General features: G+C 42.9%; 3 protein-coding genes and 1 pseudogene across 10 annotated transcripts; 1 reads left to right on the top strand and 3 right to left on the bottom strand.

The window, feature by feature from the left end:
* Positions 1–612: 612 nt before the first annotated feature.
* On the bottom strand, positions 613–12,799 carry LOC139391042 (tetraspanin-7-like). The gene is made up of 8 exons (XM_071138524.1): positions 12,569–12,799; positions 9,545–9,733; positions 9,370–9,444; positions 9,000–9,095; positions 2,573–2,728; positions 2,318–2,401; positions 2,017–2,101; positions 613–1,477 (listed from the first exon to the last, which is right to left on the bottom strand). Exons 1-7 carry the CDS (start codon positions 12,653–12,655, stop codon positions 2,033–2,035), a joined length of 756 nt encoding a protein of 251 aa, XP_070994625.1. The 5' UTR covers positions 12,656–12,799; the 3' UTR covers positions 613–1,477; positions 2,017–2,032.
* A 21-nt stretch (positions 12,800–12,820) lies between these two features.
* Positions 12,821–21,965, top strand: LOC139391041 (sushi-repeat containing protein X-linked 2). The gene is made up of 10 exons (XM_071138523.1): positions 12,821–14,022; positions 17,749–17,829; positions 18,036–18,227; positions 18,359–18,535; positions 19,461–19,584; positions 19,679–19,800; positions 20,231–20,410; positions 20,540–20,673; positions 21,042–21,163; positions 21,272–21,965. The coding sequence occupies exons 1-10, from the start codon at positions 13,953–13,955 to the stop codon at positions 21,450–21,452; spliced, it is 1,383 nt and encodes a 460-aa protein (XP_070994624.1). The 5' UTR covers positions 12,821–13,952; the 3' UTR covers positions 21,453–21,965.
* Positions 21,748–40,407, bottom strand: LOC139391039 (synaptotagmin-like protein 4). Of its 8 annotated transcripts, none has more exons than XM_071138520.1 (18): positions 40,230–40,317; positions 39,894–39,945; positions 29,183–29,356; positions 28,680–28,895; positions 28,243–28,352; positions 27,810–27,927; positions 27,541–27,687; positions 27,338–27,440; positions 27,070–27,160; positions 26,829–26,917; positions 26,600–26,692; positions 26,004–26,182; positions 24,805–24,907; positions 24,267–24,428; positions 23,990–24,092; positions 23,759–23,885; positions 23,341–23,549; positions 21,748–22,760 (listed from the first exon to the last, which is right to left on the bottom strand). In XM_071138520.1, the coding sequence occupies exons 3-18, from the start codon at positions 29,299–29,301 to the stop codon at positions 22,612–22,614; spliced, it is 2,118 nt and encodes a 705-aa protein (XP_070994621.1). In that variant the 5' UTR covers positions 29,302–29,356; positions 39,894–39,945; positions 40,230–40,317; the 3' UTR covers positions 21,748–22,611. The 8 variants fall into 8 exon arrangements, with proteins under 8 accessions (XP_070994621.1, XP_070994618.1, XP_070994616.1 ...); XM_071138517.1 differs by having other exon boundaries at positions 27,055–27,160; positions 40,230–40,316; XM_071138515.1 differs by lacking the exon at positions 39,894–39,945 and having other exon boundaries at positions 27,055–27,160; positions 40,230–40,407.
* Positions 40,408–47,004: 6,597 nt separating this feature from the next.
* On the bottom strand, positions 47,005–48,213 carry LOC139390890 (tRNA wybutosine-synthesizing protein 2 homolog; annotated as a pseudogene).
* Positions 48,214–59,197: the final 10,984 nt, after the last annotated feature.

The following is a 59,197-nucleotide window of genomic DNA, read 5'->3' as shown; positions in this document are numbered from 1 at the left end:
ACAGGGGAGCCTGGTCCTAAATCAGCACTCATACTCTGAGACACAATTGTGAATACAGGCCCAGGTCAGAATACTCACCTTGAGACACTCCCAAGGCAGGTCTCAGTTATTTACTTCATTCTCTTGCTTTCCTGTGCCCTCTGCTGGTATGTAGTCCATCTCCCTCAACGTTTTCTGCATGATAAAAACAAAGTCAGCATTTTATGGTATCCATATATTTTGAAAAAACAACAAGGTAACAGGGATGACTAGCACAGAAGTCATGATATAAAGATTTAGCATCTCAAATCAGTTCTACCCTTAAAAAGTTGCCCAGCCCTCTTTATTTCTGCACTGAGGGCAGCTATAGATACCGTTTAAATCCTCGCCATTCCAACAGTATGTCTGTCACACAACTCATGCAGTAACTGTGTCCATATGGGATAGTCACTGGAAACCATTTTGCAACGCAAACGCCTTTCTATTTGACGAGGTCAGGTAGGCCCCTATCCATATCATTCCGTTCCTAGTGAAAACACCCCAGGTATATTCAGTTCATGCCTTTTCCTTCAATAAAAAAACAAAACAAGGTAGACCTTTGAAAAACAGTCTCATTCGAATGCGACCCAGTTGTTTTAAAGAGTTTAGGTACCTTTATTATTATTTTTCAAGTATTTTACATGCGGTTTCCACAAATCAACAACCATTAACACTGACAATAATTTTCATCTAAGGAAATGCATATTTTTTGAAAACGTGAACATAAGACTTGCACACCAAAGTTACAGTAAATCACACGAAAGGCTTATAAAACACCTTTACGTTCCCACGAGAATCATGGTGGTGTATAATTGTTCTCTATTAAACTAAGTGTCCACAGCATGCAATCCATCCCTCTACCCGCAAAGGCTACTACACAACTTCCAATACTTTTCTCCCCGTCTCCACAGAAGAGATGGATGGAAGTTACTGTGGTGTTACAGATGGCCTTATTAGTCACTACTACAGTCACTGTAATGCTGAACATGAAAATAGCAGACTACAGTAAGATCCCTAACCACAAGATGCCATATAACTAGAATATGACGGCAGCAATTATGATGAAGAATGAAATGAATATGGACATAACAAACATGAATATTTTTGCTAAGCTCACCAAATAAATTGCAATACATATGTAATTTATAATAACATTAAAACAGACAATGAATGAAAAATATTACATTTATAAAGTCTGTGAATCCCAAATGAACATTCAAGCACAAACTGTATTCCACTAGCCTTAGCAAGACAAAGCTTAATCAAAACGATGGAGAACTGCAGAAATCGATCCCTTATGGTTTCCAATAACTTTTTCCCTTCAGTCTGGTTGCCATTGAAAAGTGAGTGTCAGCGAGAGTGAATTCTGAAATGACAGAACCATTACACATAGACCAAGGATTAAAACTATGCGCGTTCCCTTTGAGTCGGTGTGCGTCATGACCTGCCCGTTAGTGACCTGCAAAAAAATGTAAAACAAAAATTCAAAAGACAAATGACATGTTAGAAGGGTTGTAGTCATTAACATTCCCATGTGTTTGATTGGTGCATCAACAATATAATTGTATTGTCACATGTGCCAAATACAACAAGCCCTTTTAACCAACAATGCAGTTGCTGTTTAAAAACAATATTAAATGAACCTGATATAACAATCAATGTTACATCAGGTTGGGGATTTCAGCCACTGGTCTTACTCATCTGTTGAGCATATTACTGATACACTGTACCACATTTCAACATGATCAACTTCCTGGGTAATGAATACTATATCTGATGTGGAGAGGGAGGCATTTCCTTACATGAAAATGCTCTCGTCCATAGAGGGAGAATCAAGAAGCTGGTACACAGCAACTTAAGTGACCAAACCAAGTGCAGGGGTTCCAGTATAGTGTACTGTGTGACAATAACATGTACATTTTGAGCACTCTAAAGACATGACTTCAATAACAATATGAGGCATGGGATCCCCCAGTACTAGTCCATGTAGGGTACTACCTGTGAAAGGACACTGCTAGACCATCTCGTACTGGTTGTTGGTGATGTATCGAGACAAGCAGCAGGCCAAGAACACCCCAATGAGCTAGGCAGAAAGTTAAGAGTTTCAATTAGGATGTGAAGACAAAATTGACATGCACTCACTTCATGTTTTAAAAGAAAAAGGGAAATCTATAATTTTCTTGATGATCTAACAACATTTCAAGATCTATGCTACTGGTAATAACATTGTATATTTTCTCCCCTAGAGATTATTATGCCTACAGGCCAATATCAAATAAAGGCTCTTCAGTGGATGTACCTGGAAGAATGCAATTCCAAAAGACATTCCGGCAATGATTCCCAGGTTAGACTCCATCAAAGTGGTCACCTTCGTGAAGCAGCCCTAAAACATGTTAAGCAGAAGGAAAATAAATATGGTTTCACAAGGTTATAGCTGTTAATTGTGCATACTGGACTGGCAATACTTAGCCTAAAAGACTGGTAAACTATGAACCACAGCTCTGACATAATTCTGTATGATATGATTGATAATGATATGCGCCAGTGCTCTCACCGGGTGATACACCAAGTCGCGAGCCCTGTCAAGGTCCTTGAGGTCCTCAACAGGGCAGACAGTATTCTCTTTGCAACAGCTGTCAGGGATGCCTTGGTCTTTGAAGTACTTTGTTGTGTTCCAGTCCGTGTAACTTTCCACTCCACAGCAGTGCAACTGCACAAAACACACATTTACTAATTATCAAGAGGAAATAACTATTTTAACTTCCAATTCCTAATTCTATGGTTGACTTAGCCATGTGGACAAATCAAGTTTCAATGTCACGTGCACAAGTACAGTGAAATGACTTTGCTTGCTTGCTCTTTCCCAACAATTCAGTAATTAATGTTGGTAGTACAATACATGTTTTTATTTAAAAAAGTCAAGTAGAACAGAACATGAGAAATTAAGCAAGCTACATACAGGGTCAGTAGCTACATACAGGGTCAGTAGCTATATATAGGCTCAGTACCAGACTCAGTAGCTACTAGAGGTCGACCGATTAAATCGGAATGGGCTGTTAATTAGGACCGATTTCAAGTTTTCATAATCGGAAATTGGTATTTTTGGACGCCTTTATTTAAATGAGGCAAGTCAGTTAAGAACACATTCTTATTTTCAATGACGGCCTAGGAACAGTGAGTTAACTGCCTTGTTCAGGGGCAGAACGACATATTTTGACCTTGTCAGCTCGGGGACTCAATCTTGCAACCTTACAGTTAACTAGTCCAACGCTCTAACCACCTGCCTCACGAGGAGCCTGCCTGTTACACGAATGCAATAAGAAGCCAAGGTAAGTTACTAGCTAGCATTAAACTTATCTTATAAAAACAATCATAATCACTAGTTGATGATATTACTAGTTTATCTAGCGTGTCCTGCGTTGCATATAATCGATGCGGTGCACATTCGCGAAAAAGGACTGCCGTTGCTCCAAAGTGTATCTAACCATAAACATCAATGCCTTTCTTAAAATCAATACACAGAAGTAGATATTTTTAAACTTGCATATTTAGCTAAAAGAAAGGTTAGCAGGCAATATTAACCAGGTGAAATTGTCACTTCTCTTGCGTTCATTGCACGCAGAGTCAGGGTATATGCAACAGTTTGGGCAGCCTGGCTCATTGCGAATTAATTTGCCAGAATTTTATAAAATTTAAATAACACTGAAGGTTGTGGAATGTAACAGCAATATTTAGACTTAGGGATGCCATCCGTTAGATAAAATACGGAACGGTTCCATATTTCACTGAAAGAATAAACGTTTTGTTTTCGAAATGATAGTTTACGGATTCGACCATATTAATGACCTAAGGCTCGTATTTCTGTGTGTTATTATGTTATAATTAAGTCTATGATTTGATAGAGCAGTCTGACTGAGCGATGGTAGGCACCAGCAGGCTCGTAAGCATTCATTCAAACAGTACTTTTGTGCGTTTTGCCAGCAGCTCTTCGCAATGCTTCAAGATTTGCGCTGTTTATGACTTCATGCCTATCAACTCACGAGATTAGACTGGTGTAACCGATGTGAAATGGCTAGCTAGTTAGCGGGTGCGCGCTAATAGCATTTTAAACGTCACTCGCTCTGAGACTTGGAGTAGTTGTTCACCTTGCTCTGCATGGGTAACGCTGCTTCGAGGGTGGCTGTTTTCGATGTGTTCCTGGTTCGAGCCCAGGTAGCGGCAAGGAGAGGGATGGAAGCTGTACTGTTACACTGGCAATACTAAAGTGCCTATAAGAACATCCAATAGTCAAAGGTATTATATTAAGTTAAAATAAGTGTTAATTCAGTATTGTTGTAATTATCCCCATTAAAAAAAAAAATAATGTTAAATAGTTATTTATTTGTAAGTTCTCTTTTATTTATATATATTTTTAAATGTAAAAAATAAAAATCTGCCGATTAATCGGTATTGGCTTGTTTAAAAAAAATTTAAATAAAAGTTATCCCCTTTTCGTGGTATCTAATTGTTAGTGGTTACTATCTTGTCTCATCGCTACAACTCCCGTACGGACTCAGGAGAGATGAAGGTCGAAAGCCATGCGTCCTCCGATACACAACCCAACCAAGCCGCACTGCTTCTTAACACAATGCGCATCCAACCCGGAAGCCAGCCGCACCAATGTGTCAGAGGAAACACTGTACACCTGGCGACCTGGTTAGAGTGCACTGTGCCCGGCCCGCCACAGGAGTTGCTAGTGCACGATGAGACAAGGATATCCCTACCGGCCAAACCCTCCCTAACCCGGACGACGCTAGGCCAATTGTGAGTCGGTATCTGCTTTTTTTGGTCCTCCAATAATCGGTATCGGCGGTGAAAAATCATAAAATCGGTCAACCTCTAGTAGCTACAGTGCCTTGCGAAAGTATTCGGCCCCCTTGAACTTTGCGACTGTTTGCCACATTTCAGGCTTCAAACATAAAGATATAAAACTGTTTTTTTTTGTGAAGAATCAACAACAAGTGGGACACAATCATGAAGTGGAACGACATTTATTGGATATTTCAAACTTTTTTAACAAATCAAAAACTGAAAAATTGGGCGTGCAAAATTATTCAGCCCCCTTAAGTTAATACTTTGTAGCGCCACCTTTTGCTGCGATTACAGCTGTAAGTCGCTTGGGGTATGTCTCTATCAGTTTTGCACATCGAGAGACTGAAATGTTTTCCCATTCCTCCTTGCAAAACAGCTCGAGCTCAGTGAGGTTGGATGGAGAGCATTTGTGAACAGCAGTTTTCAGTTCTTTCCACAGATTCTCGATTGGATTCAGGTCTGGACTTTGACTTGACCATTCTAACACCTGGATATGTTTATTTTTGAACCATTCCATTGTAGATTTTGCTTTATGTTTTGGATCATTGTCTTGTTGGAAGACAAATTTCCGTCCCAGTCTCAGGTCTTTTGCAGACTCCATCAGGTTTTCTTCCAGAATGGTCCTGTATTTGGCTCCATCCATCTTCCCTGTCCCTGCTGAAGAAAAGCAGGCCCAAACCATGATGCTGCCACCACCATGTTTGACAGTGGGGATGGTGTGTTCAGCTGTGTTGCTTTTACGCCAAACATAACGTTTTGCATTGTTGCAAAAAAATCCATTTTGGTTTCATCTGACCAGAGCACCTTCTTCCACATGTTTGGTGTGTCTCCCAGGTGGCTTGTGGCAAACTTTAAACAACACTTTTTATGGATATCTTTAAGAAATGGCTTTCTTCTTGCCACTCTTCCATAAAGGCCAGATTTGTGCAATAAACAACTGATTGTTGTCCTATGGACAGAGTCTCCCACCTCAGCTGTAGATCTCTGCAGTTCATCCAGAGTGATCATGGGCCTCTTGGCTGCATCTCTGATCAGTCTTCTCCTTGTATGAGCTGAAAGTTTAGAGGGACGGCCAGGTCTTGGTAGATTTGCAGTGGTCTGATACTCCTTCCATTTCAATATGATCGCTTGCACAGTGCTCCTTGGGATGTTTAAAGCTTGGGAAATCTTTTTGTATCCAAATCCGGCTTTAAACTTCTTCACAACAGTATCTCGGACTTGCCTGGTGTGTTCCTTGTTCTTCATGATGCTCTCTGCGCTTTTAACGGACCTCTGAGACTATCACAGTGCAGGTGCATTTATACGGAGACTTGATTACACACAGGTGGATTGTATTTATCCTCATTAGTCATTTAGGTCAACATTGAATCATTCAGAGATCCTCACTGAACTTCTGGAGAGAGTTTGCTGCACTGAAAGTAAAGGGGCTGAATAATTTTGCACGCCCAATTTTTCAGTTTTTGATTTGTTAAAAAAGTTTGAAATATCCAATAAATGTCGTTCCACTTCATGATTGTGTCCCACTTGTTGTTGATTCTTCACAAAAAAATACAGTTTATCTTTATGTTTGAAGCCTGAAATGTGGCAAAAGGTCGCAAAGTTCAAGGGGGCCGAATACTTTCGCAAGGCACTGTATATACAGGCTCAGTAGCTATACACAGGCTCAGTAGCTATACACAGGCTCAGTAACTATACACAGGCTCAGTAACTATACACAGGCTCAGTAACTATACACAGGCTCAGTAACTATACACAGGCTCAGTAACTATACACAGGCTCAGTAGCTATACAGTGGGGAGAGCAGGTTTTCCTACTTACAAAGCATGAAGAGGTCTGTAATTTTTATTATAGGTACACTTCAACTGTGAGAGACGGAATCTAAAACAAAAATCCAGAATATCACATTGTATGATTTTTAAGTAATTAATTAGCATTTTATTGCATGACATAAGTATTTGATCACCTACCAACCAGTAAGAATTCCGGCTCTCACAGACCTGTTAGTTTTTCTTTAAGAAGCCCTCCTGTTCTCCAATCATTACCTGTATTAACTGCACCTGTTTGAACTCGTTACCTGTATAAAAGACACCTGTCCACACACTCAATCAAACAGGACATCTGGGATAAAATTGTAGACCTGCACAAGGCTGGGATGGGCTACAGGACAATAGGCAAGCAGCTTGGTGAGAAGGCAACAACTGTTGGCGCAATTATTAGAAAATGGACAAAGTTCAAGATGACGGTCAATCACCCTCAGTCTGGGGCTCCATGCAAGATCTCCCTCGTGGGGCATCAATGATCATAAGGAAGGTGAGGGATCAGCCCAGAACTACCACGGCAGGACCTGGTCAATGACCTGAAGAGAGCTGGGACCACAGTCTCAAAGAAAACCATTAGTAACACACTACGCCGTCATGGATTAAAATCCTGCAGCGCATGTAAGGTCCCCCTGCTCAAGTCAGTGCATGTCCAGGCCCCTCTAAAGTTTGCCAATGACCATCTGGATGATCCAGAGGAGGAATGGGAGACGGTCATGTGGTCTGATGAGACAAAAATAGAGTGTTTTGGTCTAAACTCCACTCGCCGTGTTTGGAGGAAGAAGAAGGATGAGTACAACCCCACGAACACCATCCCAACCGTGAAGCATGGAGGTGGAAACATCATTCTTTGGGGATGCTTTTCTGCAAAGGGGACAGGACGACTGCACCGCATTGAGGGGACGATGGATGGGGCCATGTATCGCGAGATCTTGGCCAACAACCTCCTTCCCTCAGTAAGAGCATTGAAGATGGGTCGTGGCTGGGTCTTCCAGCATGACAACGACCCGAAACACACAGCCAGGACAACTAAGGAGTGGCTCCGTAAGAAGCATCTCAAGGTCCTGGAGTGGCCTAGCCAGTCTCCAGACCTGAACCCAATAGAAAATCTTTGGAGGGAGCGGAAAGTCTGTATTGCCCAGCGACAGCCCCGAAACCTGAAGGATCTGGAGAAGGTCTGTATGGAGGAGTGGGCCAAAATCCCTGCTGCAGTGTGTGCAAACCTGGTCAAGAACTACAGGAAATGTATGATCTCTAATTGCAGACAAAGGTTTCTGTACCAAATATTAAGGTCTGCTTTTCTTATGTATCAAATACTTATGTCATGCAATAAAATGCTAATTAATTACTTAAAAATCATACAATGTGATTTTCTGGATTTTTGTTTTAGATTCCGTCTCTCACATTTGAAGTGTACCTATGATAAAAATGACAGACCTCTACATGCTTTGTAAGTAGGAAAACTGTCGATTTTGCAGGTTATCAAATACTTGTTCTCCCAACTGTATATACAGGCTCAGTGGCTATATACAGGCTCAGTGGCAGGCTCGGTGGCTATATACAGGCTCGGTGGCTATATACAGGCTCGGTGGCTATATACAGGCTCGGTGGCTATATACAGGCTCGGTGGCTATATACAGGCTCGGTGGCTATATACAGGCTCGGTGGCTATATACAGGCTCGGTGGCTATATACAGGCTCGGTGGCTATATACAGGCTCGGTGGCTATATACAGGCTCAGTGGCTATATACAGGCTCAGTGGCTATATACAGGCTCAGTGGCTATATACAGGCTCAGTGGCTATATACAGGCTCAGTGGCTATATACAGGCTCAGTGGCTATATACAGGCTCAGTGGCTATATACAGGCTCAGTGGCTATATACAGGCTCAGTGGCTATATACAGGCTCAGTGGCTATATACAGGCTCAGTGGCTATATATTTTTTTTAAGTGTCAGTTTCAGGGTCAGTGCGAATGCCATATTTACAATGTGCAGGGACACTAAATCATACTAAACTATCATACTAAATCAGATCATGTTAAAAGGTGGTTCTATTGTACATCAATGAGTTATTCAATAATGGTAGAGGAGGATCATAACCTAATACAATAGTATACCAACAAGCTCTATGCAACTCTGAAAACAGATAGTGAAGCGTAAACATCTGTACTATAGAAGTTGTTTATAGCAACACTTCTACAGGGTCTTTGATCAAATTCAGCTGCCATTTCTCTAAACAGCATGTTTTGTGTTATTTGCAAAGGAACCAAACACAGTTAGTCTTCGCATTGAATAACAGGATACCACTTACAGTCTTCTGGATGTTGTCAACCGCAGAGCTCTTGGGGTCAGTGGTATTGTAGTTCGTCACAGCGTCTTTATAGGCATCACCTAATACAGCCTTTATCTGCAAGAAACCAAACATGAACTGGGTTTGATTTGGGGCCAACTGAACCCTATAGTAATGTCAAGTGTATTGTAAGTCACCTCAGAAGTACCCGCACATTGGTGTATCTATAGTTCACCGCGACATTTCGACCTGAACGTCTTCCAGACGTTGCAGTAAACTATATGGGAACATCCCTCAGTGCACAGATATGTCCATTCCTTATATATAACCGTTTTGGTACCCAGCACCTGGTAAATGGTTAGATGTGGGAACACTACTTTTGAACTAATACCTCATGTCTGAATAAGAAGCCAGAGATGCCGGCCACAAACTCAGCTATGAACACCAGCACCAGGAACATGGCATACTGAGGGGAGAGAAACGACTCATCAATTTACATACAACAAAGACAAACATTTGAGGAGAATGTGCAAATACAAAATGTAACACATCACAGTGTAACTGACCAGCTTCAGCATCCATGGGCTACCGCGGCATGTAGCGAAGCAACCAAACAGGCCAAAAATGATGATGATGGCTCCAGTCCCGATGAGGACATATGGTGCGTTGGTGCTCTTCTCAGAGGCCAGCTGGAAATAAGCTTCCAGGCTCACCTTCCCCCATACTCCAACAGCCAGAAGGATAACCCCTGTAAACTGGGAGAAAGCAGACAGTCAGCTCCAATCTCAGGTAATGTCCCTAGGGGATGTTTCAGAGATTTGACCTAGTTCTGACACAAACTCAAGATTTAAAGCGAGAAAAAAAAAACCTTCTTTATTATACACCTTGAACACCTAACAATTATATTCAGCTCAGTGTGATGTCAGGGGCCAGTACACATCTGAAACAGCTTTGAAGTTGGTATAAATGCCTACAACAAGAAGGGAAAGTCAGCATGGAGCTTACATGGAATATCAAAAGGGATTGATATTCAATCGATCCCTATCCCAGTCTGCGGTCCCCACATGCTTCAAGATGGCCACCATTGTTCCTGTTCCCAAGAAAGCTAAGGTTGAACTAAATGACTCTCTGTGTCATCATGAAGTGCTTTGAGAGACTAGTCAAGGACCATATCACCTCCACCTTACCTGTCACCCTAGACCACCTCCAATTTGCTTACCGCCCCAATAGGTCCAGACGATGCAATCGCCATCACGCTGCCCTAACCCATCTGGACAAGAGGAATACCTACGTAAGAATGCTGTTCATTGACTACAGCTTCAACACCATAGTACCCTCCAAACTAATCATTAAGCTTAAGACCCTGGGTCTCGAACCCGCCCTGTGAAACTGAGTCCAGGACTTCCTGACTGGCTGCCCCAGGTGGCGAAGGTAGGAAACAACATCTCCACTCCGTTGACCCTCAACACTGTGGCCTCACAAGGGTGCATTCTCAGCTCTCTCCTGTACTCCCTGTTCACCCATGACTGCGTGGCCATGCACGCCTACAACTCAATCATTAAGTTTGCAGACACTACAGTGGTAAGCTTGATTACCAACAACAACGAGACGGCCTACAGGGAGGAGGTGAGGGTCCTCGAAGTGTGGTGTCAGGAAAATAACCTCTCACTCAATGTCAGCAAAACAAAAATAGATGATTGTGGACTACAGGAAACAGCAAAGGGAGCACCCCCCTATCCACATCGACAGGACAGTAGTGGAGAAAGTGGAGCGTTTTAAGTTCCTCTGTGTACATATCACCGACAAATTGAAATGGTCCACGCACACTGATAGTGTGGTGAAGGCGCAACAGGATGCAGAATTTTATTTGGCTTGTCACCGAAAACCCTCACTACCTTTTACAGGTGCACAATTGAGAGCATCCTGTTGGGCTGTATCACCGCCTGGTACGGCAACTGCACCGCCCACAACCACAGGGATCTCCAGAAGGGTGGTGTGGTCTGCACAACGGATCACCAGGGACAAACTACCTGCCCTCCAGGACACCTACAGCACCCGATGTCACAGGAAGGCAAAAAAGATATTCAAGGACAATAACCACCCGAATCACTACCCATTCACCCCACTTCCATCCAGAAGGCGAGGTCAGTACAGGTGCATCAAAGCTGGGGCAGAAAGATTGAAAAGCAGCTTCTATCTATGGTGACTGATTGTTAAACAGTCACCACTAGCACAGACAGGCGGTTGCTTAGCTACAGACTTGACATCATTGGCCACTTTAATAAATGGAACGCTGGTCACTTTAATAATGCCACTTTAAGAATGTTTACATATCTCACATTACTCATCTCATATGTATATGATGTATACTGTATCCTTCACCATCTATTGCATCGTAGCTGCTCGGTCACTGCTCATCCAAATATTTTATACTTATATATTCTCATCCCATTCCTTTACTAGATTGTGTGTATTAGGTTTTGTTGAGGAATTGTTAGATATATTACTGCACTGTCAGATCTAGAAGCACAAGCATTTCGCTACACTCGCAGTAACATCTGCTAACCTAGTGTATGTGACCAATAAAATTTGATTTAACCCAGCCCCCCTCACCGACACAACCAATAATAGCCCATGGTCTCACATCAGTGAGCTCAGCATCTTCCTTTGTATAATATCCCTTACTTTTACCAGAGTCATATACTCATGGACTGCAGTCATCAGTCCATTGGACCATGAATTATACAAATCACCCTCCATATAGCAATAAATGACAGAGATGTGTTGTCATGAACTTTGAACCCATAAAAGCCACGTTTGATTAATGTCGTAGATAGAATAATATAAACTGTGAAGAAACACAATTTGAGATCATAATAGTTATTTAGTAAGAGTGCCGGCTGTCTGAGATTGTATCTCAATCAACAACCAGGCCTAACTTCGAATAGTCGTTCCCAACATCTGACAGTTTGTCTACGAATGTCACCAAGATCCCCGCAATCAAACCTTTAAAATGTTTTATTTTTTATTTTATTTGACCTTTATTTAAGCAGACAAGTGACTTAAGAACAAATTCCTAATTTACCATAACGGCCTACCCGGCCAAACCCTAACGACGCTGGGCCAATTGTACGCCGCCCTATAGGATTCCCGATCATGGCAGGTTGTGATACAGCCCGTGATCGAACCAGGGTCTGTAGTGACGCCTCTAGCGCTGAAATGCAGTGCCTTAGAACGCTGCGCCACTCGCGAGCCGCAACGCTCAAAACAAAAAAGAAACAATGTAACGTGGCTTTGCAACGTTGTCGCGGTTGGATAAACGCACAACTTTCACAGACAGCATCTGCGCATAAATAATGTAAAGTAGCTCGAAGCTTCTCTATATCCAACAATTAAGTGATTATTTTCCAACAGTGTTTTCTAACTTTTACAGGGAAATTTTTTATTTTCAATAACTCGAGTTCTTACGTTTCAGCCAAAGCATTACGTTATTCGTTTGGAAATTCCTTTTGGAATTTAGGCATCGCCGCACACTTAGCCCATTGTTACCGTAGCTTGCTTGCATCAGTTATTTACAAGTGAACACTTACCCAAAATATGAGACTGTAAGAAATAAGAAAGGTCTTGAGACATGTAATCACTGGCTTAGTTTGAAGCCTTCTTGATGGGGGAGACATTATGGCTATTTCGCAGAAATTGGCAATCAAAAAGTATCGTTGTTACTAAGTGAGAGAAGAAAAAAAAAACACTTCCACAACGTCTTGCTGGAAAACTTTTGTCGACAAATCACAGAATCCAAGGAGAAGGGAAGTGTCGTCACTGATCCCGATTCACTTTCCTGTGAGGAAAATATTAATTCCTAGGATTTATGGGAAGTTTTATTTCGCTTGTATTTACGATGTTCCAAAATAATATAATAGAACAGAAAATAATAACTTAATTTTTCATAGAGGAAACGTCAGTTGTGGCTAATCGGATGAGACAGTATACACATGACAAATACAAACGCTACAAGATACAAGAGTAATGCCGCTATACACGTGCATCAATAACAAAGCGTTCTTCTCAACCGTTTCGGTAAAAAGCTGAGGGATGGGGCTGGAGAAATGCAACCACTCTCAAATTCATATATATAACTATGGATGCAAGGACTGACCATGATATCAAAGTTATAGTTTTGAGGTGGTATAGTTTTTGTTTTTATTAATTTGTTTACAAACATTGGAGTGAAACAAGCTTATATTGATTGGGTGCGACAGTTGAATTTGGCTCATTGGGTCAGACGTTATATTCTTCAAGAATCAAATGGGCAAATGTCATTAATTCAGAAGTCTAAAAATGGATGAAGCAACTACAGATTGCCCCTTTAAACACACTAAAAATGCGTACAGTCATCAGGGTGAAAACTCAGGTCTTTATCTCGTAAAACCAAGGCAGACACGAGTGGGCTATCGGCATCAGCAGCCTGTGGCTTTTTAATAGAAATGTAGTTATTGTGACTTTTGCCGGAACTAGCACGTCCGACATGCTGCGAACTGGTTGAACGCTGGTTTCAATCGCTGATTGGCGCTTTAATGTATAATTTATTTGCCCCTCTTGCGTGCGCAGTTAGCCCAACCAGTCGGTATCATAGTCCTTTATGGTAGCCCTTATAAGTAGTCCAACAGCGCCTCCCAGCGGTAACGTCTCGAACAGTAAATGTGATAAACGAGGAGGACTTTGTCAGTAAAAATTGGCGCAAGGCTGGTTTGTCTGGAGCGTTGGTGGGATTATTCTTGATTTAGAGAGATATAACAAAAACAACGCTAATGATTTTGTCAGTAAACAAAAAAACGATTCAATGAATTAACGGTTTCATTGTTGCCTTCAAATTTTCTGCGCTGTATGTTAGTCAATGGTCTCCACCTTGGCTACAGTAGATGCCCAGTGGAACCACTTTTAATCTGAATATTTGCGCTTTAAAACCGTGTTGGCATGTCACGATTCCACATCCTTTTCCTCTTCACGCTGACCTTTATTAGAGAGCTGCTGGGACACAATGAAGGTAAGATTTAGATATACTGCACTTTGACTTAGACTATTAATATGTTTCTTTACTCACAGTTTAAACTTTGCATTAGCCTTGATGTACAACATGTTATTCTATACCTGATGTTGCATAAGCAGTTATGATTTGGACACTCAAACTATACTTTTGTAAGCTACTATAAAATCATTAATGCCAGGAGAGACAAATGCTTTCCTTGTCAATCTCATCTATGGTCCATGATACAGTCCATGCAATGGGGAGTGAGGACATACCTCCACATATCACCACAGTTATAGGGCAGGTAATGGAAAGCAGCTGCAGTGGCATCTTTAGAGGGAACTGACAGAATACAAAGAGAGCATGGGGTATTTCCTGAAAAGAAACTCATCCACTCTTGTAACATTCTTTTTCAGTTAAGGAGAGAGCAAAGAAGCCCAAATATGCCATCTATGCATTTCATCATGAATAAATATGTTTTGCGGGTGAATAGAAGTCCTCAATATAGTTACCTGTGTTTGTTATCTGATGTTGGGTATGTCACCCCTTTTCAGACCCCTGTAATTACAACTCCAATCACAGACAAATGACTGAGTGTGCATGGACCAGCTGTGTCAAGGCCCTAATTTAACCCCTACAAGACAGTGATTTGAGTCACCTCAGATCCACCCAAACTCATACCTACTGCCAGTTGATAACAAAGCGAAAATCTAGTCGGCTAATGGATTGATTCTGGCTATGTCTCACCATTGCTATTATCACACGTTCTCGTCCTTTACCACTTCTCCAACTGAAATACAACGGTTGCTAATTGGGAATGGCCTTTCTAAACCTCAGCATGAGAATATGTCCATTGAAGTACAGTTGGACTGCAGTGAATAGTGGTCTTGTGAAATCCACCCCCTCCAATGTGACTCATTTCTCCTAGCTGGATGTTCTCCCTGCAGTGGTCATTGCATGTCTTCCTGGTAAAGTAACCGTCTCAATGGGAGCTGTTGGACGTGGGCCAGGCTGGTCTCACTGTGATGCACGTTGTGTCAGTCTGCCTTTTTAAAACCTCACCGTCATCAGGCGGCCACAGCAGCAGCCTGCATTACTGCTTTAATGGAAAATAGGCTGTTAGGATGAAGAGGTGTTTGACTACTAATGTCTACCATGTTGAGACATGTTGCAAAGGATTTCAATCACTGCAGAATGATTGTTGATTGTAGAATGGTTGGAACATGTTTAACTATAAAGTTGATGTTTATATTTTATTGTACAACTGCTGCTGAAATGTAAACTATCTTGAATAGCGAAGAGTCTGTTTATAGACAGTAAATGAAAGATTATCTTCACTTGGATTTGCTAACATGAGGGAGACTCGGGTGATAGAAATCTACTGGCATGTTTTTATGTTATTCAGAGTCAGACTAGAAACAAGGCATTTGATGAAAGTGTTGTAACATCATTGTAACTTCTTCCAGTGGAAGTTTAGCAGTTTATTGCAAGTGCCCAAATTACTAACATTAGAAACTTTGAGTTGTGTCACCATGAATAGAATTTTCATCGGTCTAAATGAAAAGTAATGACTCATTAACTTCCCCTGTAGGCTGGGCAAGCTAATCTAATATCTGAACCAATTTGTTGTTACAAATACTCAGGGATAATACTCAGCTCAAAAAACAACTCAAATCTGGCAGCCCTCTTTCTAAACAGTAGAGTCCCTTATAAATATCCTTCAAGGGATTATGTTCTTGAAATAGGCTTAGACCACAAGTGAGGGGAAAGAATGAGGGTGTTAAGGGAGACCTACTGTATGGAAAGTTAGATTCAGCTCCTAGGTTTAAAGATACAGTGTAATGCTAAGTAGGCAAAAATAAATGTTAACAGCTTTAGACCCAGTACTAACTAGTAATTACATTCAAAATGGAGTAGGGGACTTCTGCTCGCCAGCTTCATCTGTTTCATGTGTCATGATTTCAGTGCACATTCAGCAATGTGTGCCCAGTTAAGTCATTTCCCTACACTCTTTACTATTACCTTTTACTTCCATGTGATGCTAAAACACTTTTACGTTGCGATAAATGAAACATCAGCCAACTAGAAAGTCAGTCTTTTGTCAGAGGCATACTGGTTTGACTGGACTTTGGTTTTGGATCCAAACCCCTGGAGAGTTTTTAAAAACATTTTTTAAGATTTCCCTTATTGGAAATCCAGGTGTTAAATAGGAAGCTGGCTCAGGAAGGGACCAGAAACCAGGTTGTGTGGAACTGAGACTCTGTGGAAAAACCATTAGCATGCCAAAATACATATAGGTCACGCAGAGAAAGTAACAGTTTTCTTCCTGGGAAGGAGAGGAGGACCAAAATGCAGCGTGGTTATTTATAAAAATCTTTAATGAAAGATGAAAACGTGAACACTATACAAAATAAGAAACCGTGGCAAAACAGTCCTAACTGGTGCAAAACACAGAGACAGGAACAATCACCCACAAGATACCTAAAGAATATGGCTGCTTAAATATGGTTCCCAATCAGAGACAACGATAAACACCTGCCTCTGATTGAGAACCACTCCAGGCAACCATAGACTTACCTAGAACACTCAACTGAACACAACCCCATAGACTACAAAACCCCTAGACAAAACAAGACACATAAATCACCTATGTCACACCCTGGCCTAACCAACATAATAAAGAAAACACAGAATACTAAGACCAGGGCGTGACACTATATTCCACTCTTCATGTTCTACATCAAAATCATTTGATATTCATCACAAATAAGCAAATAAATACAAAAGTAGGTTTATGAGTGGGAAAGAACAGTACATATCGTCCATAAAATCAAATCCAATGTATTTATATAGCCCTTCTTACATCAGCTGATATCTCAAAGTGCTGTACAGAAACACAGCTTAAAACCCCAAACCCTAGAAAGGCCGAAACCTAGAAATAAACCTAGAGAGGAACCAGGCTATGAGGAGTGGCCAGTCCTCTTCTAGCTGTGCCGGGTGGAGATTATAACAGAACATGGCCAAGATGTTCAAATGTTCATAAATGACCAGCATGGTCAAATAATAATAATCACAGTAGTTGTCGAGGGTGCAACAGGTCAGCACATCAGGCAGGAGTAAATGTTAGTTGGCTTTTTATAGCCGATCATTGAGAGTATCTCCTCCACTCTTGCTGTCTCTAGAGAGTTGAAAACAGCAGGTCTGGGACAGGTAGCACGTCCGGTGAACAGGTCAGGGTTCCATAGCCGCAGGCAGCACAGTTGAAACTGGAGCAGCAGCACGGCCAGGTGGACTGGGGACAGCATGCCAGGTAGTCCTGAGGCATGGTCCTAGGGCTCAGGTTCTCCGAGAGAGAGAACTAGAGAGAGCATACTTAAATTCACACAGGACACCGGATAAGACAGGAGAAATACTCCAGATATAACAGACTGACCCTAGCCCCCCGACACATAAACTACTGCTGCATAAATACTGGAGGCTGAGACAGGAGGGGTCAGAAGACACTGTGGCCCCATCCGATGATACCCCCGGACAGGGCCAAACAGGCAGGATATAACCCCACACACTTTGCCAAAACACAGCCCCCACACCACTAGAGGGATATCTTAAACCACCAACTTACCATCCTGAGACAAGGCCGAGTATAGCCATTAGTATAGTCCATAACTACATTAGTGGCTAACAAATGGTTTTATTTTGTTTTATGCCTTTTTGCTATGACTGATCAGCGCTAATTGGTTTCAGACTCTGGAACCACACTGCACAGCAGCTACAATGAGGTTGTTCCAGAGGAGGAGTACTATACTCCCAGACTGGACTACAGGAGTAAGTAAGGAGAACCACACAGTCACAACACTAACATTAGGAATAAGCTTGTCATAATGTAAGTGGACACTTACACTGAATTGGAAATCTACGTACCCCACATCACTGTTTTGAAATCATTATCTCTTGATATCAATTGGGTCTGTAGCACACTGGTCTTGGCGCTGTGTTCCAGTGTGTGATTAAACAGTGTTGTTTCGATGCAGATCCAAGATGGTGTCACTTTTTGAGCCTGGCCAATGGGGATGTGACCTGCCACTCCCCCCGTGGAGGGAACTACCGCAGCACCCTGGGCACCCTCTGCGAGATGACCTGTGACCGCGGCTACAAGCTGCTGGGCAGAACCTCTGTGCAGTGCATGCCCAACCGACGTTGGTCTGGAACCAGTCACTGCCGCCGTGAGTACAGGCTGAATACAGACAGATACATGTCATCTATTGTTAATGAAAAAGGACCTAAGTTTTCTTTAGAAAAACCTCCATAGGAGTAATTTGTATCTCTTTTTGACTATGGTGTGTTGACTCCACAGAGGTTCGTTGCAACATGCTGCACCTGATCTGGCACGGCACGTACCACTGCACCCAGGGATACATGGTGGACTCCAGGTGTGATTACATCTGTGAGCCGGGGTACCGGATCGAGGGGGACCACTCTCGCACCTGTCTGGTTGGGGGGTCCTGGAGTGGGGCAGAGCCCATCTGTGAAGGTACAGCCTACACAGTGCCTCCAGAAAGTCTTCACACTCATTGACTTATTCCGTATTTTGTTGTGTTGCAGCCTGAATTCAAAATAGATTATATCATTTTTTTTCTCACCAATATACAAACAGTACCCCATAATGACAAAGTGTAAACACATCTTTAGAAATGTTGGAAAATGTATTGAAAATAAAATACAGAAATTTCTCATTTACATAAGCATTCACACCCGAGTCAATACATGTTAGAATCAGCTTTGGCAGCGATTACAGCTGTGAGTCTTTCTGGGTAAGTCTCTAAGAGCTTTGCACACCTGGATTGTACAATATTATTTTCAAAATTCTTCAAGCTCTGTCAAATTGGTTGTGGATCATTGCTAGACAACCATAAGTCTTTCCATATATTTTCAATCATATTAAAGTCAAGGCTGTAACTCGGCAGCTTTCACTGTCTTCTTTGTAAGTAACACTAGTGTATATTTGGCCTTGGTGTTTTAGGTTATTGTCCTGATGAAAGGTGAATTCATCTCCCAGTGTTTGTTGGAAAGCAGACTGAACTAGGTTTTCCTCTTGGATTTTGCCTTCGCTTAGCTCTATTCCATTTATTTTTTATCCTGAAAAACTCCCCAGTCCTTAATGATTGCAAGCATATGTTTGTTTGTTTCTTTCATAGGCCTGGGCAGCTCCCAATGGGCATGTCTCCCACAACACAAACACAACACAGATAGATATTCATCTAGTGCCTCTCTTTCCACATGTTTCATTTCCTTCTTTTGTCTTTGACTCAAGACCAAGACATATTTCTAATCTTCAAAGTTCCCTTCCCTCAAGAGGAATTGATTCAGTTGACCAAGACCAACAGATGTTAACATTTAACAACAAAAAAGTATATATTATTGTTCTTCAATGGTTTACCAAACTGATGTTGTTTCAGATCATGATCCTCCCAAAATAAAGTGTCCCCTGTCTCGGGTGAAGGTCGCAGAGCCTGGGAAACTAACCGCCAGAGTGTCCTGGGACCCGCCGGTTGCCACGGATACTGCTGATAAAACATTAGAGTATGTCAGTCCTTATTTACTGCTTTTTCTCCTCTCCTCTTCTTCCCCTTTGCTTTATCTGGAGGTGAAACGTGTGTTTGTTGTCTGTTTGCAGTGTAACGCTGATAGGCCAGCGGCCAGATAGCAACTTTAAAGAGGGGATACACATTATCCGGTACACAGCACACGACCAAGCCAGGAACAGGGCTGCCTGCAAGTTCATTGTTCGGGTTGAGGGTAAGACATCACTGTCAATGTCAGACGCAATGATCTGACATTTGGACTAGAGCAAAACCCATACTTTACAGGACAAACACATTATACAAACAAACATTCAACATTCAATTGATACATTTCATCACGCAACTAAATACTGGATTTTTTTTTACTGAGTATAAATCTAATTCCTTCAGTGACAAACAACAATCATATTTCCCTTGTGGAGAACTTCTATAAACCCTTTATAGACATCCAAGAGTCATCATATTTCAGTACTGTTTGAAGATGGCTGCTTTGGGCCCGTATTCACATAGCATCTCAGAGTAGGAGTGCTGATCTAGGATCAGGTCCCCCCTGTCCATATGATTTTATTTATTATGATCTAAACAACATAACTGAACATAGATCAGCAATTGGTTTGTGAAATCAGGCTCTGCTCTCTCTCCAGTCAGGAGGTGTCCAGTCCTCAAGACCCCTCTCCATGGTTACCTCACCTGTGACTCTGATGGGAACAACTACGGGGCGGTGTGCGAGTACCACTGTGACGGGGGCCACGAGAGGCGGGGGACCTCCCGCCGAGTCTGCCAGTTCGACCGCAGCTGGACTGAGGCCCCCGCCGAGTGTGTCAGTTAGTATTGAGAGCCAATGACAGAGAATGACCTTCTGAAAGACCATCTGGTTTGTTGTGTTCATAATTTAACCCATACATGTAAAGTGATTACACCAACAATACACTGTTTTTTTATTGCGCATGTAGCAATGGAGTTTAAAACAGATGTGAACACAGCATCTGCCCTCCTGGACCAATTCTATGACAAGAGAAGGCTTCTGATTGTGTCGGCACCTAACGTAGCCCATGGAGACTACAAGCTCCAGAACCTTATGGTGCAGGTGAGTCAAGAGACTGTATTCAACAGCGCCAGAACCGTAATGTGTCATTGGTAAATGGACTGACTGATCTATATTGAATAGTTATTTAGGAGGCAAGGTGATCTATAGATTTGTTAGTCTCGACTCACCTTTAAAGTCATTTGCAATGTCATACACGCCCAGAAAGACAGCTGGATGGTTAGGGCATTATCTGCTAGTCAGGGAAATTTTGCACTCAACTTACTTTTACTTAGGAACGAAGGATTATGTGGAAGGTAAGGCTTCCACAAGAGAGCGCCACTGCTAGCTACTACGGGATTTAATACAAATGAAATATAAGCAGCTTGTTTTTATGATTGTGACCATTCTTGGGGTGTTTTCATGCCTAGAAGGCAGATTGTGGTCTGGACCTACGACAAGTGACGGTGATTGAGCTGCTAGGCTCCCCCCCTCGAGAAGTGGGCCGCATCAAGGGACGTCACCTGGACACTGAGGTCATTGAGGGTCTGAGGTAAGGGGATCTCGCATAATCATGTTGGCTGCACTCCATCTTCAGGTAATCAAATACACCATCACTGTCTCGACACTAAATGGTTATCTGGTGCTGTGTGTTGTACAGGCAGGCTTTCAGGATCTCCAGATCCTACTTCAACATGGTGCTGTTGGACAAGGATGGTTTGGACCACGAGAGATTCATCACTCCTACCACATCCGATGAGCTCTTCTCATACATCGACGATAACCTGTTGGATGAAGAAGAACGACATCGGCTGGAGTTGCACAGAGACTACTGTGACTAAGACAGTGGTTTGGGGAGGTCAGACACTTATGTAGATAGCGCAGAGGAAAAAGCTTTGCTATGTAGAGATACAATCATGGACACCAGGGTGGCTCAGAATAGAGAGAGAAACAAGGAAACACGCAGGTAACAGCTCTGGTAGTGAAATGTTTCCACTGGCTGATAGATAATGATCTGATAGATTTAGAGATAGAGGTAGCCTGTTTTTACAGGTCTAAAAGTATAGAAACATATGTACGCATCTTTTTTTACTTCACTACCCATACTGCACTGTAACAAACGCGGATGATTACAGGTTTAGGCATTTCACATATTTATTAGGTGAATGAATACAATTTGATACAGCCATAGCAGTGGAGGCTGCTGAGGGGAGGACGGCTCATAATAACGTCTGGAACGGCATCAAACCATGCGTTTGATACCATTCCACTTATTTCATTACCACAATCCTGTCCTCTCCAATTAAGGTGCCACCAACCTCCTGTGAGCCATAATAAAAGCACACTTGACTCAAGTTACAGTATGAAAGATAATGACATTTACTTTTAAGAGGATAGAGGTTGAGAAATAAAATGTGTCACTTTTTGTGCAACTGATCATATTTACATATATATTTCAATGTACCACATGCTTGAAATCCCTATCACAGGTACAGTAGTTTTCATTTGATTGCCATGAAGCACCACACAAGATTTGATATGGACCAAAAATGGACACAATTTTTCAGTGCCTTCGAGTGCAACAGAGATTCAGCCTGAAACTGAAAACCCGGCAACCCCCATGAAGCACCCTAGTTAATAATGAATGGTTTGCTGATCATGGATGGAATTTAGCTTGAAGAAATATGTGGAAAAAAATGTCAATTAAACATGAGTTGTTGAATTTGATCAACTCTTTGGTTAGTGCTGTTTATGATTTTAAAAAGCATTTAAATATTAAACACACAACCTTGCATTCAAACATATGAAATTATACCTCGGCTAGCAAATACCTGAAGACCTCAGATGAGTTTACTATATATGCTTTCAAAAGCACTTCTTTTGGTGCTTGCGGTTAAACACAGCTGTGATAGTCTTTTGGTTACAGATAATAATGGTGATAAAAAGTTGAGGGATTGCCCTTTGTCAATTGCTCTTCTCTCAGGTTATGAGATGGAGTCCTCACTTGCTCTTGTTCTTGCCCATAGAGGAGCGTAATGGAAGAGAGCCCTCTGCCCATGAGTCAGGGTATTGCATCATCTTCTGCCACAGAGACACCTCCTCTCCTGTTGAGTCCGCCTCCACTTCCTCCTTGCCAACCTTCAGTGTGGCTGAAAAGTAGGGCAACAGAAATGCAGTGAACTAAAGTAGGTCTGACCTGTCCACACAATACAGGAGCCCTACGCATAGTGTGACATTTGGGAGTTCACTGCTTTTGAAGCAATTTAAACAATGGGCCGACTGCCCATCACCAGAGGGGGTAACACCAGAGGAGGTAGCCTGTTGGGCAGGAGAGTTGGGCCAGTAACCCGCTGAATCAAATCCCTGAGCTGACAAGGTAAAAATCTGTCTTTCTGCCCCTGAGCAAGGCAGTTAACCCACTGTTCCCCGGGCGCCGATAACGTGGATGTCAATTAAGGCAGCCCCCCGCACCTCTCTGATTCAGAGGGGTTGGGTAAATGCAGAAACACATTTCAGTTGAATACATTGTTGTACTACTGACTAGGTTTCCTCCTTTCCCTTTTAGATGTTTGCCCTCTGAGGTAGCTTTTCGTTACTACCAACTTTAACATCGGCAAAATAGGTGACCTGCAACGGAATGATAAATATTGAATTAAACATTTAAAAACGGAAGAGGAATACTACCATAACACTTCCCCTCCATAAAGCAACAAGGTGTTGTGTCATTACCTGTGCCTGTGCTGAGTCGAACCCCACCCAGGAAGTCATTACTGGAGATGGCCTCCCGGTCCCACACGGTCAGCTCCAGACACATCTTACTCAGCTGGTCCAGGGTCAGGCCTTTGTACACAAATGTGTGGTCGTAGTGAGGGTTCAGAGTCTTCTTCACCACCGGAGTCTTCCTCTTAGTGGACTTGGACTTCAATGGCAACAAGTATCTAGGGTTAAAGCATGAGTGAAAACTATTACATTTTGATGAAGGCTAGGTGGCAACAATGTTTTTAATTCTAGTAATCAATAAAGTATGTATTTTTATTAAAATTAGTGGGAGTTGCACTATCTCCTGAGTGAGAATGATGAAACAGAAGAAATTCATAATCTCTGAGTGAATGTGAAGATTTAAAGTGATATCATGCCAAAAGCGAACCCTTTCACAAAGGAATCCGACGTGTCCCCTGCTTTCATTGCCGTCAGGTTCTTGGCCTCTTTGATCAAGACGTGCAATTCCCCTCCCTCCTCCGTCTTTGACTTGTTGCCTAGAGAAAGAGTCTTGCCTAGGGGGGATAATGGTGTCAGACAGCCACTGGTAAGGATTTGAAACAGACAGTGTCGACTGAGCTTTTCTGTTCCTCTGTTCTGTCGACACTGGCAGTCCTACCTTTAGTCTTCTCTGTTGGTGGTTTCTTAGTCGAGACGTACTTCAGGGAAATCACCAGTTCTCCTTTGTACTGAGAAAAGGCAGAGGACTGCAGTGGTGATGCCTACGAAGAGAAGAACAGCTGAGGTAAAACCACTAGACTACAGGTTAATAATGTATACTGTAGATTAGAAATACATTTAAAATGATTGATGTGTAGGGCCTGGCGTTTGTTCCAACCATGAAACCTGATCAAGAACAACTCTGAGCCCTGATGATGGCGCCTACTCAGGCGTACTTTTCCCATGAGCGCCACACACTCCTCGTGTTGGCCGTTGAGGTCCCTGCAGTCCAGAGGCACCTCTACCTCTCCCAGGAAGGCATTACGGCCCAAGCGGTCATGGTGCCAGACAGAGAGCTGGAGGGAACGAGTGAGCACCTGGGAGCGGCTGATGGAGAACTGGAGGAGAAGAAGGGAAAAAGTGTGAGGGAGTGGCAGGATATGTCAACATCAAACCCTTCCCTCACTGATCTGTGAAACGACATCTTTAGAGTTTCTCCTTCCACCCTCTCTGGCCTTCACATCCGAGTTCCCTGTTCTGTATACTCAGTGAATTAAAAAAGGGCAGAAACAAAATCAATATTTGTTTGCCGTTTACTAGAAGCAATAAACTCTTTATGTTGAAGGTCAACATCAATCTTACTGCCTAGTGAAGGTGGAGGCATTATCGACTTAATGACCAGCCATTGAGATAGACAAATAATAAGGGATTTGTCCACAGCCCAGGTTCATCAGTGTCCATCTAATTCTACTGCAGTTCCAGAGAGTCCATCACCTTTAGGATCTCATTGTAGGTGGGGTCCACTGTGTTTCGTTTGATGCTGGTTTTCTTTTTACCAGTGCGAGACTTGTCAGGGAGAAGATAGCACTTGACATACCTGCAGGACAAAACGACATGAGAATAATATTTTTTCAACACATTAAAGCCCCCATGCAATCTTGGTAATTGTATTTTTTAAATCATCACTGCATGTCAAATCACTGTGTGCGTGTTTATTTAATGAAAATAACTCCAAGATATATGTTTTATCACTTATTTCCCTGAGCCTCCTTTGGCCCTTGAAATTCTCACTCTGATCATGTAAGCTTGAGGAAACAAATTTGAATGCATTTACATGCAAAGCCCTGATTGGCTGATATGTCTAGAGCCCACCCCCTTACCCAGATGAACAGCCATTGGTGTATTATAATCAATCACATTGTGATGTCATGATAGGGGCCAAAAGTTTCATCCTACCTGAAAAGGCTGAAATTTCAGGCATAATTTTCAAATAGCTCTTACACAAAAAGGGCACTATCATAATTTTCAAACTTTCTGTGTTATTTTCGCCCTCATTGTATCATCAAAACAACTGTAAAGTCACCTTAAGTGCACTGCCCCTTTAAATAGTTCACATTAATATTAATAGTCCTGCAATTAGGGCTGGTATCATCATTACCTGCAATACCAATAAACTATTTTGACTACAAAAAAATGTGTACCTACATTTCCAGAATACAAATTATAATTTTTATTCTGAATTAAATGGAAAATCTTCCCTTTGGAACTCTGATAAATGACCTCTGGGTACATCAAAAATGTTGTAAACAGGACAGGGTCTTATCTAAGATGATCTACGTTATGTCATACAGTAATAACACTGAAGTGTGTGTTTACAGTAAACAACAGGATTACTGGGAATCATTTTCTACAGCGCTGCTCATCTACTGTCATCATGAAAAGAAGACAGGAAACCCATGGAAGGGTGTTTGTCTCACTTTAAGGAGTGATATACATGATATAATGCATCCGAACAGCTTAGTTGAAATACAATTCCAGATAGGCGTCAACCATTACTTTTATCCATCCTGTGTTTTCAGATGAGGGGTATATGAAGGAGAGGATACAAAAGGAAGAAGCATCTTCACACTATTGAGATGCACCCATCAATTCCTACTGAGACTATTAGACCCTAGTCCCGAGAGGACACTCACGGGTTGGAACGCTGGCGTGTGGCGTCCCCGTGGGCCAGCGAGTGGCACTCCTTGACGAGGACGGCCAGGCTATGGGTGGTGTCATCGTATCTGAGAGAGAACACAATGTCCCCGCTCACCTCCACGCAGTCATAATCTCCTGCCTCACTGTAAATACTCATCAGACTCCCCAGTGTACTCTGTGGTGGACACATTCACAATTCACCAAATAGCTGTTAGTAGTTAGTTCAACTGCATTGATATTGGATACAATTCTACAACTTGGACGAGAAAGGTAAACGTATTGTATCCAATCAAGAAAAAAACTTGTCCCTGGAAAGGCGCACAAACGAGGCCGAAACTGTGACAATGAAAGTCAGGTCACAGTCAAATTTTCCTGCCCTGAAGCAATTTTGAGCTTGAGCCGTTGTTGCCATGGTAACTTAAATAGGCAGCAGCTCAACACACGAACCAGGATATCCTGAATTGTCTCCAAAACATTGTGTTGTTGACTTATCAATTCTGTTTCTAAAAATATCTTCAGGGACTAAAACTGGCATCACACACACTAACTAGAACCTATGAAAATAAGATAAGTGAGAATCACATGCATTTACCTTGGAGCCGCGAAGATTTGAGGTACTTGAGCCCACTGTCTTTCTATGGATGCTCACCAAGTTATCAATGTCCTCATCATCCTCCTCGTCATCCTGCAATGACAACAAGCAAATCTGAACTCATGCAAAAGACAACGCAACTGCATTTGTCATCAATACTAAGAAGTATTTTATAGTATAGTGAACTATTATGCCTCAGTGTATTATGAGGAAGTGGGCTTCTGCTCACCGGCACATTGAGGCCAGGCACAGACTTGCTTCTGTCACCCATAGAGCCCTCCGATACTTCCTGACGCAGGTCCAGCACAGATGTGAATTCTGATTGAAACCCATGAAGACATTAAATGAGCATGCCTTCATTTACTCAAGCAGGCCTGAAGCCCTTAAAAATAACCTTATTTAATTATAGCTTGGGAATCAGAACTACTGAGACGACCGACACACAAGAGTCTCACCAGAGGGTTTCTGACCTTGTCTGACGCTCTTCTTGAACAGCCCGTCGTCTTCCAATAAGACAGACCCGGTGCAGGGACTTACACTACGACGATTCACTACGGAGGACTATGGAAAGAGATGGGGGTTACAGTCAGGTGTGACAGTATAATATGTATTGGCTGGAGACATGAGGAAGACAGGGTTAGGTTCAATTCCATTTTTTACCAAGTGGACTTTTTACTTCCCAATTTGACTGTGCTGAAATGTAACTAATCCCAACACCTGATGGATGTGTAAACTCACCGTGTCTATGTTGGCGCTGTGGATACCTGTGCTTTCTACTTTGACTGGAATACTGGACACACTGGAACCTGCTGGACTGGACCGACCTGTGCTCTTCTTCTTCCTGGGTCATAAACACCATTCATAATGAGGAGCCATCCCAATGAGTCTCGTTAGCATGTAGCGCTAATGCCATAGGCCTATTTTTTGGGATGTAGACTTACATTGGTAAGAAAGGAGTCCCAAGAGAGGGCTCCATCTCTGTCCTGACAGTGTTCAAGCTTGCTTTCTCTGCAGATTTAGTGTCACTGCGCTGGTGCTGTTGCTTTTTCTCAGCTGCCACTGGTTCTTCAGAAACTTTGTCTGGCGGACTGTGAAAATAACAATGAGTGTCAAAGTTCTGAGTTGAAACTCCATCCACATATTACAGTAACTGCGTCACACTAATGATCATGAAGCCTGTGTTGTCCCCCCAGATATAAAGAGGGCTCACTACTTGTTGGAGGCCGCTAGGTCCATCAGTCTGGGTCGGGGAACAGGGATGGTCGGCTGGCCGGGTTTCAACTCTGTACTCTTCAACAGTTGCTCTCCCATGGTCTCCCTCTTCCTCACTAGAACAGAACACAGAGCTTTAGCATGACAGACAACTGGTAACATGATGTCTGTCAGTGGCTTCATTCATTCATTCAGACAGACAGGGAATACATTACTTTTGATGGCATTTGTAGGAAGTGCAATTCAAAAAGTACATGAACAAAAGCTATGCAGTAATGGAGCTTCCCACTTATCAATAATGAAACTGAGTAGAGGAATTAGGACAAATTCCTATGCTGTCACAACATTAACATTTCATTCTGCACCAGAAGTGAGAGTTTTTAAGTTTCCAACTGAACAGAGCAATGTCCACATCAGTTTCCTGGACTCACATGGGGACTTCTTTTTGAGGGAAGCTCTCACTATGTCGTGTCCAGGGGTAGTGGTGAAGCGGTTGACTCGCTGGTCATAAAACCAGTCTCCAGTGCACTTCTTTAGATCACTGGAGAAAGTCACACCACACGTTGTTACCACCGTGTTAACACATCATGGATCAAATATGGACCAAACCCAAAGAGTAACATGCTGACATTGCAAAAACTCTGCACTGTTGTCAAAATAGACACCAGTTTAGAATGCAACAGATTTGCATAGCGGATCCACATCATGTAAACCCGCTTAAATCCTCTCCTCGAGCGGCGTTCTACAGCGAGATGCTTTAAAACATATGATATCACGCTTTGCATATAGATACAGCAAACACAGGGATCCTGGTTATGCTAAAGGATAGGGTGGGATAACATACAATACAGAGAAATGGGACTCTTACGCCTCTTTGGCACACACACTGCACACCCAGGATCCATTGGGGCGCACTGCGCGGCAGTTGCGGCACACTTGGTGTTTACATGCCCTACATTGGCTGGAGCTGGCAGACAGTCGACCCAGTGGTTCCTGGCAGCGACCGCAGCTGCGCTCACTGTACCTCCCACTGCTGCGCTTGGCCCCCTTCCTCTTTATGTCCAGCAGCTCTGTTTTCAGCTTGCTGAAACACAGGGAAGGAAGACGTTGGTTAGACCCTCTCCTGTTGGTGTCTGTGTTGAAATCTTTGCCTAACTGGATGTTGAAAGTCTAAAAGTGACTTCCTCCTTCATCTGCACTGATGTGAAATACTGAGCCGATTAGGCGAAAGCTAAATTCCCACCAGCATCCACTGTATTGCTTTCACCTGTCCTGTTTTTTCAGATCTGTGCAGAAAAAAGGAAATGAGACAAGGTGAGGAGGAAGCCACTTTAGGACTATTGAGATGCAGCCGGGAAGGAGAGTTCTCACCGGACACGCTGCTCCTCGGCCTGCCTTAGCTCCTCGTCCCGCCGCAACACCTCCAGGATCAGCTCCCGCTCCGAGTCGGTCAGGAAGGCCATGTTGATCATGTCTGCAGCCTGTGGCATGGCACCTCCGTCCCAGACTAACCTCCTCAGGGATAGTCAGCCTAGACCAGACAGGCTAACCAAAGAGCAGACCAGGGCTGAGTCCAGAAGGCATGAAATGGGAACATATGATTTTCTCTCTATAAGTTGTTCTTTCTGCTTGAAAATGATTTCCTCCTGCTTTACCAAGCACTGTAGCTACCGTTTAAAAATCACTCTCATGATGTCATACTAGATACTGTAGAATTCTATAGTGTCTTAGTCACTTAACAATGTTTACATATCTGGTATTACTCATCTCATGTGTATATGCTGTTTTCTATACTATTCTACAGTATCTCATTCACTTAATGCTTAATATCTTGCATTACTCCTCATATGTATATACTGTTAATTTCTATACTATATCTTAGTCCGTTTTGCTCTGACATTGCTCGTCCATATGAAGTCAAGAAGTTTAAATGTATTTGGCTACGGTGTATGTAAACTCTGTTTTTCACAATTCCTGACATTTAATCCTTGTAAATATTCCCTGTCTTAAGTCAGTTAGGATCACCACTTTATTTTAAGAATGTTAAATGTCTGAATAATAGTAGAGAGAATTATTTATTTCCGCTTGTATTTCTTTCATCACATTCCCAGTGGGTCAGAAGTTTACATAGACTCAATTCGTATTTGGTAGCATTGCCTTTAAATTGTTTAACTTGGGTCAAACGTTTTGGGTAGCCTTCCACAAGCTTCCCACAATAAGTTGGGTGAATTTTTGTCCATTCCTCCTGACCGAGCTGGAGTAACTGAGTCAGGTTTGAAGGCCTCCTTGCTCGCACATTATTTTTCAGTTCTGTCCACACATTTTCTAGAGGATGAGGTCAGGGCTTTGTGATGGCCACTCCAATACCTTGACTTTGTTGTCCTTAAGCCATTTTGCCACAACTTTGGAAGTATGCTTGGGGTCATTGTCCGTTTGGAAGACCCAAGCTTTAACTTCCTGACTGATGTCTTGAGATGTTGCTTCAACATATTCACATATCTCAAAAAAGTACAATCTTTGTCTCCATGTGCAGTTGCAAACCATAGTCTGGCTTTTTTATGGCGGTTTTGGAGCAGTGGCTTCTTCCTTGCTGAGTGGCCTATGGTTTATGGCGATATAGGACTCGTTTTACTGTGGATATAGATACTTTTGTACCCGTTTCCTCCAGAATCTTCACAAGGTCCTTTGTTGTTGTTCTGGGATTGATTTGCACTTTTCGCACCAAAGTACATTAATCTCTTGGAGACAGAATGCGTCTCCTTCCTGAGCGGTATGATGGCTGCATTGTCCCATGGTGTTTATACTTGCGTACTATTGTTTGTACAGATGAACGTGGTACCTCCAGGCATCTGGATGAACCAGACTTGTGGAGGTCTACAATTTTTTTTCTGAGGTCTTGGCTGACTTCTTTGGATTTTCTCATGATGTCAAGCAAAGAGGCACTACATTTGAAGGTAGGCCTTGAAATACATCCACAGATACACCTCCAATTGACTCAAATGATGTCAATTAGCCTATCAGAAGCTTCTAAAGCCATGACATAATTTTATGGAATAATCCAAGCTGTTTAAAGTCACAATATGTAAATTTCTGACGCACTGGAATTGTGATCAGTGAATTATAAGTGAAATAATCTGTCTGTAAACAATTGTTGGAAAAATTACCGGTGTGTCATGCACAAAGTAGATGTCCTTACCGACTTGCCAAAACTATAGTTTGTTAACAAGACATTTGTGGAGTGTTTGAAAACTGAGTTTTAATGACTCCAACCTAAGTGTATGTAAACTTCTGAATTCAACTGTATATAGTCTTAATCCATTCCTACTTAGATTTGTGTGTATTGGGTATATGTTGTGTAATTTGTTACAGTATGTGACCAATAAAATGTGATTTGATCACAGCGAAAACCAGTGTAAATCCCATCTAATCCCAAACATCAGCCGCACTGAAGATGGAGTAAAACTGACAGAGGCTTCTTTATCCCCAGCTAAAGTCCATTTGATGGAGGAGCCACTTTCAGTACATAAGCCACGACCTCACATAAGGTGCAGGCTGCTCAGACAGAGCACAGCATGACAGTGTACCCCTGCAGGAGAGAGAGTGTGTTCAAACAGTGGAGGGCTTGCTGTGAGGGGAGAGGACGGAGAACAGGTAAAGAGCCCATGAGCGGAGGGCTTGCTCTGAGGGGAGAGGACGGAGACAGGTAAAGAGCCCATGAGCGGAGGGCTTGCTGTGAGGGGAGAGGACGGAGACAGGTAAAGAGCCCATGAGCGGAGGGCTTGCTGTGAGGGGAGAGGACGGAGACAGGTAGAGAACCCATGAGCGGAGGGCTTGCTGTGAGGGGAGAGGACGGAGACAGGTAGAGAACCCATGAGCGGAGAGGCCGGGGAACAGGTAGAGAGCAGTAAACAGTACAGGCAGGAAAGCCGGCAAACGGGTGATGAGCAGGCATTTACCACAGCACTTTAATAAAAGAAGTACGCAAAAGCATTGAACAGGGACTATGTGCTTCTTATCAGAGTCCTGCAGTTTGTGTGTGTGTGTTTTTTATTTACGTCACCTTTATTTAAAAAGGCCATAGGGGATATAATTACAATTTAGCAATTAAACACTGGAGTGATAAATGTGCAGAAGATGAATGTGCAAGTAGAGATACTGGGGTGCAAAGGAGCAAAAATTAAAATAACAGTATGGGGATGAGGTAGTTGGATGGGCTATTTACAGATGGACTATGTACAGGTGCAGTGATCTGCTCTGACAGCTGGTGCTTAAAGTTAGTGAGGGAGATATGTCTCCAGCTTCAGTGACTTTTGCAATTTGTTCCGGTCATTGGCAGCAGAGAACTGAAAGGAAAGGCGGCCGAAGGAAATGTTGGCTTTGGGGGTGACCAGTGAAATATACCTGCTGGAGCGGTTGCTACGGGTGGGTGCTGCTATGGTGACCAGTGAGCTGAGATAAGGTGGGGCTTTACCCAGCAAAGACTTATAGATGACCTGGAGCCAGTGGGTTTGGCGATGAATATGAAGCGAGGGCCAGCCAACCTGAGCATAGAGGTCGCAGTGGTAGGTAGTATATGGGGCTTTGGGGACAAAACGGATGGCACTGTGATAGACTGCATCCAATTTGCTGAGTAGAGTGTTGGAGGCTATTTTGTAAATGACATCGCTGAAGTCGAGGAGCGGTAGGATGGTCAGTTTTACAAGGGTATGTTTGGCAGCATGAGTGAAGGATACTCTTGAGAAATAGAAGCCGAGTCTAGATTTAATTTTGAATTGGCGATGCTTAATGTGAGTCTGGAAGGAGAGTTTACAGTTTAGCCAGACACCTAGGTATTTGTAGTTGTCCACATATTTTAAGTCAGAACCGTCCAGAGTAGTGATGCTGGACGGGCGGGCAGGTGCGGGTAGCGGTCGGTTGAAGAGCATGCATTTAGTTTTACTTGCATTTAAGAGCAGTTGGAGGCCATGGAAGGAGAGTTGTATGGCATTGAAGCTCGTCTGGAGTTTAGCTAACACAGTGTCCAAAGGGCCAGAAGTATACAGAATTGTGTTGTCTGCGTGTACAGGTGGCTCAGAGAATAACCAGCAGCAAGAGCGACATCATTGATGTATACAGAGAAAAGAGTCGGCCCGAGAATTGAACCCTGTGGCACCCCCATAGAGACTGCCAGAGGTCCGGACAACAGGCCCTCCGATTTGACACACTGAATTCTATCAGAGAAGTAGTTGGTAAACCAGGCGAGGCAGTCATTTGAGAAACCAAGGTTGTTGAGTCTGCCGATAAGAATGTGGTGATTGACAGAGTCGGCCCAGGTCGAGGAATACAGCTGCACAGTATTGTCTCTTGTCGATGGCGGTTATGATATCGTTTAGGACCTTGAGCGTGGCTGAGGTGCACCCATGACCAGTTCGGAAAACAGATTGCGTAGCGGAGAAGGTACGATGGGATTCGGAATGGTCGGTGATCTGTTTGTTAACTTGGCTTTTGAAGACCTTAGAAGGGCAGGGTAGGATAGATATAGGCCTGTAGCAGTTTGGGTCTAGGGTGTCTCCCCCTTTGAAGAGGGCGATGACCGCGTCAGCTTTCCAATCTTTGGGGATCTCAGGCAATATGAAAAAGAGTGGTTGAACAGGCTAGTAATAGGGTGTTGCAACAATTTTGGCTGATAATTTTAGAAAGAGAGGGTCCAGATTGTCTAGCCCTGCTAATTTGTAGGGGTCCAGATTTTGCAGCTCTTTCAGAACATCAGTTATCTGGAGAAATGGGGGAGGCTTGGGCAAGTTGCTATGGGGGGTGCAGGGCTGTTGACCAGGGTAGGGGTGGCCAGCTAGCTAAAAAGCATGGCCAGCCGTAGAAAAATGCTTATTGAAATTCTCAATTATCATGGATTTATCGGTGGTGACAGTGTTTCCTAGCCTCAGTGCAGTGGACATCTGGGAGGAGGTGCTCTTATTCTCCATGGACTTTACAGTGTCCCAGAACCTTTTGGAGTTTGTGCTGCAGGATGCAAATTTCTGTTTGAAAATGCTAGCCTTTGCTTTCCTAACTGCCTGTGTATATTGGTTCCTAACTTCCCTGAAAAGTTGCATATCGCGGGGGCTATTTGATGCTAATGCAGTACGTCACAGGATGTTTTGTGCTGGTCAAGGGCAAAGGTATGGAGTGAACCATGGGCTATATCTGTTCCTGGTTCAAACTTTTTGAACGGGGCATGCTTATTTAAGATGGTGAGGAAGGCACTTTTAAAGAATAACCAGGCATCTTCTACTGATGGAATGAGGTCAATATCCTTCCAGGATACCCGGGCCAGGTCAATTAGAAAGGCCTGCTCGCTGAAGTGTTTTAGGGAGCGTTTGACAGTGATGAGGGGTGGTCGTTTGACCGCAGACCCATTACAGACGCAAGCAATGAGGCAGTGATCGCTGAGATCCTGGTTGAAGACAGCAGAGGTGTATTTTGAGGGCAGGTTTGTTAGGATGATATCTATGAGGGTGCCGTGTTTAGGGATTTGGGGTTGTTCCTGGTAGGTTCATTGATAATTTGTGTGAGATTGAGGGCATCAAGTTTAGATTGTAGGATGGTTGGGGTGTTAAGCATGCCCCAGTTTAGGTCACCTAGCAGCATGAGCTCTGAAGATAGATGGGGGGCAATCAATTCAAATATGGTGTCCAGGGCACAGCTGGGGGCAGAAGGTGGTTTATAGCAAGCGGCAACGGTGAGAGAATTGTTTCTGGAAAGGTGGATTTTTAAAAGTAGAAGCTCAAGTTGTTTGGCATAGACCTGGATAGTAAGACAGAACTCTGCAGGCTATCTCTGCAGTAGATTGCAGCTCCGCCCCCTTTGGCAGTTCTAGCTTGTTGGAAAATGTTGTAGTTGGGATAGAAATTTCAGGGTTTTTGGTGGCCTTCCTAAGCCAGGATTCAGACACAGCTAGGACATCCGGGTTGGCAGAGTGTGCTAAAGCAGTGAATAAAACAAACTTAGGGAGGACGCTTCTAATGCTAACATGCATGAAACCAAGGCTTTTACGGTTACAGAAGTCAACAAATGAGAGGGCCTGGGAATGGGAGTGGAGCTAGGCACTGCTGGGCCTGGATGAACCTTATAGCTAAGGGCTATAAGAACTGGTCGTCTAGTACGTTCGGGACAGAGAGTAACAGGAGCAGGTTTCTGGGCGCCGTAGAATAGCTTCAATGCATAATGTACAGACAAAGGTATGGTAGGATGTGAATACAGTTGAGGTAAACCTAGGCATTGAGTGACGATGAGAGAGGTATTGTCTCTAGAGACATCAATTAAACCAGGTGAGGTCACCGCATGTGTGGGAGGTGGGACAAGAGGGTTAGCTGAGGCATATTGAGCAGGGCTGGAGGCTCCACAGTGAAATAAGACAATAATCACTAACCAAAACAGCAATGGACAAGGCATATTGGCATTAGGGAGAGGCATACATAGCAGAGTGATCATAGGGTCCAATGAGTAGCTGGACGGGCTGGAGACATGGCGATTCAGACAGCTAGCGTGCCGGGGCTAGCAGAAGGGCCTTAGAGGGACGTCGCGATGGAAGAAGTCTGTTGTTGTAGCCCCCTCATGCGGTTACGTCGGCAGACCAGTCGTGATGGATCAGCAGGGGTCCGTGTAGTAAAAGGGTCCAGGTCAATTGGCAAAATAGGTATAGTAGCCCAAGAAATTGACTGATGGACCACTTCAGCTAACAGTCCGGTATGCTCTAGTCAGTTAGCGGGCCACAGCTAGCAGGCGGGCATTTAGGGGACGTCGCGACAAAGGAGCCACTTGAAAAAAAACCTCGGGCAGATTACGTCGGTAGTCCAGTCGTGATGGATCGGCGGGGCTCCGGATCGGCAATAAAATGGGTCCAGTCCAATTGGCAAAATAGGTATTGTAGCCCAATGAGTGGCTGATGGTCCTCTTCAGCTAGCCGGGAGATGGGCCTAGCATAGGCTAGCTCCAGGCTAACTGGTGCTTGCTTCGGGACAGGGACGTTAGCCAGGAGAAGCCAATCGGATAGCAGATAGCTAGCTGCGATGATCCAGGTGACGAGGTTCAGAGCACATTGGATGAGGCAGGTTGCAGGAGAGTATGTTGAAGTTGGGGTTAAGAAAAATATAAAAAAATATATGCAAAGAAAAAAGTTACATAAAGATGTATACCCGGGACAAGACAAGACGAAGACAAAAGATGTCAGACTGCTATGCCATCTTGGATATGTGTGTGTGTCTTGACTAATCAGATTCAAAGTAATCAAAGGTCAGGCTTGGTGCATGTCTACAGAAAGCAGAGCACTTTCCTTCCGTTTAGCAGACAGATAGACACAAGCAAACACTCTCTACAGTATGAGCCTACACCTAAACATAAGCGATCTGATATGCTGCATCAGTCTGATCAGCTGGAGGCCTATGTGCCTGGTCCCATCTGGCCAGGGAAACAAAGTGGTATAGCCTAAGCCAATTTATTTCTGTTAAGAGAACATTTGAATATTCAAAACTTCTGTCGGCTAAGCTACCTAGACCTTTTTAATCCGACAATTTGTGAATGGAATTAATCAAAATGAACAAATAGTGATGACATGTGCATTAACACAGTCTAGCCTGTGTAACTTTTTAATTATAGGCTTACACAGGGTTATAATTTTAAAAGATTGGGAATGGGTGGTGCCCATCGCTGGGCCTACATGATGCAACCCTGTATATAGCAAGCATTGCCCTGTTAGTTATATTGTCCAATCACAGCTGTCTCTGTGTCTCCCCTGTTAGTCTAGTTTTAAAATATAATACATATGAACAAATACAAGGTTGCTGCAGTTTGACAGGGTTTTCAAATCAAATTAAATGTTATTAGTCACATGCGCCGAATACAACAAGTGTAGACCTTAGAGTGAAATGCTTACTTACGAGCCCCTAACCAACAATGCAGTTTAAAAAATACAGATAAGAATAAATAAAAAATAACAAGTAATTAAATAGCAGCAGTTCATCCTCCCTACAGGGCAATACATTTTTCCAGGAGTTAAAACTGTGTGACCCGATTAGAAAAACTCTCGTAATCATAGACCATTTAAAACAGTTTTTTTGCAACTGATTAATCACTATATGATACCCTACACAGAAATTGACTTTAAAGTATGAAAGGCACTTTTTAATTGGCCAAGTCAACAGTATTTTTTGGTTGCCTGAAAAAAATGGGAAAAATAGTTGTTTACACGCAGAAAACAACATGCAGGAAATTATGTTTTACTGGCCTGCTACATCAGACACGCAACTTTTGCAGAGCATGAGCGCGCTGGCTCCACGAAAGGCATGCTCTACTCGAGCATAAAATTATTATTTTCTATATGGTTCTATTTTCAAGATTTCGACATGACGCTCACGTCTTACGGGATGTGACACTAGAGACACAATCGCTCAGTAAAACAACGGCTTCACAAATTATTTTCAATGAAAGGAAAGTGGTGAGAAGCGGAGTGGGCAGGGACCGTTGGGCGATGCAAGTATGGACGAGGGAGCTGAATAGGGCGGGACTAAAATTGGGGAACATGAATTTTACGCAAATCTTCTCCGACATTGCTGCACGAGTAACCAATCAAAGCTCACCATAGCTTCCAACCCCCACTAGATTGGCTGACAATGGTTGCTGATACATAGCGAAGCTAGAACAGCTAGGTGAGTTAGAGCTATGTAGTGTATCTCAAATCAAACTTGATCACATGCGCAGAATACAAGTGCAGACCTTACCGTGAAATGCTTACTTACAAGCCCTTAACCAACAGTGCAGTTCAAGAAAGAGTTAAGAAAATATGTACCAAATAAACTAAAGTGAAACATTATAAAAAGTAACAATAAAGAGGCTATATAAAGGGGGTACCGGGTGTCATTTGTACATGGAGGTAGGGTGACTATGTATAGATAAATAGCAGCAGCAGCAGTGTACAAAACAAATAATCCCGTGGCCGTTTGATTAATTGTTCAGGTTTTGGGGGTAGAAGCTGTTAAGGAGTCTTTTGGTCCTAGACTTGGTCCTATGCCAGGCAATAGGATAAAGTGGCTCACGCTTTGCTAGCCGTGGCCAAAATTTACACTTCTAGTATAGCAGGTAAAAAAATAAAATAAAAAAGTGACTTATTTTGTGACACCCCTATTGGAACTCTTTGTAGTTTGGTTGTTTTCAGTTTTTTACATTTTTTTATCCCCTGCCTAATGGGACAACACAGAGCAGGCAATCCTTAAGGTCCCTGCTACAACTTGGTTCAGGATTTTTACCTGGTTACTATCAGGAGAAAGAAAGTGTCCCCACCTCTGAGTACAGTACGGACGGACGAGAATGTTAGTGGATCCTCTAGCGAGCCTCCATGCAGAGGCTGCTGCTGCCACAATGCCAGCCCGTCAGAAGCCTCTGACTCTGCCTTGCTAAAGTTAGCTGGGTAATAAGGGAGATGGAGCTGACAAGCAGACAGACAGTGATCTAGCTTAGAGCCAACACCCTGAGATGACCGTGCTGCAGACAGAACAGAGTAGAGGTGGACTAGTGGAGGATATCAATCTCCCTCGCATTTCACACCAGGACGTACAGTACTGTGTCAATCCCACTGGATTAAACACCAAACTATAACGCCTAACTACAACAAACTAAGCCTATAACTTTGTACTATGCCTGAGTGGTGCAGCAGTTTAAGGCACTGCATCTCAGTGCAAGAGGTGTCACTACAGTCCCTGGTTCAAATCCAGGCTAGATCTTATCCGGCCGTGATTGGGAGTCCCATAGGACGGCGCACAATTGGCTCAGCAGTGTCCGGGTTTGGCCGTCATTGTAAATAAGAATTTGTTCTTAACTGACTTGCCCAGTTAACTACAGGTTAAATACATAAAAAATTACATCATGTAGAAAATCCTTTGCAGGGAAAGAAAACAGTCTGACATATTTCTCAAAGTAGATCTTGTGCTTTTAGAGTCTGACACAAACATAAATCAACATGTTTTACATACAGATAGCATTTTTAATTTCAGCATGTCATCCTATGGTAAAATAGGAAAGGACATGGGAAAATAGTCTCCAGCTAATCTTATTTTGACAGACACTGGCACACACATATACAGTATTGGGAATGATAAAGTAGGACTAATCGGATCCTTGTGTTTTTAAACCCCATAGAGAACCTCTCTGTCCGGGTGAAAGGTTGCTTGGAGGAATGGGAACAGGAAAGGAAAAAACAACACGAGCTCAGCATTATCGCAGGGTCCCACCCTCTAAGGACACAGAACGGCGGGTGGAAAGCACTGGTTAAACCATTTGTTTAATCCTGACATCAAGCCTGTCATCGGCCATGTTCCAGTCATGAGCTTCAAGCTCCAGTTGAGTCCAGCGCCTCAGAAGACGTTGAATAATGTTGAGAATGAGTTGAAGAAACAGGAAAAACACTTATTGATTTCAATCATTTGCATTCAAAAGGTCACTAGGCACAGGGTTGTTGTGCTATGCTATGTCACTCGTGGGGGAGGAAACTTCGTCATTGTTTGAACGCTTGAGGCTAATCGACTCACGCTTGAGTAGTGTACAATATATGTAGGGCAGCTCAGTTCAGAAGAAGACTGTTAATGTCAAGGAAATTGCATGAATAGCAACGTTAGTAGGAATTGTGTGGATGTAGGAAAACCTCAACAAAAAAGTGCTTTTCCGGGGCATTGTGTTTATAGGCTATATAAAAGAATGATAATTCCAATTGAACAATCCATGAGAATATCATAGTATGTGCAATTTCCTGGACAGTTACTCAACATGGAATGTATAACCAAATCTGTCACCTTATTGGGCAAATAGTTATTTGCCTCGGCTTGTAATATATCTCAAAATAAAGTAGGGCTATAGGCTACAACAAAACAAAATGTAGCTTAAACAATGTAAGGGATGGATTTAATGTTGGCAACACATCCAGTTTGGAAAAAAGCAGTTATCATCACACATGATCTGAAGACAACCCGACATAAGAACTGCATTTGAATGAGTGAACGCACATATAGTTCATGTTAGATAAAAGGTATTTTAGCAACAGTCCAGATTGTTTAATTACCTTGAAAAAAAACGTAAACTTTACTCCGACTGTGATCCGAATCAATTCACCACTATATTTCCACAATCCAGGAAGGGAGGACGTAAAAAAAAAGAGAACAGAATAGGCGCGTTTTAGAGCAGACTGATAGCGGGCAAAACAAGTGGCATATAGTTTCTGCGCCATGTCGATCAATGGAGTATAGTAAAGAATTCCAAAGAGAGGTTTCCCGTGTCAAGAAGACGTATTCAGCAATTAACTGTTTTGCGTAAAATAACTTTCATTTAAACTGTAATTAAATATAACCGTTTGAATGCATGTTATAGATCAGAATGAATCACGACAAACTCAACGTACCTCTCTACCCTTTGCTGTAATGTGTCGTCTTGACTCCTTCCCAGTCTAACTCACTCTCTCCTTCCTGCATTCGGGTAACTTGACTTTCAGCGTTGGTGGTTAGAAACCTAAAATCCCGGAAGATATAGAACGGTTGTGACAGCGGTGGTGCGGCAGAGGTACAGAATTTTTCCGCAACAGGTGCATTTCCTCTGCTCTATTTCCCTAATTCTCTGAGAACGGCAGAAGCAGTGCCAATTCATTATTACCAATAGTTTCCAAAAGTAAATAATCAAACCCCGTTCAAATAATTTTGTAAATAATGCATTATGTCGAGTACTATTAGATTATGGAAATAATGAGCAGCAAAAATGCATTTAATTTAATTTATTTAACCTTTATTTAACCAGGTAAAGCCCATTGAGACCCATAGTCTATTTTTCAAAGGGAGACCTTGAAGGCAGCAACAATCAATACATTACATCATTAAAACATACAACAATACAATACAACATGATCCAGCCTAAAAATAAAAAACATTTACACTCCTCTGTAACAGTCTCCCATCAACATTTAAAATTCATTCAGTGGCACTAACATGGATTGTAGACTATTCCATGCATCTGGTGCACAAGAGGAGAAGGCAGTCTTGCCTTATACTGTGAATGTCCTGGGGACTTTAAAACCAGCAACCACCTAGCAGACCGGGTATGGTAACTGCTGGTGGTGAAGGAGACCAGACTACAGAGGTAAAGAGGGAGTTTACCCAAAAGGGCTTTGTAGATAAACACATACAAATGTATCTTTATGCGCATATAAAGTGAGGTCCAAAATATCATTTGGTGCAATGGTGGGTGAGTGACTTGGCATTTGTAATAAAGCACAAGGATGCATGATAAACAGAGTCCAGTCTCTGTAAGACGGAGGAGGTTGCATGCATATACAACAAGTCACCATAATCAATTACAGAGAGAAAAGTGGCCTGAACAAGCTTCTTTCTAGCCATAAGCGGGAAGCATGCCTTATTAAGAAAATAAAAACCCAATTTCAATTTAAGATTTGTCACAAGATCATCCACATGAACATTAAAGGACAACTTGTCATCCAACCAAATACAGTGCCTTGCGAAAGTATTCGGCCCCCTTGAACTTTGCGACCTTTTGCCACATTTCAGGCTTCAAACATAAAGATATAAAACTGTATTTTTTTGTGAAGAATCAACAACAAGTGGGACACAAACATGAAGTGGAACGACATTTATTGGATATTTCAAACTTTTTTAACAAATCAAAAACTGAAAAATTGGGTGTGCAAAATTATTCAGCCCCTTTACTTTCAGTGCAGCAAACTCTCTCCAGAAGTTCAGTGAGGATCTCTGAATGATCCAACGTTGACCTAAATGACTAATGATGATAAATACAATCCACCTGTGTGCAATCAAGTCTCCGTATAAATGCACCTGCACTGTGATAGTCTCAGAGGTCCGTTAAAAGCGCAGAGAGCATCATGAAGAACAAGGAACACACCAGGCAGGTCCGAGATACTGTTGTGAAGAAGTTTAAAGCCGGACTTGGATACAAAAAAAATTCCCAAGCTTTAAACATCCCAAGGAGCACTGTGCAAGCGATAATATTGAAATGGAAGGAGTATCAGACCACTGCAAATCTACCAAGACCTGGCCGTCCCTCTAAACTTTCAGCTCATACAAGGAGAAGACTGATCAGAGATGCAGCCAAGAGGCCCATGATCACTCTGGATGAACTGCAGAGATCTACAGCTGAGGTGGGAGACTCTGTCCATAATACAACAATCAGTCGTATATTGCACAAATCTGGCCTTTATGGAAGAGTGGCAAGAAGAAAGCCATTTCTTAAAGATATCCATAAAAAGTGTCGTTTAAAGTTTGCCACAAGCCACCTGGGAGACACACCAAACATGTGGAAGAAGGTGCTCTGGACAGATGAAACCAAAATTGAACTTTTTGGCAACAATGCAAAACGTTATGTTTGGCGTAAAAGCAACACAGCTCATCACCCTGAACACACCATCCCCACTGTCAAACATGGTGGTGGCAGCATCATGGTTTGGGCCTGCTTTTCTTCAGCAGGGACAGGGAAGATGGTTAAAATTGATGGGAAGATGGATGGAGCCAAATACAGGACCATTCTGGAAGAAAACCTGATGGAGTCTGCAAAAGACCTGAGACTGGAACGGAGATTTGTCTTCCAACAAGACAATGGTCCAAAACATAAAGCAAAATCTACAATGGAATGGTTCAAAAATAAACATATCCAGGTGTTAGAATGGCCAAGTCAAAGTCCAGACCTAAATCCAATCGAGAATCTGTGGAAAGAACTGAAACTGCTGTTCACAAATGCTCTCCATCCAACCTCACTGAGCTCGAGCTGTTTTGCAAGGAGGAATGGGAAAAAATGTCAGTCTCTCGATGTGCAAAACTGATAGAGACATACCCCAAGCGACTTACAGCTGTAATCGCAGCAAAAGGTGGCGCTACAAAGTATTAACTTAAGGGGGCTGAATAATTTTGCACGTCCAATTTTTCAGTTTTTGATTTGTTAAAAAAGTTTGAAATATCCAATATATGTCATTCCACTTCATGATTGTTGTTGTTGATTCTTCACAAAAATGTTATGTTTGAAGCCTGAAATGTGGCAAAAGGTCGCAAAGTTCAAGGGGGCCGAATACTTTCGCAAGGCACTGTACCTAGGTTTTTGTAGGATGATACTTTTTCAATGGATAAGCCACCAGATGTGACAATGCTAACGTTCTCTGGCAGAGTTCTAGCTCTGGTAAAGGTCATTCATTTAGTTTTTGGTACATTCAAGACCAGTTTGAGACGATAGTGACTGAAAAGCAGTCTGGAGCTCTTCAACAGCCTGAACCAGAGAAGGAGCACATGGATATATGTATCATCTGCATATAGATGTAACTTTGCTGGTTGCATCCCATTTCCCAAATCATTAATAAAAATTGAGAACAACACAGGAGCTAAAATGGAACCCTGGGGCACACCTCTATTAATCTCAAGAAAGCTAGACTGTGGTTGTCAGTATATACACATTGTGTTCTGTCAGAAAGATAGTTCCAAAAACAATTTTCTGCCCCTTCACTCTGACCAATGTTTCTGAGTCTAGCTAGCAACAATTCATGGTCAACTGAATCAAATGCCTTTGATAAATCCACAAACAGAGCAGCACAATGTTGCTTTTTATCAAGTCCATTAATGATGTCATTTGCCACTGCAATAGCTGCAGTTGTGGTGATGTGCCCAGATCTAAAACCAGACTGAACCGTGCTCAGTATGTTCTTTTCAAATAATATGTTTTTTTAACTGAGTTCACTAGGGAGTCATAGACTTTGGGCAGGATAGGGAGTTTAGAGATAGGACCATAGTTATTAGCATCTGAGGGATCTCCACCCTTTAGCAGTGGGAGAACATAAGCTGAATTCCAAAGGCTGGGTATGGAATTGGTCAAGAGACTCGAGTTGAAAATATGAGCCACAGGCTCAGTAATAGTACCAGCTGGTATCTTTAAGAGGTAGGGATCCAGATTGTCTGGACCTGCAGACTGTTTAGTGTCTATTGTCTTTAGTGCTTTATAGACCTCAGCATAAGACACAGGCTCAAAGTTAAAATGGTTGGCATGAGGGCCCATATCATAGTTGACTGTAACGGAACTTACATTAGAGGCCTGGGCCCCACCATTATCAAAAACTGAACCAGCAGATATGAAATGCTTGTTAAAAACCCCTACAATATCTGCTTTATCCTTCACTTCATTAGAATCGATCCATCATTAAATGGTCAGGAAGGCCAGAGGATACATTAGAACCTGACACTGATTTGATTAGCTTCCAGAACATGGTAGGTTTGTTTAGGTTCTCTGTGACTGCATTTAAATAGTTATCTGATTTGGACTTCCTGATCAATCCTGTGCATTTGTTTCTTAGCGCTTTGAAGGAGGCCCAGTCAACAGGAGCATTTGTATGTCTAGCTTGAGCCCAAGATATATTTCTCTTTCTAATTAATTCTGCCAAGTTATCTGAAAAGCAGGGATTGTCCCTTCCACTAAATCTATATTTCTTCACAGGGGGATGCTTATTACAAATCGACACAAATTTCATTGAAAAATAGTCCCAGGCAGTGTCAACATTGGGAATCAGACTTACTCTGTCAATATTGTGGTACAGATCATGTAAGAACGCTTGCTCATCAAACTGTCTAAAATGTATTTTAAAAATATAACGGGGTTTGGTTTTGGTCATTTTTTATATTTTTAACACACGCAATTGCACTGATCACTGATATCATTACAGAATATCTAGGTCGATGTGTATTTGTGAGGGGTATTCGTTAGAATAATGTCCAATAGTGTTGATTTGTTAGGTGCTCTGGGATTCGGTCTTGCACATTAATTAAATGATCGAGATTCAGAGAGTTACACAGATCTTTAAAAGAGTCTGATACAGATATAAGCATGTCTCAGTTCAAATATAAAAGAATGAATTCAGAGTCATTTAGCTTGTGCAGGACATCAGAAAGAGAGTTAAGTGCGCCTCCCAAAGCCGATGCCGGTCTGTAGCAGCCGAGGGCGGTCTGTAGCAGCCGAGGGCGGTCTGTAGCAGCCGAGGGCAGTCTGTAGCAGCCGAGGGCGGTCTGTAGTAGCCTACTACAGTGATGTGGGAGTCTTTATATACGTTTACTTTAACTGCAACCAATTCAAAATGAATTTCAAGTTAGCTATTGAAGAAAAAAAACATTTTTTTTGTGTGTGTGATTTATACAGTAGGCTTAGTAGCCCTTATTTTATGCAAATATTTATTCCTATGGTTACAATATTTATAAAGACATTTTACAAATGTGTCCCAAGAGAGGCGTCATACAGGCTACTATACTTGGCAAGTCAGTCATTTTTATTTAACTAGGCAAGTCAGTTAAGAACAAATTTCTATTTACAATGACGGCCTACCAAAAGGCAAAAAGCCGCCTGCGGGGATGAGGCTGGGATAACATTTTTTTTTGTAAGAAATGCAAATATAGGACAAAACACACATCATGACAAGAGTGACAACACAACACTACTTAAAGAGAGATCTAAGACTACAACATAGCATGGCAGCAACACATGACAACACAGCATGGTAGCAACACAACATGGCAGCAGCACAAAACATGGAACAAACATTACTGGGCACAGACAACAGCACAACGTGCAAGAAGGTAGAGACAAAAATACACTGCTCAAAAAAATAAAGGGAACACTAAAGTAACACATCCTAGATCTGAATGAATGAAATATTCTTACATAGTTGAATGTGCTGACAACAAAATCACCCAAAAATGATCAATGGAAATCAAATGTATCAACCCATGGAGGTCTGGATTTGGAGTCACACTCAAAATTAAAGTGGAAAACCACACTACAGGCTGATCCAACTTTGATGTAATGTCCTTAAAACAAGTCAAAATGAGGCTCAGTAGTGTGTGTGGCCTCCACGTGTCTGTATGACCTCTCTACAACGCCTGGGCATGCTCCTGATGAGGTGGCGGATGGTCTCCTGAGGGATCTCCTCCCAGACCTGGACTAAAGCATCTGCCAAATCCTGGACAGTCTGTGGTGGATGGAGCGAGACATGATGTCCCAGATGTGCTCAATTGGATTCAGGTCTGGGGAACGGGCGGGCCAGTCCATAGCATTAATGCCTTCCTCTTGCAGGAACTGCTGACACACTTCAGCCACATGACGTCTAGCATTGTCTTGCATTAGAAGGAACCCAGGGCCAACCGCACCAGCATATGGTCTCACAAGGGGTCTGAGGATCTCATCTCGGTACCTAATGGCAGTCAGGCTACCTCTGGCAAGCACATGGAGGGCTATGCGGCCCCCCAAAGAAATGCCACCCCACACCATGACTGACCCGCCGCCAAACCGGTCATGCTGGAGGATGTTGCAGGCAGCAGAACGTTCTCCACGGCGTCTCCAGACTCTGTCACGTCTGTCACGTGCTCAGTGTGAACCTGCTTTCATCTGTGAAGAGCACAGGGCGCCAGTGGCGAATTTGCCAATCTTGGTGTTCTCTGGCAAATGTCAAACAACCTGCACGGTGTTGGGCTGTAAGCACAACCCCCACCTGTGGACGTCGGGTCCTCATACCACCCTCATGGAGTCTGTTTCTGACCGTTTGAGCAGACACATGCACATTTGTGGCCTGCTGGAGGTCATTTTGCAGGGCTCTGGCAGTGCTCCTCCTGCTCCTCCTTGCACAAAGGCGGAGGTAGCGGTCCTGCTGCTGGGTTGTCACCTGATGTACTGGCCTGTCTCCTGGTAGCGCCTCCATGCTCTGGACACTACGCTGACAGACACAGCAAACCTTCTTGCCACAGCTCGCATTGATGTGCCATCCTGGATGAGCTACACTACCTGAGCCACTTGTGTGGGTTGTAGACTCCGTCTCATGCTACCACTAGAGTGAAAGCACCGCCAGCATTCAAAAGTGACCAAAACATCAGCCAGGAAGCATAGGAACTGAGAAGTGGTCTGTGGTCCCCACCTGCAGAACCACTCCTTTATTGGGGGTGTCTTGCTAATTGCCTATAATTTCCACCTGTTGTCTATTCCATTTGCACAACAGCATGTGAAATTTATTGTCAATCAGTGTTGCTTCCTAAGTGGACAGTTTGATTTCACAGAAGTGTGATTGACTTGGAGTTACATTGTGTTGTTTAAGTGTTCCCTTTATTTTTTTGAGCAGTGTACATCACACAAAGCAGCCAGAGTCATTGCATGTATAAACATTTGTAAAATCAGTTGTACAACAACCGGTAAACAACAGTTTCATTTTATAAATCTATAAACCATGTTTTTCTTTAAAAAAAACTCAATTCTGATTAATTTAAATTAGTGTGCAACAATTTATTAATAGCCACAAATGGCAGAGTACGCCAGATGGACTGGTCCATTTTTAGCCTAGTGGGCCTGTCTAATTTGGGTTGTTGCGTGCAAAATTCTCATTATTTTGCTAATTATGGGGGCCTCAAGGTGATAGAAATGGGCCGGTGTGTTAGAAAGGAGCGATTTTTGGTCCCAGTCCGCCACTGGTACGACTACACAAATAAGAGTCATGCTAAAGTCCTGTATTTTGTCTCCTCAGAGTGGCCTGCATTCTAAGAATAGTACTACATGGTGAATGTGAGTATGACTTGACATGCTCAATGTGCTGGACGCCAGTCCAGAGTGATGTCCTGCAGTAGAGAGGCAATGTGGATGGCTGTGTCCTTTGTCCAGGCACCCCAAACTTCTCTGTCACTCCCCTTAGGAGACACCTCTTCTTGGTCTCCTCCAGAAATGTCCACTCTCTCCATGACAGGAACAGAGGAAGTGTCACAGTCTGTAATATGATGTGGTGCGGTAACATTCTGGTGAATATGCAACATGCCACCGGTCCTTTTCCTCAGTAGTCGACAGGCAACAGGCCAGCCACCCGCAGAGCTGGACCCAAAATTCACCCGGTCAGCCAGGTTACACAATGGGAGCTGGAAAAACACCCAAAACAATTATTCTCAGATCACATAAACTGGTTGAGTTCTGATCTCCAGTATAAAGATGTTGTTCCTTACTTGCCGGTTGTCTCTCGTGGTCGGTGCAGTGATGCCACACTCCATTTAACTACCAAGTTTCTTTGCAGGGCTTCCACGGCATCTGGGTTCCACTCACAAGCATGAACATGGCTGGCCCCGCATGCACCAAGAATGGGATAGTTAAGTAGCCAATACCTAATAAAGAATAACAATAAGGAATAACAATATAATCCTATAGTGCTAAATTATGCATAGATTATGAATATTTTCTGTAATTCATGGATAATATACACAGATATATACAAGATGTATTTTCTTACCTGCATATAAATCCACCACAGTCTCCCCACTGCAGTTGAATGAGGCAACCCTGAGCTTCTCTGTGATGTTGCCAGCAGAGAACATGCGCACCTGGTCACATCAAACTCATCCCTCAAAGAAAGTTGTAAAACATGACAAACAATTGGACAAGGAGTACATAACATGCAACTATTCCATTGAGACTACAAAGTAACACTTCTGGTACCATTTTGTTTTAAAGAATACTGGTAGTGATGTCATTGAAAGGGTTATCAAATCAAATCAAATTTTATTTGTCACATACACATGGTTAGCAGATGTTAATGCGAGTGTAGCGAAATGCTTGTGCTTCTAGTTCCGACAATGAATGAGTGATGGTACAGGGCAGCATAGGCAAGATACAGTAGATGGTATTGAGTACAGTATATACATATGAGATGAGTATGTAAACAAAGTGGCATAGTTAAAGTGGCTAGTGATACATGTATTACATAAGGATGCAGTCGATGATATAGAGTACAGTATATACGTATGCATATGAGATGAATAATGTAGGGTAAGTAACATTATATAAGGTAGCATTGTTTAAAGTGGCTAGTGATATATTTACATCATTTCCCATCAATTCCCATTATTAAAGTGGCTGGAGTTGAGTCATTGTCAATGTCAGTGTGTTGGCAGCAGCCACTCAATGTTAGTGGTGGCTGTTTAACAGTCTGATGGCCTTGAGATAGAAGCTGTTTTTCAGTCTCTCGGTCCCAGCTTTGATGCACCTGTACTGACCTCACCTTCTGGATGATAGCGGGGTGAACAGGCAGTGGCTCGGGTGGTTGATGTCCTTGATGATCTTTATGGCCTTCCTGTAACATCGGGTGGTGTAGGTGTCCTGGAGGGCAGGTAGTTTGCCCCCGGTGATGCGTTGTGCAGACCTCACTACCCTCTGGAGAGCCTTACGGTTGAGGGCGGAGCAGTTGCCGTACCAGGCGGTGATACAGCCCGCCAGGATGCTCTCGATTGTGCATCTGTAGAAGTTTGTGAGTGCTTTTGGTGACAAGCCAAATTTCTTCAGCCTCCTGAGGTTGAAGAGGCGCTGCTGCGCCTTCTTCACGATGCTGTCTGTGTGAGTGGACCAATTCAGTTTGTCTGTAATGTGTATGCCGAAGAACTTAAAACTTGCTACCCTCTCCACTACTGTTCCATCGATGTGGATAGGGGGGTGTTCTCTCTGCTGTTTCCTGAAGTCCACAATCATCTCCTTAGTTTTGTTGACGTTGAGTGTGAGGTTATTTTCCTGACACCACACTCCGAGGGCCCTCACCTCCTTCCTGTAGGCCGTCTCGTCGTTGTTGGTAATCAAGCCTACCACTGTTGTGTCGTCCGCAAACTTGATGATTGAGTTGGAGGCGTGCGTGGCCACGCAGTCGTGGGTGAACAGGGAGTACAGGAGAGGGCTCAGAACGCACCCTTGTGGGGCCCCAGTGTTGAGGATCATCGGGGAGGAGATGTTGTTGCCTACCCTCACCACCTGGGGGCGGCCCGTCAGGAAGTCCAGTACCCAGTTGCACAGGGCGGGGTCGAGACCCAGGGTCTCGAGCTTGATGACGAGCTTGGGTACTATGGTGTTGAATGCCGAGCTGTAGTCGATGAACAGCATTCTCACATAGGTATTCCTCTTGTCCAGATGGGTTAGGGCAGTGTGCAGTGTGGTTGAGATTGCATCGTCTGTGGACCTATTTGGGCGGTAAGCAAATTGGAGTGGGTCTAGGGTGTCAGGTAGGGTGGAGGTGATATGGTCCTTGACTAGTCTCTCAAAGCACTTCATGATGACGGAAGTGAGTGCTACGGGGCGGTAGTCGTTTAGCTCAGTTACCTTAGCTTTCTTGGGAACAGGAACAATGGTGGCCCTCTTGAAGCATGTGGGAACAGTAGACTGGTATAGGGATTGATTGAATATGTCCGTAAACACACCGGCCAGCTGGTCTGCGCATGCTCTGAGGGCGCGGCTGGGGATGCCGTCTGGGCCTGCAGCCTTGCGAGGGTTAACACGTTTAAATGTCTTACTCACCTCGGCTGCAGTGAAGGAGAGACCGCATGTTTTCGTTGCAGGCCGTGTCAGTGGCACTGTATTGTCCTCAAAGCGGGCAAAAAAGTTATTTAGTCTGCCTGGGAGCAAGACATCCTGGTCCGTGACTGGACTGGATTTCTTCTTGTAGTCCGTGATTGACTGTAGACCCTGCCACATGCCTCTTGTGTCTGAGCCGTTGAATTGAGATTCTACTTTGTCTCTGTACTGACGCTTAGCTTGTTTGATAGCCTTGCGGAGGGAATAGCTGCACTGTTTGTATTCGGTCATGTTACCAGACACCTTGCCCTGATTAAAAGCAGTGGTTCGCGCTTTCAGTTTCACGCGAATGCTGCCATCAATCCACGGTTTCTGGTTAGGGAATGTTTTAATCGTTGCTATGGGAACGACATCTTCAACACACGTTCTAATGAACTCGCACACCGAATCAGCGTATTCGTCAATATTGTTATCTGACGCAATACGAAACATATCCCATTCCACGTGATGGAAGCAGTCTTGGAGTGTGGAGTCAGCTTGGTCGGACCAGCGTTGGACAGACCTCAGCGTGGGAGCCTCTTGTTTTAGTTTCTGTCTGTAGGCAGGGATCAACAAAATGGAGTCGTGGTCAGCTTTTCCGAAAGGGGGGCGGGGCAGGGCCTTATATGCGTCGCGGAAGTTAGAGTAACAATGATCCAAGGTTTTACCACCCCTGGTTGCGCAATCGATATGCTGATAAAATTTAGGGAGTCTTGTTTTCAGATTAGCCTTGTTAAAATCCCCAGCTACAATGAATGCAGCCTCCGGATAAATGGTTTCCAGTTTGCAAAGAGTTAAATAAAGTTAGTTCAGAGCCATCGATGTGTCTGCTTGGGGGGGGATATATACGGCTGTGATTATAATCGAAGAGAATTCTCTTGGTAGATAATGCGGTCTACATTTGATTGTGAGGAATTCTAAATCAGGTAAACAGAAGGATTTGAGTTCCTGTATGTTTCTTTCATCACACCATGTCTCGTTAGTCATGAGGCATACGCCCCCGCCACTCTTCTTACCAGAAAGATGTTTGTTTCTGTCGGCGCGATGCGTGGAGAAACCCGTTGGCTGCACCGCCTCGGATAGCGTCTCTCCAGTGAGCCATGTTTTCGTGAAGCAAAGAACGTTACAGTCTCTGATGTCCCTCTGGAATGCTACCCTTGCTCGGATTTCATCAACCTTGTTGTCAAGAGACTGGACATTGGCAAGAAGAATGCTAGGGAGTGGTGCACGGTGTTCCCGTCTCCGGAGTCTGACCAGAAGAGTCGTTTTTTTGGGTCGCTGCATGGAGTCCATTCCGTTGTCCTGTTTGTAAGGCAGAACACAGAATCCGCGTCGCGAAAACATATTCTTGGTCGTACTGATGGTGAGTTGACGCTGATCTTATATTCAGTAGTTCTTCTCGACTGTATGTAATGAAACCTAAGATGACCTGGGGTACTAATGTAAGAAATAACACGTAAAAAAACAAAAAACTGCATAGTTTCCTAGGAACGCGAAGCGAGGCGGCCATCTCTGTCGGCGCCGGAAGGAGTCATTACCTGATATTGTTGTCTACATGTGTCACCCAGCTGTCCTCTCCAACTAGCATGGTCACTACCGGAGTTCTTAATCCATCCTTGGAGATTCAAGCTATCTTTGCCAAATGTTCTGCACCCAGTGCTTGGGCCACTGCTGGCCACAAATCTGGACCTGTAACAGATGCATTGGAATAAACACACACACACTAAACCCATACAGAACGTAAAATTAGGCCTGTATCAATATGATAACAGTTTGTATGCTATACTATAGCATACCTGTTTTCTTCCATACTGGTTGAGAAAAAGTGTTTTCCCCCTAAGACCACCAAGTCTCCGCCACGGAGACTTGGTGGTCTTAGTGATGCATATCGTCTCTCAGATCCTCAGTCCATCTCTCACAATGGGATTCTAGTAGGTCCTATAAGACATTCACCAGCTTGTCACTGCTTGAGATCCTCCTCTCTCTCTTTGACAGCAGAGGAGCCTAGAGAAAGCATAGAGCACAGAGAAAAGCAGAACAATTACAGCAAATTGTTAGATTTCAATCCAAAAAGTCAATGAAGCTAGAGATCAGTAGATGATTAAGACTATGCATATGGGTTGTTCCATTTGATTTTAATCGCACCCCTTTTCATTTGAACAAAAAACTTTCCATACATATTTGCCTATGGTGGAAGTGGTCAGAAAGTGACTTTTTGAACCTGAATCCCAACACATTCTGGAGATAAAGGTGCCCAAAGTTGACCCATTTTGCATACACGACCATACGACGAGAAATCCATGTCTGCATCACTGGAAAAGATAAAACGGTTGAGTTGAAAAAAAGTTTTTTAATAAAACATTTAATTTAACCTTTAAGGTCAAACTCAGATTTGTTTCCATTTTCCGCATATCTTGTAGCTTAGACCCTATTTTACATCATCTGGGGTGTTTGTCTTGTGACCGCCATCGGTTAAGACACAACACACATATTATATATAAGATAAGAAAGAGTATGGAAAGCTTGTTGAAATCATAAGGGGTGTGGTCAAAAAGTGCTTAAAACCAAAATGGAACCACCCATACATATTGGACATTGTCAGAAAGGTAGAAAGAGGTTTTACTGGCTGGTGTGTTTATGGATATATTCAATCGCTCCCTATCCCAGTCTGCTTTCCCCACATGCTTCAAGATGGCCACCATTGTTCCTGTACCCAAGAAGGCAAAGGTAACTGAACTACAGTTTTTTTTTTTACAGAAGTTTAGATACACTTTAGCCAAATACATTTAAATTCAGTTTTTCACAATTCCTGACATTTAATCCTAGTAAAAATTCCCTGTCTTAGGTCAGTTAGGATCACCACTTTATTTTAAGAATGTGAAATGTCAGAATAACAGTAGAAATATTTATTTCAGCTTGTATTTCTTTCATCACATTCCCAGTGGGTCAGAAGTTTACATACACTCAATTAGTAATTGGTAGCATTGCCTTTAATTTGATTGACTTGGGTCAAACGTTTTGAGTAGCCTTCCACAAGCTTCCCACAATAGGTTTGGTGAATTTTGCCCCATTCTTCCTGACAGAGCTGGTGTAACTGAGTCCGGTTTGTAGGTCTCCTTGGGCACACATGCTTTTTCAGTTCTGCCCACAAATGTTCTATAGGATTGAGGTCAAGGCTTTGTGATGGCCACTCCAATACCTTGACTTTGTCCTTAAGCCATTTTGCCACCATTTTGGAAGTATGCTTGTGGTCATTGTCCGTTTGGAAGACCCATTTGCGACCAAGCTTTAACTTAACTGATGTCTTGAGATGTTGCTTCAATATATCCGCATAATTTTCCTCCCTCATGATGCCATCTATTTTGGAAAGTGCACCAGTCCCTCCTGCAGCAAAGAACCCCCACAACATGATGGCCAAACAGTTATATTTTTGTTTCATCAGACCAGAGGACATTTCTTCAAAAAGTACAATCTTTGTCTCCATGTGCAGTTGCAAACCATAGTCTGGCTTTTTTATGGCGGTTTTGGAGCAGTGGCTTCTTCCTTGCTGAGCGGCCTTTCAGGATATGTCGATATAGGACTCGTTTTACTGTGGATATAGATACTGTTGTACCTGTTTCCTCCAGCATCTTCACAAGGTATTTTGCTGTTGTTCTGGGATTGATTTCCACTTTTCGCACCAAAGTACATTCATCTCTAGGAGACAGAACACATCTCCTTCCTGAGTGGTATGACAGCTGCGTGGTCCCAGCTGCGTGGTCCCATATACTCGCGTACTATTGTTTGTACAGATGAACGTGGTACCTTCAGGCGTTTGAAATTTCTCCCAAGGATGAACCAGACTTGTGGAGGTCTAGAATTTGTTTTCTGAGGTCTTGGCTGATTTCTTTAGATTTTCCCATGATGTCAAGCAAAGAGGCACTGAGTTTGAAGGTAGGCCTTGAAATGCATCCACAGGTACACCTCCAATTGACTCAAATGATATCAATTACCCTATCAGAAGCTTCTAAAGCCATGACGTCATTTTCTGGAATTTCCCAAGCTGTTTAAAGGCACAGTCAACTTAGTGTATGTAAACTTCTGACCCACTGGAATTGTGATACAGTGAAATAATCTGTATGTAAACAATTGTTGGAAAAATTACTTGTGTCATGCACAAAGTATATGTCCTAACCGACTTGCCAAAAACAGGAAATTTGTGGAGTGGTTGAAAAAACGAATTTTAATGACTCCAACCTAAGTGTGTGTAAATATCCGACTTCAACTGTAAATGACTACCGCCTCGTAGCACTCACTTCTGTCATCATGAAGTGCTTTGAGAGACTAATAAAGTATCATATCACCTCCACCTTACTGGCCACCCTAGACCCACTTCAGTTTGCATACCGCCCTAAAAGGTCCACAGACGATGCAATCTCCACCACACTGGCCTATCCCATCTGGATAAGAGGAATATCTATGTAAGAATGCTGTTCACTAACTACAGCTCAGTATTCAACACCATAGTACCCTCCAAGCTCATCATCAAGCTGGAGGCCCTGGGTCTCAACCTCACCTTGAGCAATTGGGTCCAGGTCTTTCTGACAGGCTGCCACCAAGTGGTGAAGGTAGGAAACAACATCTCCCCCTCGCTGACCCTCAACACTGGGGCCCCACAAGGGTGCGTGCTCAGGACCCTCCTGTACTCCCTGTTCACCCACGACTGCATGGCCATGCACGCCTCCAACTCAATCATCAAGTTTGCAGACGACACAACAGTAGTGGGCTTGATTACCAACAACGACGAGACAGCCTACAAGGAGGAGGTGAGGGCACTCGGAGTGTGGTGTCAGAAAAACAACCTCTCACTCAACGTCAACAAAACAAAGGAGATGATCGTGGACTTCAGGAAACAGCAAAGGGAGCACCCCCCTATCTACATCGAAGGGACAGCAGTGGAGAAAGTTTCAAGTTCCTCAGTGTACACATCAACGACAAACTTAAATGGTCCACCCACACAGACAGTGTGGTGAAGAAGGCGCAACAGCACCTCTTCAACCTCAGGAGGCTGAAGAAATTTGGCTTGTCACCCAAAACCCTGACTAACTTCTACAGATCCACATCCTGTCGAGAGAGCATCCTGTCAGACTGTATCATAGCCTGGTATGGCAACTGCTCTGCCCTCAACCGCAAGGTTGCGGTCTGCACAACGCATCACCGGGGGCAAACTATCTGCCCTCCATGACACCTATAGCACCCGATGTCACAGGAAGGCAAAAAATATCATCAAAGACAACAACCACTGGACCCACTGCCAATTCACACCACTACCATCCAAAAGGCGAGGTCAGTACAGGCGCATCAAAGCCTTGACCGAGAGTCTGAAGAATAGCTTCTATCTCAAGGCCATCAGACTGCTAAACAGCAATCACTTAACTCAGCAGAGAGGCTGCTGCCTACATAGAGACCCAATCACTGGCCACTTTAACAAATTGATCACTAGTCACTTTAACAATGCCACTTTAATAATGTTTACATATCTTACATTACTCAAAGTATATAATACAGTATATGCATATGATATCTAGTTGCACCTTTCCTATGCCGCTCGGTCATGGTTTATCCATATATTTAAATGTACATATTCTCAATCACCCCTTTTAGATTTGTGTGTATTAGGTAGTTGTTGGGGAATTGTTTGATTACTTGTTAGATATTTCTGCACTGCTGGAACCAGAAGCATTTCACTACACTCGCATTAACATCTGCTAACCATGTGTATGTGACCAACATAATTTGATTTCTCCGCCCAAAATCTGAGAGTAAAGTAACATGTCGGAAACAAAATGTCACGACAATCCTGATAGAAACAGCGAACTTATCAGTTAACTTTCCAAATGTAGACAAAACAATATTCTAGACAAGCTGGGATATTTTTTGTCGGTAAAATTAGGTATGCGAGAAATGGCGGTGGAAAGCCTTTATGCACAACTATTTATATAACAACAATAATATCGAAGTAAACTTGGGAGTTACCAATGAATGATATGTTGTGCGGTCCTCCCAGGAACTCAGGAAAGCATGCAGTTTATTAGGCTTCAGATTAAATATGTTGTGATGAACTTCACAGGATGGTGAACAGTGATGAGCTTGATGCATCTTTTAAATAAATATCGAGTGTCTTATTCTGGTGATATTATGATCGACGCTTGGCTGCCGTTTGACAAATAAAACGTATATTTATTCTGCGCCCAATACGTGTGTGGTTTAGACCCAGTGGCCTGGCGCCCCCTGGAGGAGAATATAGTAAAGCCGTACAGGCTCCAAGATCTGGTATATTTCAACATCTCAATCAAAAACGCTAAACTCACCTTTGACCCTATCATCACGCAAATGCTTACAGTATGGCGTTCAATGGGGATCAATTGCAAATATATTATTAATCACCCACATATTATTTATTTTATTTTCAATCCCAGCCCCTGTCCCCGCAGGAGGCCTTTTGGTAGGCATCATTGTAAATAACAATTTGTTTTTAACTGACTTGCCTAGTTAAATAAAGGTTAAATTAAAAAAAAGATGCCATTGTTTAATAATGACAGTCTCATTTTGGGTGGCCAGCCTATATGTTTTCCAGCTTGAGGGGGGAATTCATACTCTCTCTGACATTGTGGACAGTTGAAACCTACATGCGTTCCAAGACATGAAAAAGCAATACCATCTGCCTGGTTTTCATTTTTATTTTATTTGCAGCTTCGTTCTGCTCTAAGTGCTTATGGAGTATGTTGGGGATCTGATCATCTCATCCTATCCACAAAATAATAATGGCATGGGTAAGGGCAGTCTCCAAATTATATATATCAATCAAACTTATTTATAAAGCCATTTTTACATCAGCCGATGTCACAAAGTGCTGTACAGAAACACAGCCTAAAACCCCAAACAGCAAGCAATGCAGATGTAGAAGCACGATGGCTATGAAAAACTCCCTAGAAAAGCAGGAACCTAGGAAGAAACCTAGAGAGGAACCAGGCTCTGAGGGGAGGCCAGTCCTCTTCTGGCTGTGCCAGGTGGAGATTATAACAGTACATGACCAAGATGTTCAAACGTTCATAGATGACCAGCATGGTCAAATAATAATAATCACAGTGGCTGTAGAGGGTGCAACAGGTCAGCACCTCAGGAGTAAATGTTCAGTTGGCTTTTCATAGTCGATCATTTAGAGTTAGAGACAGCAGGTGCGGTAGCGAGAAAGAGAGAGAGAGAGTCGAAATAGCATGTTCGAGACAAGGTAGCACGTTCGGTGAACAGGACGCGCTACCTTGTCCCGAACCAGCATGGTATATATTCCTATTCAAACCAACATATTACCAATCTATTAACAATGGAACAAAGATATACCAGCAGTAGATATTAACTGGAGTACTGTCTGGTCCAACATCATATTCTCATCAGGAACCCAAATGACTCACTACAATTTTGCCACATGAGTTATGCGACTCCTAAACAACTTTTCCAGATGAACATAAACTCAACCCCTGTCTGTATGCTCTGCCCCCAGGGTACTCCTGGCACATTTGTGTGACTAAACTGCACACTTTAGAGTGACCTTTTATTGTCTCAAGCGCAAGGTGCACCTGTGTAATAATCATGCTGTTTAATCAGCATGTTGATATGCCACAGCCTGTCAGGTGGATGGATTATCTTGGCAAAGAAGAAATGCTCACTAACAGGGATGTAAACACAATTCCACACAATTTGAGAGACATAAGCTTTTTGTGCATATGAGAGGGGGGGAGGGGGGGGGGGGGATGTCTCTTGGTTTGTTTGTTTGTTTGTCACAAAAACAACAAGAAATCCTGCTCTTTTGTCCATAATAATTTCCTCATGTAAGCTACAACTGCACTGTATACTGAAAAAAAAACATCAGTAGAGTTGAAAATGAGATGGAAACCCATTTAACTTCTATTTTTTACAGCAACGATTGTTGTAATGTACACTATGTCACCAAGCAAAGCCTTTTTTAGCAATAAATATCAGTTTGATGCAAACACCCCTCTGGTGGGAGAATATATTGTTTTTATGCAGATTTTAGAATATTTGCATGAAAATCTGTCGCCAAGTGGATGGAAACCTAGACACTGTTACCTAGCTACCTAGCTAATGAGACTGTCGAATTTGGTCAACAACAAAAAAGCTTTCTAATTTGCTACGTGAGGCCTATTTGATTGAATATACGTTTTGTAATGGTTAGGTTGTTACAAATGCACAGACATAAGTGGACGCACGTGGCATTTTGGCAACTTACCTGAAAACGACTTGATATTGGAGTTTTGCCTGTTGTCATAGAGATAGATGATAGAGATACATGATTATCCAATAAGACATTTCAGCATGGACATTGTCATCAAGGGCTTCCACCATTTTAAAGTAGTCAACTACTGAACTGGGAGCAATCAGCCAATGAAGAAGAAAATGTACTACTTTAAAATGGAGACAGCCTCAATGGCTCTGCCCATGCTGTCACAGACACTATAATTGTACAGATACAAAGATGAGTTCTCTCTCTCTCTGTATGTATGTATGGCTGGCATACATATGACCTCTCTTTGGCTAGAATGGTCCCACCTGATTTCGCCTCCTCCCACCTGCATTCCATCTTTGAGGACATGTACTTCCATTGTTAGAGCGGTCACTCTAATACAGGGATGGGAAACGTTGATGTGTGTGGGGGCCACAAAAAAACTAAACTCATTAGGGGCCGCAGTGGCTCGTGGGTCTGCGTACCACTAACATGAGCTAATTGAGTGCTGCTCATGCGCAACCAAATTTCAAAATTACACCTTGTATATTCTATTATTCTAACTCTCAATAGTAAGTTGATACTCAACTGAGTTCCTAAAAAAAATAAAACACTTTTATTTTTTGGTCCGCTGTCCTACAAAAGGGGGCCAAATGCCCAGTTGCCCATCCTTGCTCTAATATCTTGTCAATATAATAGACAATATT

The sequence above is a fragment of the Oncorhynchus clarkii genome, chromosome 31, assembly GCF_045791955.1.
Source record: "Oncorhynchus clarkii lewisi isolate Uvic-CL-2024 chromosome 31, UVic_Ocla_1.0, whole genome shotgun sequence".
Classification (NCBI taxonomy): domain Eukaryota; kingdom Metazoa; phylum Chordata; class Actinopteri; order Salmoniformes; family Salmonidae; genus Oncorhynchus; species Oncorhynchus clarkii.
This window is presented reverse-complemented; position numbering and strand designations above follow the sequence as displayed.

What these genes read in the sequence shown, in the direction of transcription:
- LOC139391042 (XM_071138524.1), bottom strand. Translation starts at nt 12,655, where the DNA reads ATGTCTCCCCCATCAAGAAGGCTTCAAACTAAGCCAGTGATTACATGT. An exon ending in GCCCATGGATGCTGAAGCTG is followed by an intron (nt 9,445 to 9,544) that starts GTCAGTTACACT and finishes CTCTCCCCTCAG; the next exon opens with TATGCCATGTTCCTGGTGCT. An exon ending in GCGACTTGGTGTATCACCCG is followed by an intron (nt 2,402 to 2,572) that starts GTGAGAGCACTG and finishes AACATGTTTTAG; the next exon opens with GGCTGCTTCACGAAGGTGAC.
- LOC139391041 (XM_071138523.1), top strand. Translation starts at nt 13,953, where the DNA reads ATGTCACGATTCCACATCCTTTTCCTCTTCACGCTGACCTTTATTAGA. An exon ending in GCTGCTGGGACACAATGAAG is followed by an intron (nt 14,023 to 17,748) that starts GTAAGATTTAGA and finishes AATTGGTTTCAG; the next exon opens with ACTCTGGAACCACACTGCAC. An exon ending in GAGGTCATTGAGGGTCTGAG is followed by an intron (nt 21,164 to 21,271) that starts GTAAGGGGATCT and finishes TGTGTTGTACAG; the next exon opens with GCAGGCTTTCAGGATCTCCA.
- LOC139391039 (XM_071138515.1), bottom strand. Translation starts at nt 29,301, where the DNA reads ATGCCACAGGCTGCAGACATGATCAACATGGCCTTCCTGACCGACTCG. An exon ending in AGTGTGTGTGCCAAAGAGGC is followed by an intron (nt 28,353 to 28,679) that starts GTAAGAGTCCCA and finishes GACTTTCTCCAG; the next exon opens with TGATCTAAAGAAGTGCACTG. An exon ending in CCTACAATGAGATCCTAAAG is followed by an intron (nt 24,429 to 24,804) that starts GTGATGGACTCT and finishes CTTCTCCTCCAG; the next exon opens with TTCTCCATCAGCCGCTCCCA.